Here is a 72,089-nt window from a genome sequence, read left to right on the forward strand (position 1 = left end):
TTCAATCGCAATTATTACAATTTAATTGGTATGCGCCAAATTTACTGTATTTAAAGACTTTATTTTTGTATTTAATATTATTAGTTGTGTAGAATGCAGGTTTAATGTTTGGTGGCAGAGAATAACATAATTGGTTAGAAAAATTGTCATCTCTAAAAAGAATCTGCCTCCATTGTTTGGGTGGGTCAGCTTTATTTATTGTGGGAGAAAAATATAAATATTCATTTATAAGTTTACGTTTTTTTCACTTACTCGTGTCTAGTTTTAAAGATCGTATCTATTTTACTTCATACTTCCCATCTTCGCAAAAACAACATGACAAAAATACTAATCAGATTTATTAGCTTCGTATGTGTTGGTGTAATATTTAATAATCACTGTAAAAATTAATAAGGGTATAATTCAGTTAAGTATACCTTGATAAAGAAACGTGTGTAGCTTTAAAAAGAGTCGGCAGAAAAAAAGGGGTTAAAAACAAAGTTGTTTTACATTACATAATGATACATAGTTAGCAAATCGCGTGCAATATTTTAAACTAGAGTCCGGGCGTCCAAAAACCATAATTACCAGATTAAAAAACCGACAGCTTAAAAGCAATATTTTATCTGTAATTTGGAAACAGAAAAAAATCTCATCGGCAAACATTGACCTACGCCTTGGAAGATTTTTGTTCGCGATCATTTGTCTCCGACAAACAAGAAACTTTTTAAGGATTGTAAATTACTGTGTAATTTTTTAAAGTACGATTATATCTAGGTGAGGAATTGTAGTATTTACGCAGGAAAATTCGACGGTTCACTATGAATCCATTTACGAAACGAATCGGATTTTCTAAAACTCAAATCATCGAAACCAGCCGTATGATGTAATTTTTTTTTATATAACTGTTTAAAATGCTTTCATTTGCACACTTGTTCTACACACATGCACATCCTACAACGCATTTTTATTATGAAAAAAAAAATTTTTTGTCAGAAAAGAGAATCTTCATAACGATGCTCGCAAATTAAGAAGTTTAATAAAATTATTTATGGATTCTTCAGAAGGCATATTATTCTTTGTTAAGTTATATTTAAGGCGATTGATAACGATTTTTTTTATCAATTTATAAAATGAATTCTCTCTTAATTATCCATATTTTATCACAATGCCTTGCGTTACTGTTACGATGTGATTATAATCACGGAGTGTTGGCTACGCCAAGGAATCCTTGAACCCGAAGTTTGCGACAGCATGTACGATACTTTTCGCCTCAATCGTGATTGCGTGGAAAATGGAAAGCTAGAGGGTGGGGGTGTGATGGTACTAGAACATATGAGCTTCGTTGCGCTAGCGCATCCCGAGTGGTCGCGAGCGGGTTCAGAGTGCTGAAGGGTTACTATTCTTTCGGAGTCCTTACGCTCCCGCATTGGTTCCGCTGCGTCTTCTTTTTCTCTTCGCGAATTAGATATTTTCTCTTCGTATGCTCCTCCTGACAGCACCATCAGTGTGAACAAGGGAAAGAACTATGTTTAATAATCGCAACATATATTTGAAAGTGTTTTCGAACTTAGCGATGGCTATTTTTTTATTGCAGGCGATTTTAATCAATACAATAATTAATGGATTTCTTTTGACTCCCCGGTCAGTCGAGTTACTGGAAGCAGCTAGAAACTTGATCGATTTACTCATTGAAAATATTTTTAGTCAGTAAAATTTAACTAATGACTCTAAAAACAATATTCTCCATCTTGTTTTTAGTAATCAGAAGTAAGTCGCTCTAATTCTCCTTTACTAAAGGAAAAAGTTTTCCATCCCTCATTCAAATTTTAGAAAAGAATAAAAAAAAAATTCAAATATAAATTTAGCAGTACAATTTTAATAATAAAATCAAACACTGATTTATGTCTACTTTTTTTAATTTTTTTTTTTTTTTTTTAAATACGAATTAAAAAAAGACAGTTTTTTCGCCTTGTTAGGACATTTTTATATGTGTAGCAATGTAGCGCCCCACGCACCATTAGGCGCGGAAAGAGAACGAAGAAGATTTTTATAAATATAAACGTTAAATAATTTCTAAAGTAAAAAAGAAGTTTTAGAAATATGTCTTAAATAAAATTCTGTTTATGTGTGCCCTATATCAAGATTTTAAATAAAAAAATAAATAAACAAAGATAGGTGCAAAGAATAACGAAATTTTTCAAAACAATTATTTAGTATATACAGCATACCAAGAATTTTTTATATTCACAGAAATAAACTCAGGTTTGAAAAGGTTTAGGTAGTAATGTAATAGTATGATTAATAAAAGAGAACACAATTTTATTACTGAAGGCAAAAAATACCAAGAAGGGTTAGAAGATTAACACGTGGGCAGATAGAGTTCATTAATTATTCTTGAACGTAAAACTCCGCTAGCGTTGAAAGAAAACATGTTTAGTTTTCAGATATTTTACCTTTGGGGCCCCATTATTTAAAAATTAAATTAATTTGTGCCTGGCAAGATAAGTCTCACTAATTTTAGGACAGAGAGAGTGATTATTTATTAAAAATTTTAATGTTATGAAAATATGTATGATGTACCCATATAATAACTTAAATTTTAATTAAAGTTTTATATTAAAAATATTTTGAACAATTCAACTCACTTATTTGACCAATAAGCGTTTTCGTCCTATAACGAGAATCTTCAGACTGATTAATGTTAAACAGTTTCAAAATCATTTATTCAGGACAAAAATCTTACGTTTAAGTATCAGGTACACTTGTTTTTTAAATGTTAAATTATAACGGAGGAAATTATATTGAAGATTAATTTAAAATGTTAACTCTACTAACCACATGAGGTTAGAATATGAATAGTTCATTATAATATAATCCTGAAATTTGCAAATAAATAAAAAAAGATTGACGTATATTTAAAAAATATAACACTTATGAAAATGCTCAATTATAGGTATAAATAAAACATGTAATGCAAAATACATAAATATTATATGTGTATGAAAAAACGTGAAACGCATGTTTTATTATGTTTTAAAAATATATTTTCGGTCTTCTGATTTACCCAAATATTTCATTGTGAGGGCCATTTTCAACGAGTTGTAAATAACTCACTATTTGAAAATGAGATCAAGTTGGGGTAGAGGGGGATCTGAACCACGGACCTTTGAACCGTGAGTCCGAGACACTAGCGACGGGACCACACTCCGATCGTGTTATACATTTATCAAATTTATAAAAAACTTTTTTTTGTCAATCATCATCATCATTCGTTTTCCGCAGCTAATGGTGCATAGGGCACTGCATTGGTGCACAAATCGCAGCGTATTTTGATAACTTTTGTTATATGAAGGTAAGGTAACGATCAGACTTACGCTTCCGGTGCCAGTACAGGGACCATGAAATATTCTAATGTGAAAACACCCTTTTGAATAAATGTTTCATGTCAACCATGTCGGGAGTCGAACTTGAGACCTCTCGCATGGTAAACAAACACACCACGAAGCCGACTAGCTTTGTTTCTATATTTAATTAATGTTCCAAGAAAAAAGATTTACCAATGAATGTTGATAAATCGAAAGTAATGGTTTTTGAAAGGGATGAAAGAATAACTAAATGTGAGATTATTTTTCTTTATTTTTATTTTTTTTTTATTTATAAATCATATAACACAAAGTATTTTACAAGTATAATACGTTGAATTACATTCCCAGGAGTTACAACAACCCATATAGGGACATAAATAATATTAACATGTAGAAAATAATACGTATTGAGAACAACAAAGAAACAAAGCAAGTTTAGCACCATTATAACTAAATATAGCACAACAATATATTCGCCTAAAACCTTTTCTTACACAAGCATAATAGATATATTTAAAAAAACGCTTTTAAAAATAAAAAAAAGTAGTGAATCTACTAAGGGAGATAAGGTCATTAACATCACATGCCATACATATGATGCTGCCATAGTGATGATGAGAACATATCCATCTCAGTTAGTAAACATCTGGATGCCTAAGAAATCTCGTATAGTACAATGAACACATGATTATTGGAAACATAATTCGCATACATAAAACGTGTGTCAGACCAAATCATGGTGTATACAACAGAGGCGAGGATAGATAGAGAGAAAATAAAAAATACGAAAAACCAAATGGAAAAACTAAATAGGAAAACTAAATAGAAAAATCCAATAATTGATAAGTGTGAACGGTGATATACTGAATAATTTGAGTATCTGATGAGTATATTTATTAGAGATGGAAAGACCAAGAAAGATATTGAAAGGAGGTTGAGTGCCAGGAATACCGTGAACGGCGCATTTAAATCTACCTTGGAAAAAAAAGTTTGTTGAAGAAAGCAAAACTGGCAGTTCACAATGGAGTTCAAGCCCCGTCCCTTATGTATGGGTGTGAAATACGAAATTGGAAAAACAATGATGAAAGTAGGGTCAATGTGGTCGAAATTCAATGTTTCTGTCAAATATGTGGTTTAACAATGTGTGATAAATACATAAACATCTAGTATTGTCGACAAAATCAAGAAAGAGGTGCTGCGTTTGCTTGGTCATGTAGAGCGAATGGACTGCGAACGAACGGCTAAAATGATTAACGATTTGAATGCTGATAGATGCGGAAAACGAGGAAGACCGAGGAAGACATTTAACTGATGCTTGAAGATGGACTAGTCAAAAGTCGGAATAATCGGTGTGCGTGCATGAGAAAATGTATGAATATAGATGAATGGAGGTCTGTATGCACAGACATAGTGAAATGGCGTGCAATCCGTACGGGGAAACGGCGTGATGGTTGATTTGTATTTTATAAATATTTTTTATTATATTTACGGCCTACAATTACAACAGTTACATAAAGAAACATAAATACAAGAAACTGAACAAAAAGAACACAAAACTATGTAGCAAATACAAAGAAGGGCAAAACAATAATGGTATACAATAAATTCATAAAAACGAAAGCCTTCTAGCTAAACCATGCCGAGAATTCCAAGTCTTGTGATGAGTCGACTAATCTACACATTCCAGACATTGGGGCATAAAAACAAAAGTTGCTCTTAGAAGATTTAATAAATAGCAGATTTTGACTTCTGATGACATGGTTGGGAACATGAAAAGAAATTGATTGCAACAGAGATGGGACATAATTTATTGTATTTTAATTAAATCAAGAAAAATAAATAAATAATAAATAAACATTTGTTTTTAAAGACTTTTTTACCAATAACAACTTGGATAATATTTATGTAACTGTCATAATGCTTACTTATATGCTTACAGACGTCAATGTAGGTATATTGCGCAGTATAAAATGTCAGAAACATCAACTTTTCGGTCACATCCTGTGTTTTGTGGATTTTACGTAATATTTTAGGCATACTTGAATCTAACCTATTTCATATCTTTGCCAGATAATTTAGTTGCTATGGTAACGAGTTACACAATCACATGGACCGAGTAAACAATCCTTACTTATAAACCTGGGCCGCGATTATAAACGCTACCTTCATTGGTAACCATAGAATAGTAGGTTTACGTTTGGACCCATTGGTTTCTTTGTAGACGTCGCTCAGTACGCAACTCCTGATTTGAATTCAACTTTGCCGTTTTGTGTCCTTTTAAAGTGTAGAAATACTGCTAGGATCTTAAAAGAAACAGGTACAGTCTGTCAATAAAGAGTAGAAAACAAGGGAGGGCGCCACTGTTGTTTAAATGGCAATACTAAAAATAGAACACATGCTAGAAATGTAAAGCTGTGTATCCTACAATTTTGTAAAATATTAATTCCACAAAAATATTTTTTCATTTCAATATAGATATAGTACCCACTGATCTCAAAATTAAATGAATAAATAACTTACAAACATAACTTGATAGTAAAATATTTTTACTATCGAAACATACAGTGCAGATAGAATTGTTAATGTTTTTTAACACAAGTTGGTAGAAAAAAATAATAACATGTAACTTTAAATATAATATAAGGTGGTTTCATGTAGACGGTGACATTCCTCGTGTTTTAAAGATTTGTATAGAATACAAACGGACAGACCGACGGACACTCTTCTTTATAATATATATATAAATAAAAAACATATTTAAATCTCATTGAGAATTAGATTCAGAATCTAAAAACTCAACACCCAAAAATGAATCTTCTTCTATAAAACTGAGTTCAGCTTCATCTTCCGTGTCGCAGGTGTCGCTGTCACCGTTATTTACTTGAATTATCAAGTCATCAATATTTCCATAAAAGGTGTTTCCATCCTCATTTTACTTTTTTTCATTTTTTTCTACATGTTGGTAACAATTTCTCTAGTTTTCGGAGCTTATGTCATGAAATGCATTTTCAGTCAGTTCCTTTATATTGTTTCCATTTCCTGTGTTTCTTTAAGTAACTTTTCGTTTTGCCAAGGCCCATATTAATTCTATGGGATTCAAGTCACAGTGATAAGGTGGAAGCTTTACCACGGTGTGACCATGTTCACCTAGTAATTCATCTATTTCATATATGAGCTCTGGCTTGTGTTGTCTAACCAATATTAACAATGAAGGTTTCCTTAATGATGGATCAAAGGGGATGATATTTTCTAACAGCCAATATTTGATACCATTAATTTTTGTTGCCGATGTTGGTGCTTTGTTAACAATTATGGAATGATAAGGTGCGTTATCCATAACAATAATAGATGGTTCTGATAAATTTGGAATAAGTCTTTCCACCACCCATTTTCTGAAATTATGCCCATTCATTTCAGAGTGATAGTCTTCCTTTGTGTTATTTCCACTGAAAATCAAGAGCGCATTAGGCACGAAACCTTTTTCGCTTCCCGCGTGCACTATAATCCATCTTTTACCTTTTGAAATTTCATTCCGCACTCCACTCACATTCACCGATTGCCAAATTTTTTTCAGTTTATATGAAGAATGTATATAACTTTCATCTAAATAAACAATATCTTTTCTCAGCTCTTCCGGCAACATTCTATTATTCATAATAACTTTTAAATACGCTTCTCTCTTTGCTGCAACATTTTTTTTTCTATAAGAATTTCGCGGTTTGTCTTGCATTTTTTATTTACAAAACCAATCGACATTAAGGTTTTTCTTAAATATTCGTGACTACTATCAAATTCCATGTCTTCTTTTAATACAGCTAACAAACTTCTCAACGTGGGAACTTCCTTTCGAACTCTATAAAAAAAATGTACCTTCTGAGGAATAGCACTGATATCAAAATTATCTAAAGCTTTCGGAGGGCGACCCTTTCTTATTATGCCTGGAGTTTGGAATTTACCCCCATTTGTTTCACTCTCCTTGACAATTCGCCTGATGGTACTTTCTGATTTACCTGCAAAAAGATTTATAAAAAAAATATAGCTATGAGAGCCAACAATATTGTTTATATATGTAAATAAAATAAAATAATAAAAGATGTTTAAAATTTGAAAAAAAAAATGCATTTAAATTGTTATTATTCAAATAAAACTGAAAATATTTTTACTAAAAATATTTGTTTTATATATCGTTTACAGTATTCTGCATTTACAGTGTCATTATGCTTAAAGAGAACTGTCAAAACAGCATGTAAACATAATCTCAAAAAAAGTAATTTTCAAGTGTTTTCAAGCTCAATATATAAACAGTGCTCGATATATCATTTCGAAGTGTTACAGAATTAGAAATAAATAGCAAAAACTTCAATACATACCGGTCATCTTGGAAGTTCGCCTATAAACGTCCGTTATATCCATTGAGATTTTTTCGGCTTTACATTCTTCCAAACAACGTTCAAAAACGTTAAAAATTACCTCCCTAGTGCCACTTTTTATTGTTTTATTGATGTTGATAATAGTTTTTATAATAAGTGAAATTTTTAAAATACATAAAGCCAATTTAAATATCAATATCACATGAAAACTCGTACGCCGACGCTAAACAAAATGTGTTTTATACTTTTGACAATTAAATATTGGTGGTGCCAGTCTACAAAATTAGTAGTTCCACTTTTAACACTTTCAACTCTAAATTGACAAGCTGTAGGTATCACATATCATGTGTAATTAACAAACGAATGTAAGCAAATGCATTACTTAAAAATTGAATTATTTTTCTATCTGTCAGATTGTCGAAGAAACAAAATGGAAATTTCGTTAGTATTGCCAGGGCAGTAATTTTTTTACCCTACTTTGCTCATCTAATAAGAGAAATAATGAAAATTGGACCTCGGATTAAATAACTCTGTGGTGGAAATTTGACCGACATTATCTTCAAAATATCAAATATTATTTAACATGATATAAAAACATCCGACATCACGAACAATCACGAATGCGCGCGGTAAAAGTGGGGCATAGTGGGGGAATTATGGGACACAGTCCGATGTATTCAAATATGATTCTGCGCTCCTTCTGCGCTCCTTCTGGATTATTCTTAATTTTATGTCGGTATCCTATTACTGAACATGCATAAAAATTGTACGTATATTTAATTAAAATTTCAATTTGTTTATTTAATATGTTTATGTACATTACAAAATATATTCAAGGCATACTAAATACGACAAAAAAAATAGCCATGCAATTTAAATGAGATAAAATGGTTAAATAAAAATACCCACTAATTAGAATAAAAGAAAGCTATCCTCTCTAAACATTCTTAAAGTACACAAAACTTAATTTTGCTTTGTAGATAAACTTTGTATTGGAATACAAGCCCTGGTATAAAGTTACGCCTAGGCATATTTGTAGAATAAGGATGAAAATATCTAGTCAAAGATTGAATATTTAAATTAGCTGCAACAGAGAGGGAAAACATTTTTGAGAAGGGAATATGTGAGTCTAGGCATTTACAGGGCTTATGACCTGTCATTGGCTGGTTTAAGTAGCCACTTTACACACTGTGTAACATTCACCTTTATCCCTATGTTGAAAAATATTAGTTTGGACATTGACATTTTTCACGTCTCTGAGGGAGTTTTTCGTTACAAGATTCTCTTACTTTTCAACATAGGTATTATTCTCTGGATATTATGTACACTTATGTGTTATTTTTGTAAATGCTTAATTTTACCTTATTAATGTAATTATTTCTTTATTTATGAATTAAGACATTCCATTTTGTAATGTACATATATATAAATAAATAAAAATTTAAACCATCCTGTCTATGTTTTAACATCCACATTTCCTCAACTCTTCCATCTGTTAACTTTTGTTAAGTAAAAGAGCTAATACTTTTATCACGTGAGTGAGATTCATCCGGCTGAACTAATTCCCCTAATAGGCAAAGCCTGAAAACAATTTTCCAATTTTTTATACTTCTTCTTTTACCAGGTAGTTAATTCAACAATGTTTTGAGTACGTCCAAATGCTCGCAGACTGGCTAGATTTGTGGATGTGGAGTTGTTTCTAATTATATTTTATATTTATAGCATTAATTTGAATATTTAGTATCCTAACACAGTGTTTCTTTAATTTATTGTTATTATTTTAACTATTTTTTTGATATATTTATTTTTATTTTTGATTTTTTTTGAGACATAAAAGTATTTTATTGTATTTAATATACTTATATTTTGTACCTCTTGAAGAAATAATGTAAAAATATTTTTCCTTTTGAAATTTTATCTGCACACATTGTTTAAATATTTTTTTATATCTAAATACGTTATTTTTACGAATCTGCTGTGTTATAGTATTTATGTAAAATAATACTTTTCAATTTGATTTTTATGTTTTTCACATTATATTGAAGTATTTATATTCTTTTAAATACGTACCTATGTAAGGTAAAAGACACTGCGTGCTGTGTTTATTAATAAATAAATAAAAACATAAATTATAAGACTTACATTTGTAAAAACTCAATGGATATGGTCATAAACTGGATACGAAAATCGAAATGTCGTTTCATAAAATTCTGGATTTGCATCCGTCTGCCTCTGAGGTACAAATATGTATAAATATGTAATATTTATAGTAGGTTGTCTTTATTTTAAAAACTGTTTTTTTACAGAATGAAATATACGCCGTTATCTCAGAATTAAACGAAAAACCGAAAAACACCGTTGTATTGCTTAACTGGTTATAGCTTAACACCGTCCACATATTATGTAACCCGCGCGACCTGTTACGTAAACATTTTTTCATGTTTAAAAAAATCTTATTTTTTTATTAAATTTTATATTATCAAAACTCGTGGCTCGACATTATATTATGTTTACATATTATACAATACACATTTCATTATGAATGTACCTACACTTAAATTATTATAAATAATGTTTTATGCTATGCAAAATTATGGATAAAAGACAAGAAGCTCAAATTAAACAATAGTTTTGTTAACCGGAGAGCGAAGAAAATTATTTAGAAACTTTGAGTTCTGAGGATAAGCAAGATCTCCTCGAGGAACAGGATTATCGATCCGAATTGAATTAAGAAGCAGATGATGTTGGTAAGGAACCTCCAGCTAGTCCCGAAATCTCAGAAAGTAAGGTGCCGACAGACGATTTTTATAAGGGCGCTGACAGTACCAATTGGTCAAAAAATGCCCCATCAAATAGCGAATGAAATCACCAGCGTAAGATCGTATTTGTACCACCTAGGTCTCAGGGGTAAGCTTGAGAAAAAAAATTCGAGCAAGACTGTTTATCTCTGTTTTCAGTTGGTTGTGTCCAAAAATGTAGGCAGTATTTGTAAAGATTATGTAAGAAACTTATTAAAACAGAGATAAAGAACGTTCGGAGATGGTAAATAGAAGTCAAGGCATCTACAGGGTTTATGACCTGTCATTGGCTGGTTTATGTGGCCACTTTACACATTGTGTAACATTCACCATTCCGCCCATATTTGAACATCAATATTCCTTCAATGCTTTTATCTGTTAATGTTTGATGGCAGTTCAATGACAGATCATAAGCCCTGTTGATGCCTAGAATTCTATTTACCTTCTCTGAAATGTTCTTCATCTCTGTTTTATTATGTTAATATTAACAGCTCATGTTGAATCCAGTACTTGTCTACAAAAATTTGGACAAACTCAAAATATTCTTGAATATGTAAGAGATAAATATTTTTTGTAATTTAATTTAAGTTGAGAATAAATTTTGTATTTAATTTTAATCAATAAAGTAATTTTGCACAAGCATTTAATTTAAACGCCCCGAAATCAAATTGAGTGACACACCTATGTATCCCCGCGACCACTTGCGTCACGCATTGAGGCAAGACCACTGTAGGGCAGATATAGTAAATGGGTATGAAGTAGAGTATTATGTAAGCAGACTTAAGAGGGCAAACATGGAAAGTGACGATACCTTGTCTTTCTGAGCAAATCCTTTCTTGATCTGGTTTTTCATTCGGATATATTGTAAAGTTTTCGAATAAATAAATCAAAAATACCGTAGAAGTGTAAAAACTTGGAATGTTCGAGCTCGAAACGAAAAGTTCGATCTAGAGCAAAGTTACACTCGGCAAGTTAAAATACTTTCATGATCTTTTTCACGCGGTATCTCAAGTATTCGTTTACTTTCGCTCGAATCTAGTATGTCAAGTTACTGAACTAATACAAAAAAAGTTTAACCAAAAATATTTAAATTAACTTATATATGAATTTGGCGTACTCTTATTTGTTTAGAAAATTGTATACACCACTTGAATTTTTAGTAACATACTCGTATATGTTGACCGGTTTCGAGGTTACTACCGTATAATCAGAACTAAAAATTACTTGCAAAAAAGAAGACAGATATTTTTGAGAAGGGAATATGGAAGTCTACGCATTTACAGGGCTTATTTATAACCTGTCATTGGCTGGTTTAAGTGGCCACTTTACACATCGTTTTACATTCAATGCGATTAAAAATGCACATTTTTTCAAATTTTCTCTCCGCTTTTTGATTTTGCCGATAAAACCTGTCTCGTTTTTCAGCTTTTACCATACCATTTAGTCTATTTTCGTACTTATTTTCTCCAATTCCAGGCTTCGCTTTCATACATAAGGTCGTCAACAGGACTTAATTTTCATCTGCTAATGCCGCTTTCTGCGATAATTTCTTTGCAAAGGTTAATATGTACGGTTAATATGAGAGTGCACGGTTTATCTTTTCATAGCACTTACCCTTCTTTAGGCGAGTAAAAGGATACTAAAAATGTAATAACAATTGCACGAAATTTACGTTTCATTTACTTACACCTAAAAATAACAAAAACACAGCTTTTAAAAATATTTATTATTCAAACTTATAATATAAAACATCAAACATTGATTTGAGTCTACTGAACACTTTTTTTTTACAATTATGTAAAAAAAAAATTCGTGACAATTGTTTCGCCTTGTTAGGGCATTTTCAAACGAATTTAAATATTAAATGGATTAAATGTCCTTAAATAGTATAACTATTCAATACTAATTCAAGGTACTTGAGTAACAAATAAAAATAATCTTATGAACTAAAGCATGTACATTAATCATAATTGCGGGGAGGAAATTTATAAAAACATAAATGTATTTTATACAATATTTACGGCAACTAGCCAAATGTCAAGAAAAGCAGTCGCCATAGTCTTGTAATTTAATTAACACTTTTTTGTTAATACACTTACTTTTTCGCAAATGCAATAAATTGTATTATTTTTTATAGAAAACGCAGATTTTTCGCCAATGGACTGTATTTGTTTACGAGGAAAACAAAAAACAAACCGACACGAGCATTGACTTAGAGATTACACACGCGTTGACTTATGACTGCGATATCTTAAGCATGTTCATTATTGTTCATTGTGATTGCTCAAATGCTGAACATGTTTTTAAGCACGTCGATAGTTATTTGTGATTACGTTACTGGAGAAGAAATTCGAGTCGAGATAAGTCCGCCTCGCAGTGTTGTGTTTGGCGTGTTCGCCTAGCGTGAAATATTGGTTTTAAAGATGTTTCTGCACTGCAGTATTTTATTAATACTGGACTGGCACCAAAAGTGTATGAACACTTAACCTTTCACTTAACAATGCAGTACCCTGTGCACCACTCTGTGTGAATAGGGAAATCATAATAATAACATAAATAATAACATAAATAAATAATAACAGGTAGATTCTATTTATACTGACTTTAGCAAGGCTTTTAACAAGGTGTGTTTAAACATTTTGGTCGCCAAACTATCAAATAAGTGGTCCCATGATTAAATGGTTTCAAAGCTACTTGACTGATAGAATACCATCGGTAAAAATTTGTAACACTTTATCCCAATCTTTCTGTGCTACTAGTGGTGTTCCTCAGGGTTCCCATCTGGGCCCAATACTGTTCATCATCTTTGTTAATGATATAATGGATGTATTTGATGATGTGGAAATATTGCTGTTTGCCGATGACATGAAGATTTTTAAAGTTATTAATTCCGTAAATGATTGTGTGACTCTGCAACGTAATTAAGATAAAATGTTCCAGTGGTGGTCCACCAATAAACTTCAATTAAATATTAAAAAATGCCACAAAATGAGATTTTAAGAATAAAAAACCGAATTTTATTTGATTATTTGATGAGTAAAATGCAATTAGGCTCAACTTCTGAGGTGCGCGACCTGAGTATCGTTTTTGATCAAAAATTATCCTTTTTTAGGCACATAAATAATATTACTAGGAAATCTCTAAAAATGTTAGGCTTCATTTTACGTGTGACTAAGGAATTCAAAAACATAGGCACTTTGAAGTTGATGTATACTTCATTAGTGAGAAGCCAGTTAGAGTATAACTTTCATTCACCAAAATTCTCTTGAAAGAGTCCAAAAAAAATTCTTACGGTTTATAAATTTTAAACTTAGAATCAGTCATGAATTTTTAAATTACGATTTTTTACTAAAAACATTAAATTTGTTAAAACTTAACGATCGAAGAAAAATTATAGACCTTTTAAATTTATTCAAAATTGTAAATTCAATATGGGATTGCCCTGAACTGTTATCTCTCATCAACTTCAGGGTGCTTGGAAGAATGACTAGAAAGGTGCCACCGTTTTGTAGCAACAATTCACGGACAGTGTATACTTGTAATGCAGTATTAAATAGTAACAGTACTTATGATTTTCTTGTTGTTTTACTATAGAATGTTTTATTATTTAAACTTTCTACTGAATATGCTGTATAATTTTAAGGTTATTTTTTTAAATATAAATCTTGTATAATTTTTGGTGTGATTTTTTTATATTTTTTTATAAATCTTGTTTTTAATATTCAAATTTTTGAAAAAAAAAAAATATTAAGCCAAATATGTTAATATTATAAATATTTGTAAAAGGCAGATTTGCCGTTTAGGTTAATAAAATTTAAAAAAAAATAATTAAAAAAAATTTTAAAAAAAATGTTGAAAATTGTGATTTTAGTTCGATAGATCCGAAAAGTTGTGTTTCAAATAAAAAGCTCTGTCAGTTCATAGTGCGACAGTTTTAAAATTGAACTAAACCGGGATCAGAGAATTTCCTTTAAACATAACCCTTGTATTAACATATTACAACAGAGATGAAGAACATTTAAGAGAAGGTAATATAGAAGTCAAGGCATCTACAGGGTTTATGACCTGTCAATGGCTGGTTTAAGTGGCCACTTTACACACTGTGTAACATTTACCATTCTGCCTATATTTGAACATCTATATTCCTTCAATTATTTTATCTGTTGATGTTTGTGAAGTTAAAGAGCTGAAGCCTTTATTTATGCTGGTGAGATTCATTTAATTGAATTATTTCACCTACATACTAGGCAACGCCTAAAAATGTTATTTTTTCAATTTCTTTACTTCTTCATGGACCAGGTGGATTTATTAACAATATTTTGAGTTTGTCCAAATTTTTGTAGACAAGGACTGGATTCAACTCCCTGGGGAGCTGTTTAAATTTAAGATATTACAACAGAGATGAAGAACATTTAAGAGAAGGTAATATAGAAGTCAAGGCATCTACAGGGTTTATGACCTGTCAATGGCTGGTTTAAGTGGCCACTTTACACACTGTGTAACATTTACCATTCTGCCTATATTTGAACATCTATATTCCTTCAATTCTTTCATCTGTTGATGTTTGTGAAGTTAAAGAGCTGAAACCTTTATTTATGCTCGTGAGATTCATCTAATTGAATTATTTCACCTACATACTAGGCAACGCCTGAAAATGTTATTTTTTCAATTTCTTTACTTCTTCATGGACCAGGTGGATTTATTAACAATATTTTGAGTTTGTCCAATTTTTTTTTGAGTGTCTTAAATGTTCTTCATCTCTGTTGTAATATGTTTATATAAACAGCTCCCCAGGGAGTTGAATCCAGTCCTTGTCTACAAAATTTTGGACAAATTCAAAATATTGTTGATAACCCTTGTAATTATATAAAGCACGAAAGCACGAAAGCACGAAAGCACGAAACGAAATTCTGAAAAATGTGAATAAAAAATCCTCCAAGCCCTTAATCCAAAAATTTATTTTATGAATACTTTCTCTTTGTTATGCAAATGTACTCGTATCTTCATATTTATAATAATTCGACCAAAATTTTAAGAAAGCGTTTTGTATAAATTGTCGTGATTAATTTTACATCACTCAAAAAACAACGTAAATTTGAGCTGGAAATGTTTTGAGCATGTCCAAATGTTTGTAGACAGGCTGAATTTTCTCCCTAAGGAGTTATTTAGATCTGCATTTGTTGCAACAGAGAAGGAAAACCATTTTTGAGGAAGGAAATTCCCTGTTAATGCCTAGACTTCCTCCTATTGCCTCCACAAAAATGTTTTTCCTCGCTGTTGCAACAAAATGTCATAAATGATGACGAATTTCAAATTTAAATTTGAGCTATTCTTTTGAGAATTAGTTTGACTTTGAAGATTAAATTTGAGATTTATCGTCCTATTGTATGCTACATAAACATAAACCTACTTTCTATGTCAATTAAAACAATTGTTTACGAGAAAATGTTCAAGAAGGTTATAAAAAATGGATAGTGGAGCTGGGTAGAAGTAAAGTGGATTGTCTCATTTGACCAAACCAATATTAAATCACCTGCTCCACAAACGTATGGTTTTGTTATTTATTGTGCGTTTTATTGTTTATAAAATCAAGGAGTACAGTAATTCAATATCAACATAAATCCGTTCTGTTTAAACTGTCTAAATATATGATAATTTTTTTCTGTATAGTCTTCTTTGTATTGGTATATTCTCACATGTAATAAAATTAAAAAAATGATATTGTAAAGGGTTCTCGGCTCGGGTTAAGTAAGGTTGCATTTTTAAAATTGTTAATTATTGTTTACTATGTGAAGAAAAAACCGAATAAACGACTGAAAAAAAAACGCTTCTCAACACTTTGTTCACCGGCCTAATACACATAGAATTTACCTTGTGCCCGGCCCATTTTTGTAAAATTTCATGTTTTGTGAAGGGTTTCTTTAAAGTGTCATTATTATGAAAATACCTAGTTTAATCAATTGAAACTTCTCATATTTAAAAAAGTGCTTCTCATATTTAATAAGTCATTTTTGTATGATAGTTTAGCCAACATTAGCCTTTATGGAGAGCTAAATTGCAATGTCTGCACATATACAAAGGGTCTCACTCCTTTTTTTGTGCTTTGTATCACCAGCAGCAAAAAAGTACCAATAAAAGTCAGTAGATGTCAATAAAATGCACTTTTTTAGACAGCTGGTAAACCACGTGAAAACACGGGACCGGGACACAACGCGTGGTTATATAATCAAGTGTTAACACGGCTCTGGGATACAAAGTGTAAAAAGTTAACTTATTTGCTACGCACACACATATATATATATTTTTAACACCACTGTAATTATTGAGCCTCCTGGTCCATTGGATCATCAAACAATTACTACAATAAAACAATAAACGTCACTTACTATCGCAGTTTAACAATAAAATACAAAATAGAGACGCTAAAAAGTCATAAACAAGAATTCTGGCGGGGGCTATTGGGTACCCTGCTCATAGACAATAATTTACTGTCGTCACTTCATTCACTGGTACCCACCCTCTTCTCGAAAATGTTATCTTTCTTTGGTGTAATTTCATAGCGTCATAAACTTCCCGGTGGGTAATATTACAGTTCTAACCACTGTGTATTTGAATATTTGTAGCTACTCGGTATATTTCAAAGAAAATAAATCATTTGAAAAATACAAAAAAAATGTTCTAAGTCAAGATTACAGGACCAAAAGCAGTTTTTAAATTCTGTTTTTATGCTCCAATGTTCAAAATGTGTAGATTAGTGAATTCGTCAGACAACTTGGAATTCTTTGAGTTAGATCTTCCGGATGAAGATGGATTGAGATGGGTTGGCTCGAAGTCTTATATGTTGCTACATAGTTTTATGTTCTTTTTGTTCAGTTTCTTGCATACATATTTCTTCATATAACTTTTGTCGTTTACTTGGGCCGTATATACATATCATAGAGTAAATAAAAATCAATTGGCTTCAAAAACTTTTTTTCTCGCTAGATTGCTTCAGTAAAATAGTTTATATTTAACAATTTTCCATAATTTATTTTATTTAAAAAAAAACACATAATTTAAAATAACGACTTTTTTTTGTTTACTATTAAATAAATGATTTTGATTGGGTTTAATGATATTATATGTTATTTATTTTAATATGTGGATTACTTTAAATATATATTTTTTTCAAATAGGTTATAAGAAATTTGATAAATTGTTTAGTTCTAATTCAATTAAATATACTCGTATATGAAACTCTTTATTATTTTTTGCGAATTGAGGGCGCGGCCGTGAAACTATAATAAAAACCATGCCAAATTTGAAATCTTTGACCGTTCTTAAAATATCATATATCCTAACGATTTAATTTCTCTAATAGTAATTTCATTAATATTTATATATATATATATATATATATATGAAGAAAAAAAAACACGTATGAAGGTACATATATATAAATAAATACACTATAAAAATATTAAAATTGCATAACTAAGATAAAAAAAATTATAAAAGCATAATTACAATATACATAAGGTATAAATTACAATTTCTGACCAAAGAAAATACCTAGATAGTTGATTTCAGATACTCTTTGCAAAACATGTTGATTTATAATTTATACTGTACTCAAATATCGAAGGTTGTTTTTTCTTGCCAAAAGTTATGGAGTGACATTTGCTAATATTTAGGTGCAATTCGTTGTTGTTAACATCACCATGTGAAGGATTCATTTAGGTTTGCTTGAAGAACATTTTATATGGTAATGTTGAAATAAAATTAAAATTGTACACACATTGGGAAAGCAGTGAAGCCGCTGGTTTGGTGACAGTTTTTAAAAGTTAAAAAAAAAATTGAATTGATTTCTATATTCACCCCAAAGAATAGAAAATCTAAAGACTTGTTCGACTCGTTATAAATTGAAATACAATTTTCCAATTTTATCAATAATACAATATAAATGATTCTCCACATCCCCGAAGCCGTGCATATACCACAATTTCATAACATCAAAATAAATCACATGATTTTCTTCGATTTATGTCGCTTGTATTTTTAAGGTCCCAAGCGAATTCAACGTCGTGTCTTATTGGTGTTACCCCCTGCGTTGTATTTACTCGATACGAAGCTTTTTCCAACTTGAAAGATTCGATCTTAGAGCTTGAGATATGTACTAATTTTGTGGTCGTACTAAAGTGTACTGTCTTCGAGTTTTGCTTATTTAAAACCGTCATTTATTTTCGAAATTTCCGAATTTAATATTTTAATTTAAACGACCAGATTTGAGTTTTTTTTCTTTAAATCTGGCTTACCTTTTTGCCTCTATTTTGCTCTTTTTTGTTTCTTGATTCTGCATTCAGTGTTAATTTTTTTAGTTAATTAGAATGTAAATTAATGGCTTAATTGCTATTTATATTTGTGGTTAGATGTTAATAAAAGAAGATGAAGCAATAATATTAACAATTACGTTTTCAAATATATTTATTTGGACATAACACAAAATCATGACAATTAAAAATCAAGATTAAGTAAAAACACAATAACTTAAATGTAAACGGTAACTTGAAAATTTTATGAATAATTGTCTAATAATTATATTTTGCGACATACTTCTAGAATACATTATTCATTTTAAAATGTATTTTTGTCACTTTGAATTTATATTTATGTTTACTGGTTAGACTTGATGTTTTGAAAGTAAAGTTATCTGTCGTTTTATTTTTTTTGAATTAAAAAAAAAATTAAAACATATTTGCGTTCTTTTGATTTGCCCAAATATTTCAATTTCGAGGTAAAATCAAGTTGCGGTAAAGTGGGGTTCGAGCCTCGGATCTTTGATTCGTGAGTCCGCGACACTAACCACGGGACCACAACCCAGTTATGTAGAATCCTACAACATAAATATTTTAAAGTATTTTTTTATTAGCCCTTAAAGTGGTTTTCATCGTACTGGCAAAAAATACTCCATTTAAGCCATTGGAAGTTATTAATAATTTGAATAAATTGATAAGGGTTAAAATAAATACTTAAACCAAATTCTTTCAAATACCAAAAAATATTTTTAGGACTGTCATTTTTTTGCTCCATCGTCGATTCTTTCTTCAATTTTACCATTATCTTTTTATTTATAATATTCAATCATTCAATTTGTATCATTGATACAATGATACCATTTGCAGTCATTTCGTTTATTGGACAATCCTCTCGGATTAAAGGGTGTCCTTTTTTAAGTCCACAGTGGCATTGTTTCCCTTTCAAGGACATTCCAAATTCTCGCAAATCTCCATGTGGTTACAACAAAAATGAAAGTATACGTCGTTTTCTGGGTCGATACTTCTGCTGCGTCTGCTCTTCTTTCTTATGACCAGGGTACTATCAACAGGAAGAAGATGGTGAGGGATTTGATGTATGGATTGGTGCGACTGCTGCAAAGGTGGAGGGCCAATTGTTTCAATTTGAGGGGTAAAACCGATTCCATTTCCTGTAACATCAATAAACCTGTTATATACACGTGTTTACATACTTTCTGTTTTGAATGTTGGAATATTCTCAAGTAACGGAAACGTATTATGTTCACAATATTACCATGGTCAAAACAATTAACCGAGATGAGGACCATTTTGGAAAAGAGAATATGGATCGCAGAAGAGTATTTGAATTACAAAAATCAAAAGATGGATGAATTGAAGAAATATCAATCAACTGGATGAAAAAGAAATAGAAATATCGAAAAAAAATTTTAGGCGTTGCCAAGTACATGAAATAATTTGGATGAATCTCTCCTATATCAAAAAATGTTTAAACTCTTTTACTCAATAATTATTATCAACACCGAGGGGATCCAAAAGTTCCCGGGAGAGTTTACTGAGATCTATTAGCTGCGCATAGGGAAAAGTTAACTGAATTATCTCTCAGGAATAAATCTATGCAGATTAATGGAATGGGGAAAATCTTTGGACAGAAGCCAACACGTCATCCCACACCTCGGATTGTCTCAACGTTTTGTTCTATTAAAAAATGACAAAAAACTGAAAACAGTAAAAAAATATGTGTAAAATAAAAATAAATAAAAATATGGTACTATAGACCAGCGGTTCTATTTTTTTTTGGCCATAGAACCCTAACTGACAACCTTTTTTTGGCGGAATCCCTCTCGACAATAAAAAAGTAAATAGACCAAAGTGTTATTTTGAGACTCACAACACTTATTGTTTGCAAGTTGTTCCCCTTGAAAAGAAAGTCTTTATTTTGAATTATAAATCGTAACCGCACGTTTTTAATGTGAAGAATTAAATTTTTTCACAGTTTTACTTATAAAAGTACGAAAAGTAGGTTTAGTGTCCGACAATTGAATACGGAGATCTGGAGCAGCATCAGAACTGATAGTCTTCTCAACGACTGCAGGGTACTATCTTTAAATCCAATCAAAAAGTCATTCAAGTTTCAATAAGTTGATTCGAATTTTCGTTTTAGAGAGGATGAATTTTTAATATCCATCAATGTTCATACACCGACAAAGTTAATATTAATGATTTGGTTTGATTTTTGAATAAATTCTAAACACAGTCGATGTCCTGTAACTCCTCTGGGAAATATTCTTTCAAGGATTTTTTGAGGTTCAATAAATGTTTATTTATAGTTTTCTCTCGCGACTACTGTGATCCTTCCACAGAACCCCGGGTTCCGAGGTACATCTTTTAGGAACCGCTGATATAGACTGTACAATAAAGTATATTTATTGGTAGAAAAAAAACGTGCATATAAAAAACATCAAGAATAAAGAATTTTAAATATAAGTACATTTTTTTATCTGCGTCTATGCAGATAAAAAATACAGTTCAGTGTGTGAAATAAAACCAGATCCCTGAATGAGTGTTTTCCAGATAAAGATCCCGAATAAAGAAATCGAGTGGATATAAGTCATTGTGTTTAGGACGACGCATTCGCCTACCATTCTTGAGGTCCCGGGTGTCATTCCTAGGATAGTGGGCATTAAATATTGATTTTTAATGTAGTTTTATACTGCAATATTTCATTTTCACTAGACAAGCACCTGAAGCGTAAGACTTATTACCGTACCTTCATGTGGCAGATGATCAATACATGCTACATTTGGTGTGACAATGCGGTACCCTATGTACTTCAGAGTGCGGATAGGGAGATGATGTATAATTTGTATATATCAACAAAGAAAAAAGTAAACAACTAAAACTCCTTGACAGAGAGAGAGGATTCGAGGACCTGCACCGAAAGGGGAAGACAAAATAAAGGAAAGTGTGCGTTCCGCTTAAAAGGAAACTTAGACCTAACTGTATCAGCATCCTGCAGGAACAGCTGCCTGTCCCACCGTACATAACCATCTAGGTAGCTGAGCATCCGAAAAGTTCTCAACGCAATACCCAGGTTCGGACAATTGAACAGGGGGAATTGTAAGAAATTTAAGAGGTAAGGATCACGTAAATTGGCCAAAGACAGGTCACTTGCCATGTAAATGATGAGTCTTCTATATTCCCTATTTTTAAATGTTCTTAATTTATTTTTAAATATCAATACATGGACATTTTCTTATTAAGATAAATTTTATAAGGGTTGTTTACAGCTACAACACAACAATAGGTAGTAATATTTAACAATACGAGAGCCAAGTAAAAAAATGCTCCGTAAATTTAATAATACGCAGATAATATACATAGAGATTTTATATAATCGTGTGTGCGCAACGTTTCTGTTCATGTGTGTGTATATGCGTATGTGAATGTGTGGGTGCATATGTGAAAAAAAAAACATTGGGGAGAGAATAAAGGAGAGGGTTTGGTAAAAAGTTTGACTATACAAAAACATGTTCAAACATTCAAAACCTTCCGAAAAATACTTTTTAAATTGCATTTTTAATGAAAACTGTTCGAATTCTTTAAGTAAAACAAATAATTTATATTGTATGTAATAGCTACCGTCAAACACATCAGTTGATTCGTAATGTTTGGCATTCCGTCTGGACCTGATCGGACGTATACAACTTTCCATGACGATCTGCCTTATGTAGTCGAGGGAACATTTCGTATGGTCCACGTCCTGGGCCAGAATACTTGCTGCCATAGCTGAACACATCATCATACTCTACAAAATAATAAAAAAACTTAAATTAGTGAAATAATCTTTAATTTACGGCAAGTCGAGGCGAAGCTACTGCCAAACAATCTTTTAATCTATAATTTACAGATGAGTAACGTAAGGTTTTTTTTAAGTGAAAATTGACTTGTAGTATTACTAGAGCAAATAAAAAACATAAAAAATAATTTGCATTAAAAACAAATGTATCTTCTTCAATATATATAAACTTTTTTGGTTGCATTTTAGATTTAATTAATTTTACGTGAAACGAAACTTTCCCGTCTATTATTACGAATTTATTGTGTTTCAAATCTAATCAAAAACGCTTTCCGGTGCAAAATGGCGGTCATGAAGTTTTCAAAGAAAAAATTGTGACGCAAAGTCATCCCTGGATAGCTCTTGCTCACGTCATCTATCAAAAATATCCCCTGTTATTCCAGTTTTCTATTCAAACATATTAAAAAAAAAAAAAAAAAGTGGAATCTATCGTTTTTAATGACTGTATTCACTTATATAAATGAAACGAAATGAAATATAATGCTCAAATTGGTAAAATAAAACATAGACGGTAGGAAAAACAATATTTTTTTTGAAAATATATTTCACAATGTTTTAATACATAATTATGTAACTTTGCTTGATTTTAAAACGTTATTAACAAATAAAAAAATGATTTAATTCAGTCTTAAAACATACATTTCTATGTTATGATGAACAAGTCTAATAATATCATATTCTCATATAAATATTTCCGCTCAACACAGATTTTAACCTAAAGAGCTGATATCGTTGCCATTAAGGTAAAAATCATTCACCCTAAAAATGACATTTTTGAGTTAAAAATGTTTACCGATAGGGGGGGTAAAGTTATGTTGTTTAAAAGGAAAACGTCATTAATGGGACTTAGTTATAAAAAAGTTGCGTCAATCCGAATTATTTGTTTTAAATATTTAACTTTATATTATAATACTCAAATATATATATATATATATATATATATATATATATATAAATATATATATCTTTAGATAGTAAATAATTTTTGACCGCATCATTATTATATATTTTTCTTATATATACTTCTTTTCACTAACTCTTAAAGCTTGCATTTTAAACAAGCCAAAGTCACTAAAAAAAAATTTTGCCACTTTGTCTCATTAAAAATCGTCCAAATATGTTTTAATGTACTCGTATCAAAAGGAAAAAGTAACCAATGAAATTTATTTATTAATTTATCCACGAATAAATAACGTTTTGTTTATAAAACCTCCAAAACACAAAACTCTAATTTTTCCTTGATCTGCAAACTATCAAATTGTGATTTTTCGAAATTATGTTTTTTGGTTTAGTAACCTTTACCTGATCGGTGACGATATGTACTGAACTTAATTTTGTTTCGTAAAATAAATAAATATGTAACTATTTAAGAAAAAAAAAACGGAATCTCAACTTGCGTCTTCAGTTATATTATACAAAAAAGACAATGTTTATTGACAAAAATAAATTAGAAGAGCTCGCAATACAATCAAAAAACTTTTAACGAACACATCTATACAGTTACACACTCACACATTATCCTAATTTCATGTATGTACAAAAGTAACTAATATTTTGTAAGTTTATGTATTTATTCACGATTTTTCAGGCTATACCGTGAAACTTCAGAGGAATTTTTTTTATGACGTACTTACAAAAAAAATTCTAATGATTTTTCTTTTGGAAAATCACATTTTTAAATTGAAAAAGTATATAATAATATTGATATTTAAAACGTGTTATACCAACAAATCGGACGCAATGGACGCGGACTAGGGATGCGGTTGGGTAAGGGGGGGGGGGTAAGGGCTTAGGGGTTTGTGGAAGGGATGCTTGTCTTAGACCCGAGACAAAGGATTTTCTCTATTTTCGAATTTCGAGTTTTTATTACTAAATGAGTTTAAAAAAATATAATTAGGATTTTTTTCGATATTTACTAAGAGGAATGTTCCTTTAAAGTTTTGCCGTCTGGCCCAGAACTGGTAAAAAACAAAAAAATTGTGAAATATTTTGAGTATGTCCAAATTTTGGTAGACATGGCTAGATTTTACTTCATAGGAAGTAATTTAGACTGAAAAATGATTGCAACAGAGATGGAAAACATTTTCAATAAGAGAAAGACGGAAGTAAGCCCCGGAAAAGCCTAGAGTTCCATATTATGTTCTCTTAATTTTTCTCCATCTCTCTTGCAACATGTTGATGATTATTAAGTTCAGGAAAGTTTGTGCTGTTGTTTTGTGCACTTAATAAAATTGAAAATCGTTATTCAAGTGCTCAAAGCAGTTTCAAGTAGCTCTTTGTTTGCTATAATCAGATGATCCTTTAAGATGAGATCTTTGTACGGTGTCTGCAAAGATTACTTCCTATAGATGTGATCTAGAAATAGGTTAATATTTATTGGTAGGACGTGCGTACGATATATTGCTAGTTATACCCATTGGTGCCGGCTCCCATTATAACGGCTGATACAATGAACTGAAATAAATTTAACTATGTTTATCCTTGATAGTATTATTTGGGATTCAGTTCAGATGAATCAGTTCGGGTGAATCATTGCATTTCATTGCAGACACTCTTCGCGCATAATTCATATCATGTACCACGATGCGTAAGATGTCACATTTTTGAATAAACAAAAACAATGAAACTGAATAATTTAAAACTGCCCGAAATGATTTTCCGTGATAACGACGGATTAAATTATTGCTAGACATGTAAAATATTTAATCATTTCAATCACTTGTATTAGTTTAAATTATGAGGCAATTTTCTTCTACGGTTTATGATTCTAAATTGCAAAGGCAACCAGTTTTTAAAAATGAGTTAATATCATATATTTTCAGATTACTTATGAATTGTAAATGATATACAATGTTGAAATCCTATGAGAAGGATGCTTTTTGAAGATGAAAAGGGTATAAGCGCTAATCGGTCTATCGAAAATGTGAATATGTACCTTTATATTATGTATGTTATTTTAAAATTTACTTCTCGTAAATACGCATTTTTACATTGGCGGGTATAAGCCCGTAATAATACTAAATGACAATTTCTTCCAACAATCTTATATTTAATTTATAGTGTTATTTGTAAAATTTATGTTTTATAATATATGTGAGAAAAAAATATTTGAAAAATCTATAAAAAAAATAAACTACCAATATTTGTTAAAAATTAATCAATATCAATACTGGACTTCATTGGAAAAAGAAAATAAAGAAAGAGGAAAAAATGAGAGATTAAGGAAGGAAAGGAGATGTTGCTTCAGGAGTGTTGATATTGTAGATATGTAGATAACGTGTATATATCTAAAAGGTTCTTTTAAAACAAAAAAGGCATAAATATAACATTAAATAAAAACGAATAAAAAAAAGCATAAAATGTATTTAAATGTTTTTTTTTTAATATGTATTTTTATCCATTTTATTTCCTTGGTTCCTCTTTCTCTCTCCTTCCAAACTCATTATCTGCTTCCACATTTCTCACCCTTTTATATGTAAAACATAACTTGCTTATTTAAAGTTAATATGTTCAAACCCTATCTACCAATTAGAAAACAGCTTTTATTTTTAATTAAATAGTTTTTTCATTTTTTATGTATAGGTACAACTTTTTGAAATATATTTTGGTTTTTTGTGCACATTTTTGACCAATTGTTCTTTTAAATAGTATGTTTTTTTGGTTAACTGGAAGAAATTGCTTTTAGCAATAAGTCCATCGAAGTGCTTATTCTTTGTACTTGATGTTTTAAATAAATAGATAAAAATATAAAGATTTAGATGAAACAGACCGAACAAACATTTGTGTAAAACAAATTGAAAGCAGTGTGTATTTAATATTCAATCTATGGATACGATTCAAAAGCTAGTAAACGTATAGTTAGTTAATAAGAGATAATTAGCAGTTTCACGTGATGAAAATTGGTATGCAAATGGTGATCTCAGTTAATAACAATGAATAGTCTAATAGATTGTTAATTATTTAAAAAAAGTAAAATAATGTCATGTTTGAAACTAAATTACTAATAGTCGTTAATTTTAACTACAGTAAGGGTAAAAAAAAAACGGAGGACATGTATTTATAAAACAAACATAAGCAAAATGAAAAGAATTTGAGTTAGTTAAAAAAAAAAAAAATCAATGAAAAAAGATGCTTTCAATATTCTTGATTATTTTATTTTCTGTAAAAGCCAATTTGGATTGATTTTTATGGCTGACATAAAAATGGTAAAACCCTCAAAGCTTTCAATTTGATTCTAAGATATTAAAACGAATGTAACCTTTTCATCTCATTTTATTAGAAAATCGAGTGTAAGTACATAGAATAGTAACAGAATAAAACGAATTTTTTGGTCAGATGGGACAGTACTTATAAATATGCTTAATCTTGTTAAAAATTTTACTTATTTAGATATTGCAAACAATCACAACAGAAACATTAAGAATATTACTTCAAATATATTTTTTCATCATATTATAGTTTAATCTCTTTAAAACAACATAAACGGTTTAAGGTTAATACAAAATTTAGCTATTGAAATAAAATCATAAGACTTACAAACCAGTTATTTATATTCATATTGTATTGAATAAAATCACTTTTACGAAGGCAAAACCAATAACACAATCGTGTAACAAAAAGTCAAAAAATTATAATTGCCGCGCCGTACACACTAACAACATAAGCACCATGATAATTGCTTTACCTTGCACAAAAGAACAACTCGATATTTAGAATTGATGATCTTCATTTTCCAAATGACAAAATGCAAAACAACACGCGGCGCTTTCTACACATGTACTACTAGGCGAAATTTGAACACAATCGTCACAGCAGTGCCTTGTACTGCAATGGTCACAAATCCGCTGTTCAAAAAGACTTATATGATTTATTTATAATGGGGCCATTTCAATTGAAGCAATAATATATTGACCTACATATTACGAATGCATATGTCCCTATATGGGTTACACAAACATTTTTATGGTGCCTCATTGCTTTCAATGAAAAAAAAATATCGGACTGTCTACCAATGTCACAGTATCGAGTAGCGTGCAATTATTCTCTGGGTTCAATGTCGCTGCTTTGCTATAGACAATTTGTTGATACGCACTCTCGGTCAGGACCTGTCAACTGACAATCTTAATCTACTAATCCTTGCTCGACTGACATTGCATTGAATGGATACGTTGAACTCCTCGTTCCAGGCGCAGCTGGAACTAATATTCCAAACGCTTACAAGGTCCGGCTGAGTCGAGCGAAGGTTGAACTTGAAGGGACGTTCTTGCCAAACAGGATGCTTATAACAGAAAATGAAAGTGATCTTAAATATTTTATTTAAAAAAATACCTTTCGTAATTTATTTACTAATTTATTACACAAAATTCAGTTAGTTAAAAGAAAAATCTAACCAGATTTAATTTCAAAAATTCTTTAGCAAACTAGTTTTATTCACAACTGTTGTATTTCAATAAAACAAGTCCATAATATAGTAATTATGTATAAGTTAAAATATCAAAATTCTCATTTATTTATGCAAGAGTCGCTACCATTTAAGGATTCCTAGTCTGAGTCATAAACTAAATACGAGCGTTGTTATTCCTAATATTTCAAACGATAATATTTAAAATATCTAAAAATTCACAGAGATTTCAAGAGTTAAAAATATGTAAAAATATGTGTCTATTTGTTCAGTTTCGTTATTTTCAGACGAATCCGCCTTACATATTTATTCACGTATTATGTCTTAATATTGATCTTAAAAAGATTTCGAAAGTGATAAACTTTCCATAGTTTACATTGGAAAAATATTTAATTGGGAAAACAGAAAACAAAGTTTCAAGTTAAAAAAAGTCACGTACAAAATATTTTTACTTTTAAGGGAGTAAACGCTCAAGTCATGTTTCCAGTAAGTTCTCCAATTCCTGTTTCCAATTTGTTTTTGTAACAAGGCGGAGAAGAATTACGGAAAACAAATTGTATAAATAATGAGAAATGTTCAATGCCGGGAAGTAATTGAAATCTTCATCAGTCTGAATGGAATGTCTTTCGAAAAAGGATCATCTTCTTATATTGTGCTAATGATGGAATCATAGGCATTGACATGTTTAAATCATAACATATTTTGGATAGCATTAACATTATTGCTAAATTAACTTGTTAAATTTAAAGAAGTGTTAACCAGAAAGAAGTACTTAATTAACACAAGCTGTTATGCGAGGCTGTACTTTTTTTTGTTTTTTTATTTTTTGCATACATTATTACATTTTAATTATTTTTTTTATAACATTTTCAATTGTTTTTTTTTACAGGACTCACCAAGCCAGTTTATTTGGTTTTTCGGTAAAGATCCTTTACATGAAAACATATGCTAACACTACAAAGTTGTATAATAATAGTTATTAAATACAAGGAGCGAAAAAAAATAATAATTTGTGTTTTCAAATAATATTTAGAAAAATGAAAAAAAAATAATTTGATAACGCAATTATAAGATAAAAAATAAATACAAAACCGGAATACGAAAATTTAAAACAGAAGTAGAACTTAGTTAGCAAATAGCATTGAGCTCATGAAAAATGGAAGATGAGCAGAAAGAGTCTGGTTGTTCAATATACATAATACTATAGGGTTTCTGGCACAAGTTGGGAACTGACATTTTACTAATTAAAATAAAACCAAAAGCAGAATATTGTAAAACATTATTTGTTGTATTTATAAAATACAACACATATACACTTTTTAAACTCAGATAACTTGATGCTAGTTTTGAATCAATCTCATTTTTTTGACATTTGTAGTTGCTTACTTGTACCAGAAACCCGACAATATGTAGAAGATATCTAGAAATAACGTTAATTTTTAGGGATTGGTTTTGCAAATTTTATTGATTTTTTTCACTGTTTTAACTATGTACAGAGGTTATCTGTTTCAGGTCCCGAATGGCAAGGAATTTCCTGTGTTTGGGCAAAACCTATTTTCTTACTTATGTTTTTTCATTAAATGATGCCAAAACAAGTTTATTGTAATAAATGTCTTTAATCATCGATCGCCGCACCATTAATATAACATGGTACGATCCTATCCAAAAAAATTGCTGCAGGAAGGAGAAAGAAGCCAGAAACAGGCTGGTGGCTATCTTATCCCAGTCTATCTTCTCTGGGCCGCGATTATGATGTGAAGCTGAAGACGTCATATTTTCACCATGACTGTGTAGTTGAAGATAAATTCTCTCGAGCGATTACGAAGACACACTACCGATCCTCTTCACCTTCAAGCTTTGATGTAAGTACATATATGTTTGTACTAACGGGTCAAGTACTCCTCAATACGCATATTTAAGCATTAAAATTGACAACAATTATATTCCACTAATAAGTCAAGTTTGAAATCGAATTAAATTCAGACATAAATTTTAGTTTTTAAAACAAGGCCAGGATGTACATATAATGCCACTAGATACTGGCCTTGTAGCGTGTAAGAGCATTTAGGCGTAAAAATTAACCGCTCTAAAAAAAAAGATTTAGTTATTATATTGTTTTCATCTGTTTTACTATCTTCTTGAGTGTATTTTTGCAATCGTTTGGTAGATAAATATAGACAATTAATAAGCAAACCATCTTGGTAATTGTCAAAAATCATATAAAAGTTATGTTCAAGCAAGCATTTTTTGCTTGAATTGGGATTTATTGGAGTTAATATTCGCTTAGAAATGAGAACTATTTTAAATTTAAATTTAGTAACGAATGCGGACTTAATTTTCGGGGTCATTCATTGGTTGCATTCAATCAAATGATGTCAAGATGACAAGTCGGTAGAACATACCGAGTGTAGATAGAGATAGTACATAAGTTAAGTGTACCATCTCGGTAAGTACCGATGAAAATAGCCCTTTATAATCGCGGCCCAAGCTAAATTTGCGACCGACGCGTGACGATTAACACCAGCCTGGTCGACCCCACGCTGAGCGGCACCGCTACGCACCGCATTAATCACTGTTTAAAAAATCTTTTCACCTATAAAATACTGTTATGCATCCGAGAAAGATTCTAAAAGAAAATAATGGCTAACTTTTAGAAGAAGGTCACCAACTGCTTTTTTGTTTTACAAATACATACATGTATGAAAAGAAAACATACGAATATTGGGGAAACACAAAAAAATATATATGTTTAAAGATAATATCATCACGAAATTCCCGCGATTATCATTTAGCAATAGCGTTTCGCATATTCTGCTATTTTGATTCGCCTGCTGATGAAGTTAAGGATAAAAAGGAATTATGCTTTCAGACTAATTGAACAAATCCACACGGTGCGGTTAAAAATAAAGGTGGATTATTTATTTTTGTTTTTATTACTTTAAATGTGGTGCACATGGCATTGCATCAGTTAAACAAATGTAGAGTATCTCAATCGTTAGGAACTCGTAATATAGTACACGAACTCACACGCTTCAGTGCCAGTCAAGAGACAACAAAACATTGCACTGTAAACCAACTTTGGAATCAATATTTCCTGCCAAACTTTCCAAGAATCGAAACCAAAACCTCAAGCATGGAAAGTGAACGCGCCAATTAATACACTACGAGGGAGACTTATCTCCAGATTACCTTATTTATGATATTCACCTGAGAGTAGCCAACAAGTCGAAGATATTCGTCTTGGATTCTGGTTCTATTTCACAAACAGAACTGTTTTCGTCATTCGCTTGGACACAAATATTTTAAAAATTTATTTTTATTTATTTAATAACAGGCAAATGCACTTACCAGTACACCATCATGCTGCCTAATCTCAACTCGATTTCCCATTGCGAGATTGTTACCTGGGTCGCGATTACGAACGGCTATCATCATCGCTATATACTGAGACGGTAGAAACTCATATCGATATTTATGTACGAAAATGTGCGTACTTGTTAAAAAATTCTAAATGCCTTCGTTGATAACTGGTAATTGAACTTGTTAAGAAAAAAAAATTCAAACATATTCTATTTTTCATACAGAAAACTTAATTTTACTTTGTAGATAAACTTGAAGATAAATTTTATCTTCCCATCATAATCGAGGCCCTGAGAGTGTTTGTTTATTTATTGATTAAACTTTACGTACATGAATACATTTGTATTTATGTACATAAAGTTGGCGGGTGCCAAACGGTATTTTTTTGCAATCAACAAATAAAAGAAAACGGGTGTCTTTTGAAATTTGAGTTTCAAAACGTATGCGAGAAAAAAAACCACCAATATGTGTAAATAAAATAATGAATATTGATACGTGTACTACCTCTTCACAGGCTGTGCTTAAAAATCCCCCTAAAAATGGTGCTAAAACGTCGTGTTACATTAAACAAAGTATATTTTTAAATACAGACAATTCAAAAAAAAAAAAATCATATGTTTATCCTGTTGAAAAATTTGTTTTCCATAATTTGCAACAATTCGTGCGTGAAAGAATACGATTTTATTATTTATTAAAATACGATACACGTGACAAGTTTTGTATTTCACGTGGGCTTCTCTTGAATGGAAAACGGTAATCAAGAGACAGAAAAAAAAGAGTACCTGTTAAATAAATATAAACAATTAAAAAATAACAGCGTAAATGGGTCGGGCTCAGGCCATAGATTCTCCTACTTTTTTTTTTTTTTTCTCGTGTTTCCTAAAGTTATCACTTTAAAACTCCAGATTTAATTTAAAAATTCGAAATTACATTAAAAATACCAATGACAAATGTTTCTAAATGTGTTCAAAACATAGATTATGGGCAAAAATGCTACGTTTTCTAGCAGCATGAAGGGATGAAATATCACATAACGCTACTATTTTTAGTAATATTTTCTCTGGAGAGTTACAAATATTTACGCTGCTTATTCAATGATTCTTAAATATATAATAAAACATTCCATGATTCTCTGTTTTCGTATACCAAAGATGTGTCTCCAGAATTTCGCATTTATAATATTTATTTACACGTCACCACTTTTGGTCGTATAATTAATTAAGAGAGATTAATGGTGAATTTTATTTTGGATTCTGGCAACACCGGAATCCTCTGTCACTTATTAAAAGAAAAAAGGCGTCATATTTTATTGGCACTGAATGTCAAACGTGTTAGTTCGTGTTTCACCAGTGAAAAATAAAAATGTTATTTATAGTTTTGAAGGTATGTACGTGCATTTATCAATTGATTATATATTTACATAATACTTAAATGTCACATCTATTTAATTTATACTCGTATGTTAAGGTGTTCAATTTATTTTTATTTAGAATTTATAACCTAATGACACCAACAAGCTACAGAAAATGGCTTGGTGGGATTTTAGTTTTAGTAGAAATATAACAAGTGATTTTTTTTTTAAATTGTAAAAATGTTTAAATATACTAATTAAATTAAATAAATAAAAAATGTTGAAAAAGAATAAATAAAAATAAATATTTAATCAAAACATATGAAAGTAAGTCAAGTTTTGTACTATGTTAATGTTTTTGTGAAATTATGGGGTGAGAGATAACGGAGGTTTGAATTAAATAATTTTTATTATAATTCCTCAAATCAGGCAGGAGAGAACTAAAGTAAATTAGTTTTTTTGATTATTTATTTTTTTTTTGTTATTATTTATCGCCTTTTTTACAAAAATAAAATAAAAAAAGCGATAAAAAAATCACCGACATTCGAGACATTTTTGAAAGACGGATTCTTACACAAAATTCACCATTGCCGGTAAGTAGCGTAGAGTTTGACATTTGCAAAAAGAATTCTTTATTTGAAAAATTATTATTTTATGTTTTGGAATCCAACCACAAGTACCAAGGTATCTACCTATGTAACTTAATCCGATATTTGAATATAAAAAATGTTTAGTTTTGGGATTCAATCATAAACAAGTTCTTAGGTACCTACATATGAATGAAAAGTATTTTTCCTTTGACCCGGAAAGTTTTTGCACGTTTCCACGATACGGTCATTTTTCTTTTATTATTATAGATTTATTTATTTATTGACGGACTTATACAGTCCAACAATGATGAACACATTTTCTTATACTAAATACAAGTACAAATGAAATAAAATACAACGAAATAAATTAAAGCTACAACAAAAAAAAAGAATTACAATCTCAAAACAAGATCTGGTCTATTTTAGTTCTTTTTTTCTTTTGCTTTAGAATTAAATGTCAAGGTCACGTTGAAACACGGCTGACGATTTGAGAGTTACAAAATTCGCGTTGGGCATGGGTTGAGTGGCATAATATTAGAGTTCTTAGGTTAATCGCGCTCTAAATTTTCTTAATTAACACATATTTCTGTATTTTTTCCATGTATTATTGGTAATAGAATAGTGATTTTTGCATGATTTTGATTTGAGCGCGACGAGGCCTCTCAGCCAATCGCATGAGGAGATACGAAAAACTAACCCGTATTACGAATTTAGAATATAAGTTTTTTTTCTCTTATCCGAAGAGTTTTTGCACACTTTTACGATACAATCAGGCATTTTTCTTTTAAATTATTTTGGTTTCGAATCAAATGTCAAGGTCTCGTTAAAACCTGGCTGGTGGTTTAAGAATGACGAAATACGCGTCGGTCATGAGTTGAGTGTCATAATTTTAGAACGCTCAGGGAAAAAGTGGTCTGACTTATATTTATCAACACGTATTCCCGTATTTTTTCCATACGTTTTGGCACACGAGTAGTGATTTTCGCACGATTTTAATTTGAGTACGACGAGTCCTCTTAACCAATGAAATAAAATAAAAACGATTGCTAAACCAGCATGCAAGCCAATGTTCGGGAATATTAATATTTTTTTAGTTTTAGAATTCAATCATAAACAAGTATCTAGGTACCTACTTATCAATTAAAAGTCTTTTTTCTTTTATAGGAACAGTTTTTGCACGCTTTCACGACAAAAACAGGCATTTTTTGAATTTATTTACTTTGGTATTCAATTAAATGCCAAGATCACGTCAAAACACGGCTGGCGATTATAATATGACTAAATTTGCTTTTGGCAAGAGTTATAACACCATTCATAGTTAAGTTAATAAAAACGCGGTCTGACTTTTCTTAATTAACACCTAATACATCTTAAAATCTGACTGGCGGTTAAAGAATTAGCGTTGGGCATGAGTTGAGTGTCATAATTTTAGAGACTCAGATATATCATGGTCAAACTGTTTTTCATTAGCACGTATTCCCGTATTTATTGCCTGAATTATGACTGTAGAGCAGTAGTTTTTGCACAATTTCAATTTAAGCACAACGAGGTCTCTTAGCTAATCACATTAGAAGATAAAACCAAAAACTTACCCATATTACGAATTTATAAATAGCTCGAAAAAAAGAATAATGTTTGCTGAAACAGCTTATAGCAAGCAGGCAATAGTTTTTGCACGCCTTAACGACACAATATTAATTTAATTTTAACTGCAATTTACAAACAAGAAATACAAGAGCGTCATATAATTTAACTTGCGAACAACCTAGAACTAACAGAAAAAAAACCAACTTTGCATATACAGCAAAGTTCTATAATTCACTTTCTAATGACCTAAAAAATATACAAAACATATACGTACTTAAAAAACAACCGAACAAAACTGTTTTTACAGCCCGTGTTAGGGATATGTTATGTTAAATTATCGACTTTTTATTAAAACTATTGTACCATGATAAATTAAATACACCCAGACCAGCACTTTTGCTGATTAGGAATATTTTATAAAAAAAAAATATGTAATGTAATGAAATATGTATAGTTAAAACGATGTATTTTGTCATTTTCGTAATTTATTTTGGTGTCAAATTAAATGTCAAGGTCCACATTTAAACATATCTGGCAATCAAAAAATGACTAAATTCGCGTTGGACATGAGTTGAGTGTCATAATTTTAGAAGGCTCAGGGTAAAACGCTGTCTGACTTTTCTTCATCAACACGCATTTACGTATTTTCTCCATAGATTGTGGCACTAGAGTAGTGATTTTTGGACAATTTTGATTTGAGCACGATGAGGCCTCTTAGCCAATCATACGTGGAGATAAAACAAAAAAATAAACCCTTATTACGAATACATAAATAGCTTAAAAAAGTATAAAATAAATAACGTGTGTAATTAATTACGGAAAAAATGTTTGTTTAACCAGCTTATAGCAGGCAAGCTAACGTTCGGGTAGGACAACGTCTGTCGGGTCCGCTTGTTAATATTATAAAGTAATGCCTAATATGAGAAAACCCGCGCTAAGGCAGACTAACACACGACTCGTATACGTTTATAATTATATTTCCATATACTTAGATATAGAAACACACATAAACATGCATATATACATACATACATATATGAATACACGTACATATACACATACCCACAAACACATACGTACATATGAATATACAAACATACACATACACCTACACCTTCTTACATACATATACTTACATATATATACTCGTATATTTAAATTGTATTCTTCTTGTCTTTGTTTTGTATAGTGTTTAAATTGTCGTGGATAAAATTAATATGAATATTAATATTACTTACCTTGCAATTTAGTTTAATAAGCTTTCAGATTTTCTTCTTCCTAATTCAATAAGCCATCAGCTAAGGTTATTTTATTTTTTTGTTCAGTAGTTACATCGGGTTGGGTGAATAAAACATCACCAACAGTTAGAACATTACCAACACACAGTTAGTTGAAGTGAGTTGGAACAGCAAAAATGAGACTAGTGCCATTTGTTCACCGCTTTTCGAAGTTCAGTTACTACACTTTCAATGATTCAGAGTAACATTTCTTAATCTTCTACATATTGATAACGCGAAAACGTTGATTTTATAGTTGTGTCACTCTAGAAATACACGCGCGATGTGTCCATTCAACTTCAGAACTTTTAATGACTTCAGAATGTTACTTTTATGTCACCAGTGGCAAAATTTACGGCTTTACCCAAATATGTCAGTGCTCCCTAATTTCACGGTTTCGCGTGTCGTGTGAATTTGCACGATCCGTGTGAAATGGACCATACCGGTTAGTGTAATGTATTCAGCCCACAGCTAACCCTCGACATAATTATTATGTTTTCCCTGCTTGTATTATTTATAATTCTGCAAATGCTTCCCGCTGTTTGTCATGTTCGTCGTAGGATACATTTATCTCCCGAAAAGTCACAGGAGTAAAGTATACCGTACCGTACTCACGGTTCACAAGTGTATCTGCTAAAGTGGTAGGGGATGCTTGTTCGAATCCCATTGGATTTGCATAACGTATCGTCGACATACACGAGCAAGTGGCTATCTAACAAAACGTAAAATGTTCGATCATCGTTATTTTGAGTACGTCTAAATGTTTAAAGACAAGGCTGGATTCTACCTCCTAGGAGTTATCAAAAATTTAAAAAATTGCGACATAAAAGCGAGAAATGAGGAAATACAAATATTTTAACAAATACAAAATGCTGAATGTTACACATTAAAAGTAATAATATTGATGTTTTTTATTAATATTTCTTGATAAAACTCCATAGTTAATGATTATGATAAAATTATAAATAAACTTATCAATGAAACTTCTTGGTTTAGATTTACTTTTTATAATTTCAGTATTGAAGATGCCTACTTAGGCGAAAGCGCTCGTTGGTCAAAATAATAACAAGTAAAACTAAACCAAGAAATTTCATTGAAAAGTTTATTTATAATTGTATCATTATCATTTAAAAGTAATAATTCAAGCTAGTCAATGACAGGTTATAGGATTTGTAAATGCCTGGACCTATGTAATTTCTTCTCAAAAATTATTTCTTTCTATCTGACAATAAATTTTATCATCATCATCATCCCTCTTTCCACACCAAATAGTGCATAGGGCGCTGTGTTATTAAATAAAATGCAGTTTATCTCGACCATCTGTTACAAGAAGGTAAGGTGATCAGTTTTACGCTTTAAGGGCCAATCCAGGGACCATGGAATATTATACATTATAAAAAAATATTTCATATCAATCTCCCCAGAAATTGATCAAGAATTAATAAATTTAAATCAGTAAAATGCTCAGTCATGCCATTTAACTATTATAAAAGTTTTGTAGGTAATTAAAAAAAATCATGTATCAAAAAAAACTTTTTTTTTAGTGCTGACTTCTAATATCACGGAAAATATGTGTTCTAAGCAGTTCTAAAAACATCAGCTGAATATATAAACTTCATTAAAATGTACATGAAAATAATCTTGTGTTATCTGAAAAATAAACCGATTATAATTACGTATATTTTAAATTTATTATTTATAACGACGAGGTGCCCTACGTAAACTACCCTAACTGCATTGTTGATGATTTAAAAATATTTCGTAATTATATTATTAAATTTATGATCTGTATTTATAAATGTATAAAACAAAAAACATGTACATAAAAACACAATTTTCTACCTCTACATTAAAAAAAAATTATTGGACTTAATATTTTTTTATACAAAAAATAATTTAAAATTCAACAGTCCAATTTTTCTAATTTTAACTAAAAATATATATATATTTGTATGATTTTTTATTTAAGTATTCCTAAAATTAATGAATTAACAGACGTTTTGTAACTTTAAAATTATACCGCCCATGAAGTCACGAGTTCAGTCGGTGAGTTTTCCTGACATTTAAAATTCGAACCCCGTACCCATCTAAGACGCTAAACGTCGATAAACATGACTACCAGCTGGCCTTTTCTGACACAATTTCGTTTCGTAAATTCTTTCGTTCGTCATATATCCATCTCATTTTAACGCAATCAAGACTTTATTTCGCTCTCAATCCCTCTCATACGATACGAACGAATTCACGAAATGAATTAGTTACAGCAAGGCTACTGGAAACCAGAAATCAATCAAAAGGCTGTAATTTATTGGTTATTGTTAACACGTGTTCAAGTGAACCTGCGAGGTTTCAAAGAAGTCCAATTTTTTTATGCGTTTTCGAGAAACTTCGCCGTACAATTGAATGCTTTGATTTTTATCGCGCTGAAGAAAAAAATAAATTTACAATTGATTTATTTATTCGTACATTTTCACGTGTTCATTTTTTGTTGTTTAAAACCTTGCCCAGCCTACAAAGGTACAAATCCCGTATACATTAGAATAATTTACAAGTTAATTTATTTTAAAGAAAGAACAAAACAATAAAATATAAACGTACTAGTATACACATATTCATAAACAAATGAATATATAGGTATATATTCATATACCTATAGACATACACATGCATACATACATACAAACATAAAAACTACTCCACAAAAATTATATAGGAAAAATTCACGATTACTATTGTTTTTTTTTCATATATATTTTTTAAAATTTTCATTATTCAGTTCTATTTTCATATTTGAGCTACATATGTAAACAACATGCTACAGCGGGCATAAAAGGTTTTAAAAAAATACAAGATTATAAGAAAAACATATAAAGTTTTCTATAAACATCTTTTTATTAAAAAATAAAAGTTGCGGAAACAATTGTAATTTAAAATCTTAAAAAATAATACTAATAAATTACCATTTGAACATTCGTTAAATTACGCTTTTAACAAAACACGTGCAACTGACTTTTTCTTTGAATTTTTACCGAACAATTTTACCCTGGTAGCGAGTTTTAAAATAAATTATAAAGGCTAGTACGCATAAAATACAAAAAACAAGTGATAAAATGTTTGAAATCACTTTTATACTACAATTGGTGGTATTTTTAAAAAAATTATTTACAATTTTAAAAAACCCGTTAGGGTTACATTAGAAATTTAATATTGTCAAGTCATTTTATGTCTCGTCTAGTCTAGTTAGTTCAGTCATCATGTTCTTTTTCAGATTGATTTTAAATTTGTCTCCAGTAAAAGTTTTCAAGTAGTAAAGTAGTTTGTTGTAGTGTTTAAGTCCATTATGTAGTATTTTTGACTGTCCCGTGTTTGTCTTTGCTTTTTCAATATGATAGTGTTGTTGTTGTCTGGTGTTATATTTGTGTATGTCAGCATTTTTTACTAATATTATTATTAGCATATTGTCTACATTTGGCAGTGTAGAGTTAAGAGTATTCCTCATAAGAACAACTTGTTCTAAGGAGGACTAAACAGTGTTCAAAAAATATATTTTTCAACATATTTCACATGCCTTTCAAATATTTTTTTATTTCTTCTATCCTAATTTTTATAAGTTTTTTTTTATAAATTTATAAATCATTTAACACAAAGTATTTTACAGGTACAATACATTAAATTACATTCCCAGGAGTTACAACAACTCAATTCGGAACATAAATAATATACACATAAAAAAAATACACACATATTGAGAACAACAAAGAAACAAAGCAAGTTTACCACCTTTATAACTAAATATAGCACAATATTTAAGCCAAAAACCCCTTTTTATACAAACAGAATAGATATGTATAAAAAAACGCTTTTAAAAATGAAGAAAGTGTTGAAACTACTACGGGAAATAAGGTAGTTAACATCACATGCCATGCAGATGATGCAGCCATAGTGATGAGCTTTGTTTCTATATTTAATTAATGTTCCAAGAAAAAAGATTTACAAGTGAATGTTGATAAACTGAAAATAATGGTTTTTGAAAGGGATGAAAGAATTACTAAGTGTGAGATTATTTTTCTTAATTTTCAAAATTTTTATTTCAAATCATAAAGCACAAAGTATAGTACAAGTATAATACGTTGAATTACATTCCTAGAAGTTACAACAATTCATTTCGGGACATAAATAATATTAACATTTAGAAAATAACACATATTGAAAACAACAAAGAAACAAAGCAAGTTTAGCACCTTTATAACTAAATATAGCACAACAATATATACGCCCAAAACCTTTTCTTACACAAACTGAATAGATATATGTAAAAAAACCGCTATTAAGAATAAAAAAAAAAGTTGTGAAAAGTTGTGTCTACTAAGGGAGATAAGGTCATTAACATCATTTGCCATGCAGATGATGCTGCTATAGTGATGATAAGAACATATCCATCTCAGTTAGTAAACATCTGGATGCCTAAGAAATGTCATATGGTACGATAAACACATGATTATTGGAAACATGATTCCGGTTTATTAAACGTGTGTCACACCAATCATGGTGTATACAATAGAGGCGAGGATAGTTAGAAAGAAAAGAAAAATACGAAAAACCAAGCAGAAAAAGTAAATAGAAAAACTAAGCAACGATTTGTGAACTTATCCGCCTTTTTATGATTTGCAAAAAAACGTCATTTTGATTTCTCTCTTAAAATATTGTTTGTTATTAGACAACTTCATAAATATAATGTGGAAGCATATCAAATAATTTGGTAGAAAAATAATTCTTGCACCTTTGTCTAAATGTTGTGTTAAAGGGAGGAATATTGACAATGATATTATTTCTTGCCCTTGTTAAATATTAATGATCCTGAGCAGAGGGATAAATATATTTAGATTGAAAGGTTGATTATTTTTAAAATATATAATTAAAACATCTTATACGCTTTCTCCTGCAAAATATGTAAAAAAAAATCAGATAGAGGACTTAACGTGGGGCACGTCGAATTGATTCAGTAACAGTATAAAAAAAAAATCCACCAACAATTTATGCATAGATACGTCTCATTTCAGAATTCAACACACTATTTCTTATCTTGTTATTAATAATAATAAATTACGACCGTTTTTATAGCCCCATTTTCGCGAGTGATAGCTTCAAGGGCGCTGTATATTGAATATTGGAAAATATTACACGTGTACTTGGTACAAAACGTTCGATAAACAGGACAAGTTGAAACATGTCATGCATTTTTGAATGGTTGGAAGGAAATATAAAATTTGGTTTAAGAACGCCGTCACGATGTGATGAATCACAATTTCGCTGATTAGAGAGATTTTGAAAGTAAACGTGAGTCATGGCTTACTATTTTATGTTTCCACGAGATATGTACTGATGAAACCAGAAAAGAATCAAAGTCATAAGTCTACACTAACTTTTTTAGCCAACAGAAATATATTGTCGTTGCAAGATCTTTAAAATGGAGTTGCAATTGCGTAAGATACAATGGAATTCTATGTCCAGGCGGATAAGTTCAAGGACCATATATCACAATATGCACTCGCCTATCCCTAGGCTCCACAGATATGGTTATCAATTATTTATTAATTAATTAATTTATTTATTCATTTTCAAGAATTTACAATTCTTAAAAAAAAAAAAAGAAATTCTTAAATTTTTATAAAATATATTTACGAGTACATGAAAATAACATTTTTATATGAATAAAGTTATATGTATTTATTTAATATGTAATATATTTTCTTTACTAACTTTGTATACTTTGTGGAAATCTGTTAAATACACCATATCTGTTTGTTTACTATAAATATGTATGCAGAACTGTTGGTTTCCCAAATAAAATAAAAATACGTACATTTCATATTTTACAAAATGGCACAAAAAACACTCTGACAAGTTCTGCTTGTACTGGGAGTAGGCTTAGTATATGAAGGGTCAGCAAGTCAGAAATATTAGTATGCCTAATGTTGCTATCGGTTCATATATGGGCAAATGCCTGTTCTAAAAAACCAATCTGTTGCGGCAAATATAGTTAAAGCCAGAAAGAGAAAAAAAAGTACTGATTACGTCAATATAAAATTAAGTGAGAATAAAGCTGATATATTTGGTTCTGGATTTCATATTTATAAAAAAAGTCTGAATTTTTTTTTCACGCAATACAATTCTTAAACCTTTTTTTTAGTATAAAAATGTTTATGTGCACATTTTGTTAATATTTTTGGTTACTTATGTGTATTTACTTATTACTGATGATACATAGTTATGCAATTTTTATTATTTTTACTATGAATTTATATATGTTTATTTATGTAATTTTTTTCTTCACATTTATGTTAAATACATAAACGAGCGTTTTTGACTCGATGGTTATTATCAGGCAAAAATCCTGAAAAAGAAAATCGGGAGATAAGTCTAGTGTAGTGGTTGTGTAGTGGTAAGTGTGTTCGCCTGGCGTTTTTTAGGTCCTGGGTTTGATTCCTGGCAGGGTGAAAGTGAAATATTGTTTATTAAGGTGGTTGTACACTGCAATATTTTAATGTTTCTAGATTTGCACCTGAATCGTAAAATTAATCATCTTACCTTCCAAGTAATGAAAATTATCTAAATACGCTGCAATTAGATTGCAAACTTATTTTTCTGTGGATTTGTTTCTCTGTGGTGTGTTCTGATTATTTTTCTGTGGATGTGTTTTGGATAGGGAAAAGATGATGATTAAATGGAAACATTTCTTATTTAGGCGCATGCGCACTTTTTGATGTGAAACGTCAAATAATGATCTGATGCATGCGCTATAAAAATCTATATTTTTTAAATCTTAACCACTACATGGTGTCACTGCTGCCTCAACTGTCAAACTTTACTCCACGCTAAATGTCAAGTTACATTTGGCTTATTTCTCTATCGTATTTTAAATAGACTTCTGTGATAAAAAGTTGCTACCTCAAAACGATTAAAACTTTGAATGATTCGCAATTACATATGATTTTTGTCCAATTCCGTGTGCAGATAAGCAAACATTTGGATACGTGCCCTTGATAGCTATCGATGTACTAACCTAAAAACTCGAAGATACAGAGTCGATAGATAATGTTTGTAATAGCTCGGAAGAATTTATATTCAATTATACTGTCAAAGTAAAGATATACCTTCCGTTTCTTCTGATTTTAATCGCCCGAATGGATATGGGATAAAAATAGAAATAGGATAGAAAATTCAACGTCGTGAAAAAACGGATTGAAAAATTGTGAATGCACCCCTAATTTAATATATTTTACCCTAGAGATAGCATTATAACTTTGATAATATGTATAATAAGCCTGCGTATGAAAAGTTTTGATAAATTGATAAGAAATAAAACACACGTTTTCGTATTACTTTTCTAAATTCCGAAGTTATTGCGGAGGTATGTTTGAAAAACGAAGGGGCAAAATATTTTATGATATTACAGAACCTTTTTTCTATTCCCTAATGGACGAAATGGGAACTTACTTCAGATAATATATTAAATTTAAGAGTCGGAAGAAAATTCCGACACAAAATTCGGTTAAAACATTTCCTGAAATTATTTTTATATTTCTTTCAGAGGTGAAAGAAACATGTTAATTTGCTACAAACACAACATAATATTATATAAGCAGCAAATTGAGTGAACGGCTTAAAAAAGCTAACAACGGAAATTCTAGATGTTTTATGACAAGAAAAATTTCAAAGTGGGAAAATACAGTGTTCAAAGATGGTTGTATTCCTGTTTCAAAGTGACTTGTTTATTAAATATGCATCTCCTATTACGTTATTTCCGTCTGATGTTTTATTAACCTTTTGGTTTCTTGTCTTTGAAGAAAAACTAGCGGATTTAATTTTTAAAATGTTGAATCTATAATCATCAAATACAATTGTAAACTCTTAAATAAAAATTGGACGAAAAAAATGTCTAGAAATGCAGAGTACTAGTAAATATAGTGACCGATATTATAATCATTTCCCTTTTCGCATCCAGTGGTGCATAGAACGTAAATTTGATCATATGTTACGTAAAGGTAATTTGGTCAGTCTTATGCTTCAGATACCAGCTTAAGGACAGTGAAATATTGTTATGTAAAACCACTTTGTGAACAAATATTTACTTCACCCTCTCAGGAGCTAAACTCAAGAAGGCGAACGGGCTAACATGTATTTTTTATAGACGAAGTGCATTTTTTTTTCAAAAAATTAATGTATGAGTTTTATAATTATTTCAGGTTCCCCTAATTAAAATTTATATCATTATTGTTTATGTTATTTTAACACTTTTTTATTGTCTCGAAGAATTCAGTTCAAATCGAGAGTTCAAAGCATAAGGAAAAAGTAAAACTTTGGCTATTTATCTTTTACTGCTCTCTATACCTGGTTGCTAGGTAAAGACATGTGAGTTGGCATTATAAATGAACATCATTTCATGTCGGGATCTGAAACTAGTTAATGGGATCTGAGACTAGTTGATTGGATCATTTTTAATTTATTCAAATACGTCATGATTGGTACAAATTTGTGACATAGCCGAGAAGCCACAATAAAAATTATAATGTTTTTGATAGTGACGTGAGCAGATGCTGCCCGTAGGCGATTTTTTAACATCACAATATTTTCTTGTAATTATAACTTTCACGTGCATTATTTTATACCGGTAAAGTTTATTTACACAGCAAACACGTTTTTGACCAATCAATGAAAAAAAAGAATACTTTTCGCAAATTCATTTAGAATTCAATCATTAAAAAAAACACTTTTTTAATGTCACGATTTTCAGGTGTCAAATTTCTTTCAACTTTTTTTAAAATCGATGGCTTAGCGCACATGTTTTAGGTATAAATGGGTTAAGAACATTTTTCTTATCACCCAAGAAAATGCTTTGTGGTCATTGACATTTTAATACATAGACGCACCCCATAGAGTAAAATATTTTATAAAGCAGTGACACGAAAACGTAATCATAGTTACTGAGTTTTTTTATTTAAACCAGGGATTCATTCAACGATTGTGCATATGCTATGAAAAAATTGGAGGATATTAGTTTTTGGTATATGTTTGTATTTTCACGCCAACAATCAGCATTTGCTTTTGGTGGATCCCAATAAAATTCTTGCATTCAATTCCTAAAAATTTAACCCATTTATTTCTTTTCACAGTATTTGGGAAATGCAAAAATAGTATTTATTTATAATAAATTTATAAAGTTTATAATGCTTTAAATACGTATTCTTATCAGTGCATCCCTGTAACTAAAAGAGTTTCACAATTGCGCCTCTAGGCGTATTAGACGTTTACAAAAATATAAATGTATATTTAAATATATATTGTTTAAAGCTTTGTTAATCACTCATTTCACCAATGAAAAGTTACACAATCCGTTTCACAATGTTTGTCCAAAAGGTTTTTTTTAAACGATTTCATGAACTCATGCAGGCATTTTGATTTCGAATCTAAGCGTCACGCCTGGCTGTAAGTCGATGAACGGCTAAATACGCGTTGGGCATGAGTTAAGTGTCATCATTTTTATGGCTCAATGTCTATGCGTATTAATTATTCAGTTAGTATAAGTTGTGACAATAATGATAATTCGTATTTTGGCAACAGCGCAATGTGATGTGCCAATATTACTTTTGCATTTATCTTAAGTATATTTTATCTACTGAATTTTATACTATATTTATGAAATTAAAAATAAAAAACAAAAAAATATTTGGTTAAAATTGTAAACAAAGCATATTATTTACTGAATTTTATGGTATTTTAATTTATCAAATTCAATAAATGTTTTTTGTAAAATAACATGCAAAATGTATGTATACAGTACCTATGTTTATTTGTGGAATTGTACTAAGCATATTTATCAAATTTTATACTCAAAGAAACATGTCAAATGTATAATGTATGTATTTATATTTAATTTACTAAATTTTGAAAAAAAAAAAAAACATGTAAAATCCATGTAATGTATTTTATTTTGTTAAATTTATAGTCAATTTGTCAAATTAAAACATTTAAAATGTATCTTCGTCGTACTTAATGAAATGTTTCGTATATTTATCAAATTTAAAAAAGCTGTTTATTCCCAAAGAACTTGTAAAGCGTATGTAGTTTAAATTAATGGATTTTATAGCATATTTATCAAATTAAGAAATATATATTTAAACTTGTTATAAAAATTTTGAATTAAAAAAATATGTATTTTGTGCTAACCAACCCCAGCTAAGGGAAGGTAACCCCGACAGTAAAATCCACCAGAGAAGGAAACGAGAAACCACTTTGGTCATCTTTTCCCAGGAATCACTACACCGAGTACATCAATAAGCAGTCGTCCTGGCTGCGAAATACTAAAGTAGCGCAGGGCAGATACATATGCTTTTGTTGTAGTGATCGCCAACGTCGCGTCGGGGGGACCCGGCAAGGCATTAGAAGAAGAAGATCATATCTAGTGTAAATTTGTTTAATATTCATTTACTTATATTTCATGGTGTCTTTTTTTCACCCCTTTTTCAGGCTTTAATTTTGACCTCCGAATGCGCATTGCACGATATTACGTATTTTCCTTTGATATGTGTTGCTACAAGAGAAAACTAAAAATCTCCCAGGCGGACGGAGTTTGAAACGATGACATTCTCCGACGGATGAAAAAACATCAAGAGGTACTGTACCATAAAGAAAAGAAAACTTGAGTTTTTTGGGCGTGTGATGAAACGCGGAAAACATTACATTTTACAATTCATTCTACAGTGAAGGGTTGAAAAAAGATGCAGTGCAGGTAGAAGGCGCATCTTTTGGCTGTATAACTGGTTCCACTGCAGCACTCAGTTCTTGGTCAGGGCGGCTGCCAACAAAGTGAGAATCGCTGCGACGATTCCTGATGACGCCTCTATCGGGAAGAGGAGAGATAAGACGATACTTTCAGGTATCCCATCATCACCGAGGCACATATTACATCAATGCTCAGCTCATGATACATTTTCGTTTTTTTATACCGTAAATGAAATAATTTTGACATTGTTCATGAATTTGTTTTTTAATTCATTAATTTTTCGAATATGGAATTCTCATTCTATCCTTATTTTTAGTGATACATTTATATACATTTTAATTAAAAACAATATTGTTTCGAGTATGCTCAAATGTTTCTAGGCAGATTTGATTTATCTACGTATGTCTAAAAATATTTCGACACACTCAAAACATTTTTGATTAAACTAACTGGTATAAAATAAATATAAAAATTGATTTTTTTTTTTCAGGTGTTGCCTAGTATGGTGAATTGGTTCAGTCGGATGAATCTCACCTTCATGATAAAGATTTCAGCTCTTTTACTTCAAAAAAGTCAATAGATGGAAGAGTTGAGGAAATGCGGGTGTTTAAACATAGACAAAATGGTGAATTTTACATAGTGTATAAAGTGGACACTTAAACCAGCTAAAAAAAAGACATAAGCCCTGTAAATGCGTAGACTCCCATATTCGCTTTTCAAAAATATTTTCTTTCTCTGTTGCAACAAATTTAGATAAAAACAACATTATTTGTGGAATATTTAGCCACTTGATTGTTAAAAATCTTTAAAACGAATAATACACGTATTTTTTTTTATGAATACCCAATTTTATAATAAATATGTTTTATTTTTATTTAGTATTTTATTTCATTTAGCAACATTGCTAATCACAATATATTTTTTTTCCAGGAGTGGTATTCTGAATGATTTCGCGGGAGTAGAGATTGGTAATTTATGAATTGCAACTGCACTTTTCATTATATATGGACACACTGATGATTAAGCGTGAAATAAACAGTATAATAATTGAAATTTTATAGTACAAATGAAACTGCTTAAAAAACGGAAAAAAACAAATATTGTTTTACCAATTCAATGTAATTAAGTTAAGTAAATACATTTCTGAATCGAGTAGTGGTCCCGTGGCTAGTGTCTCGGACTCACGGCTCAAAGGTCCGTGGTTCGAATCCCACTCTTTCTCAACATGATTCCCATCTAATAGTAAGTTATTGACAACTCGTTGAAAGTGGAGTTCAAAATTTAAATCATAACAACGCAAATGTTTGTTTTTATATAAAAAATAAAACAAAGTAGTTGCACGCAAAAAATGAAAATACCTAATAGGAATTTCCTCTACTTCTGCAAGAAGATTCAGAAAAGCACCTCGGAGTAGAGAAAATCGCCTGAAAGTCCCGTGATCTCAACTTGCCTCGCTAGAAAAATGTATCCACTAGAAAAGAAAAAATATGAAAGGCTCGAACATGAGAATTTTTCAAAGGAAAAAATATGTGAACTGATGCGAACAGTAAACTTACAGTTCATCATTATTAAACCTGTTATGGATCATTAGAAAAGGTGTCGAAATAATAAAGAAAATACAATAAGGCTTTGTTTGCACCCTGACCCACCCGGAGCTGTAGTCATTAAAGATTATAGTCAACCTGTTAGAAAGAGGGCAGTGAAGAGGCATAAAAAGGAACTTAATGTCCTGTAATTTGCTCAGCCATAGTGTAACGTTTTAAGTGACTCGACTGTATCGTGTTTCAAGAACGAAGTTTCTGTAAGAATTAGTGGTGTACGTATAATCATTATTTCACTATTCGCTCTTAGTATTGGATAAGGCACTACATATGCACTACAAATGCAGTGTGTCTGGATCGTTTCTTAAATTTAAAGATGAGGTAATCAGTCCCACACTTCAGGCGCCAGTTTAGAAACAATGAAATAGTGCAGTGTAGAATCATTCTATAACCAATTACACGCCAACTCTTCCGGAATCGAACCCAGGAACTTTGGAATTTTAAGGCGTAGTAGGCAAATGCGCCAACGGAATATAACGATGTAATTTGTCAAACAGCTTTTGTAATATAATACCGATGGTGAAATGCAGGTTTATATTGATCTCGTATGTTGTGGAGCGGTGGATTTGGGAGCCACCCGGCGCGTATCGTTTGTATGAATATTGTTTGGGTAGAATTGCATTGCTCTCGTGTTGCGTCGAGGCGCCTCAAACACGGTAATACTATATTTACAACCAAAATATCTTAACCAGCATTATCTGCCACACACATTTTTAAAAGCTTGAACGGTTTTAAAAAGGGTATAAAGTCATCAAATTGACACCATTATAACCCTGTAAATATTATTTTTATGAAAATATATATTAAATTAACAGAGACGGAAAACATTTTTAAGGAGAGAATATAAAACTCAAGAGATATGACATGTAATTCACTGATTTAAGTGGTCTCTTTCAACGCTGTGTAAAATTTACCATTTTGCCTACGTTTATTTTATTTCAATGTTCAGTGGTTCTTTGTTTCAGGTCTCGACTAGCTGGGAATTTCTTGCGTTTAGGCAGGACTTTTTTCGTTACATGCGTTTTTTCTGATGCTAATGATGAATGATACTAAAACAATAATAATCAAAACCAACAATATTGAAAATACACACGTAAATATAAATTTAAAAATAAACCAACGAAAATGAAAATTAAAACACAAATTCAAATTCTAGTAACAACAAAAATGGAAAAATAAGTAAACATGACATTATATATATTTTTTTTTAAATAAACGAGATGTAATTAAAATTAAAACACACACAATATTATATCAAATAACAAATTAACGGGGTACTAAAAGGTCCAGGTAAAGGGTTAAACATCCATTTTTCCTCAACTCTTCAATCTGTTACCATTTATGAAGCAAAAGAAATGGAAACTTTACTGATGGGGTATGCAGTATATTAAAATCTTTAATAAACTTTGCTTGTGTGTGCGTAAAAACGTGTGGATGAAATCCATCTGTATGAATTATTTAACTACTAGGCAACGCCTAAAAATATTTATTTTTAAATACATGTTATACTAGTAATTAATAATATTTATAGTATATCTAAATGTTTGTAGTCAAGATACATATAAAAAATAGATAAATCGTGATAGTTAAATAAAAATAACCCTAAGGCCCAGTTTCGCTACAACCTATTTAAAACATCGATTAAAAATAATAGAAACGCTGAATATTGCACGTTAACTAACCAATAAATTCATCTCGCAGATTCGCATTCTGAAAGAAATTTCCGTCTTTGTTGAAATCAGTATTATTTTAATTTATGATTTTTACAAAAAAAGCCTAACGTTGCCACACGTCGTTAGCGATATTGTTCACAAAAAATATCAAAGAAATTGATAAAATATTGACAAGAAAAAATTACATAAAAACACAGATTTAACTAAAGTAACAGAAATCTAAAAAAACAAATATAGCCTACGAAAATAACACGCATGAAAAGAGTAATTACGTATATGTATGTATACGAAAACATCAAAGTAGCAAATTAGCAAGTTATAGAAGTCAAAGACACAAAGGAATAGAACCGACAGAAATATCGAAATATTAGTGTGTATTTGTATATTTGTACACACTAACAGCAAGAAGACTTTTTTTATACCCTAAAATCAAAAGTACGAGTGTAAGGTTATTTTCGCTTCACAAAAAGTATTTATCATCATCATCATTCCCCTTTCCGCACCCACTTGTGAATAGGACATTGCGTGACAGTAATATATTTATGACCACTTTGTTTTTAACGACTTTTTATTTTTCTACCTACATATATAATAGGGAAATATCAGTTTTTTTTTTTTACAATTATGACTTAATCTTTTGTGTTCTAGTAGTTCTACAGTGGGACCACCGATGAAAAATTAAGGGTAAATAAAATGCTTGAAAGTCAAAAAAAAAATTTTTGCACTTATTAGTAGCATAAAAAATATTTTTAAATTTATCATTTTGAATTCCCGCGAAAACACTTTATTTCATAGGCCACGCCCGTCATACCACAAGCCGCATTTAAGTTTGACGTTCTGTCATTTTTGTATGCAGAAACTGTTGTGTATTATTTCATCTGAGTTTATTAACGTATATTATTGATTTTACAACTATTTTTTGTGCATTATATCTAGAATAAAGGGCTTTTAATACTGTATAGTACCCAAATGCAGGATTACTTTGAAGACAACGCCAGAAAAAATATTTTTAAATGTGCCCAAAGATGCATCAATACGAAGAAAATAGTGCTTCGCTATGAAGAGAGATATAAAGAAAAATAGGATGTTTACTTCCAAATCCGTTGTCTATTGTTGTAAAGATCACTTTAATGTAAGTATTATTTAAAGTATTCGTTTGTTTTTATACGTATTTAGTTTGTCAATGATCACGGAAATTCTGACATTTCGTATAACCTAAAATTTATTTTGTCGCTATGCTATCGATATATTATCCTTTTCCACGTTCATAGCGAGTATTTTTATTTATCCAATGAGTCTCGGATCATATCGGTATTGTAATGATATTTATTCAAGTGCATAAATAATATATTGCTATTCATTTAAGGATTTATATTTATTACAGTTGGAAAAGTATTTGGAGAATAACATGAGTGTGCCAAAAGTCCTAGATGATGAAGAAAAAGTGAATCGTGTGCAAATTTCCCAGGAAATTCGAAACTGTGTCCAAGAAAACCCAAATTTCCTTGACAATGTGATAACCAGTGACGACCATAACTACCCGGAGACCAAACACCAGAGCACCGAGTGACACACCAACAACTCTTGTCGATAATGCCTACCACAGCATTACATAATGTACGGATATCGACATTCGTGCATCTATCGTACATAGTTTCAGTACACATTCGCCTGAGAGATCGCATTTCAGCCTACTCTACGCTCCCATATATCAGAGTCGAGACCAGGACTCCATTGTGAACTGATAATTTTGCCTCTTGTGGCAAACATTTATTTGCCGAGGTTTATTTAAGTTCACAGTTCACTCTATTCCCGGCCCTCACCCTCCTGTTCCTGGTTCCTTACTTCGACGATGAAGCCATGACAAAAAAACAACTGCGTGCTTGCAACCTCCTGAAAATGAATTAGTATTTTTACTGACATTTATCTGGTCATACAGTCTTAATATGATGTTGGAATTCAATTCTATGGATTTTTTCATATGGAAGTTGCATTATTTTTTACTTTGCTTATAATATACAAGGTTTATATTTCAAAAAGAGGATATTTCTGATATTATATAACTTTATTTTGGCTAAACTGTTGAAATTCTATGGTTTAAAAATCTTTTAACTCCTTTTTAAAAGCTCGTATGCAATTTAAAAACTGTAAAAAGCGTTAAATATTGTTGTTTTCAATATAGAACTATTTGCGCCCATTTTACACCTTTCTTTTCTTCATATTATAAAATATTAATCTGAAATATTAGATTAAATAAGTTAATATGATGGACAAAATACTTGTTTATACCGAAAAGTTTTAGTTGCCCATTAAAAATATATTAGATATTTCTGAATACTTATTATGACAGGTCAAAAATACGGTTTTATTCTTGCTTTCTCAAAACAAAGTACAAGTCAGATGATGAACATTTTGTTATATTGCTACTAACCTTGAGCCGCTGGACAGTTTTCACATACACAAGATTCCACTATTTTCTCCCTTCCATTTCATATCAAAGTAACAGAATATTCTTTTTAGCGTACTTGTGCTCTCGTGTGACACGTGCTTTTACTTAACACAATGCTCCAATTCGTTGAACGTGCACGTATCCAATTGCATTATTGCCATAATTTTCCCTGGACGACCTGAGTAAAAAAATATATAATCGTCAATATCTATCAATCTAGTGATTAAAATAAAATATTATAAACATTCATGTCTTCAATATAACATTTACCTGATGCCAAGTACATTATTGATAATAATAAGTATAGATTTAAAAAGCAAATCATACATTTTAGAAAGAACACGGAATTATAAATGTATACATACAATAGCATTAACTTCGTTCTTATTATATCGGGAACGGGAACAAAAAAATAGGTTATGACTTGTCAAGTAATATTTTAATCAATATTTTACATAATAATTGATACACATCGATATTATTTCAACATCATTGTTAAATATTTTCATGTCTTCGTTTTCTTAAGTTTAGGATGTTTAATATATCAACAATTTATAATGCCAACTGGTTTTCTAACACAAAACGAAGTTAGAATGACACTTGTATTCGGGGAATGTTTAAGATACTATTTAAATAATTCATGTCAAACATCAACACATATATTTGATAAATACGTTAAATCTATAAATATTAATAATAATTACTTACCTTGCAGCCTTGATTCCTTGAATTTTTGCACTATTATACTGCATATTTGTAGCAAAAAAGACGCTAAAATAATCGCATCATCTTTCGGCAAATTATCCAATTGGGCTTTTGAAATTCCGATGTCCATTATTTTTAATGATTTCTTTATGACTGTAGAGTAATTATAATTTACAGTTATAACATAATAGATAATTCACAACGTCAAAATCCTTAAAGATCCTTGTAAAGGCGTTTTTTTCAACATTTTTATTTTAAAAATTAAGAATGAATACATATTTCTACAATATCCATATTGATTATAAAAATATAATTATTTTTTCTAAATCCATTTCACATATTTTTATTGGTTTTCGTAGTATGTGATATTTCCCTATTATTACTAACTAATGAATCTTATCCTATTTTATTTAACGGTGATGACTAAATATTACATCGTATGGAGTTAATAAGTCAATCATTTTCGTCATGTTGTTCTTGTAAAGATGGGGTGTGTGAAGAGAGATGGATACGATCTTTGAAACTAGATAGCAGTAGACGGAAATATTGTTATTTGGTTATTTATTATTTTTTTCTTATTATAAATCGCTTCTTTGATTTCGAGTATTTCTAAGTTGTCTTATTTTAATTTTGAACATTAATAACTTTTAATCCAATGTTTTTATTTAAATTATAATTATTTTCTATCAGATGGTTTGCGAATTCAGGAAAAATATTATAATTTAATATAGGCACCTCGAGTGTTTTTTTACTCCAATATTTTTTTTTTTTTAGTTTTTCCAATGAAGATCATGTTCATTTCACTTTACACACCCTATCTTTATAAGGACAACATGACAAAAAGGCTTAACATATTAGCTCCATATGTTTTGATGAAATATTTAGTAAACACAGTTGAAATAAAATAGGGCAAGATTCTTAACAGATAAAAAAGCTTGTGTAGGTTTGGAACTAGTCTGTAGAATAAATAAAAAAAGTGGTTAAAAACAAAGTTGTTTCATATTTATTTTATTATAATTAATAACCATTAAGTAAGTCCTATAAACATTTTTTTTTATCAAATACAGTTAATTTCAATCATCTGTTACATAAAGGTAAGATGATCAGTCTAACGTTTCAGATGCCAATCCAGGAAAAATGAAACGTTACAGTTTAAACAACCCTTTAAACCAGTATTTTACCCTCACCCTGCCAGCGTACTTCCTGCCACAAACATTTCTCCAATCGTTCGTAAATCAAATTGCATCAACCGTTGATCGTGACTTTGCGAAACCAAATTGTCTCTTGCAAGGAGACGACAGGCAATAATCTAACATAATTTAAATATTATTTCTTTATTTATTTATTTAACACTTCATTAACATATCCAATATATATTCATACAGCGGCGGGCATATTGCCTTCAGGCAACTTCTTCCTACCCACCGAGAAAATCACAAATACATGGACATACTCTAAGGAATTATACTGAATCTTAAAATTTTATACAAAACTAGCGGACCTGTCAAACGTTGTCCTCCCCGAACGTTGGCTTGCCTGCTATTAGCTTCGAAAAAGGCTTTTCATATATAAGCAGGTACCTAGGTACTTGCTTGTGATTAAATTCCAAAACTAAAAATTTATAATATTCAAAAATTTAATTTAAGAAGGTACCTAGGTACTTGTTTATGGTTGAATTTCAAAACATAAAATAAATATTTTTTTAAATATGGCATTCGTTTTGCAAACGTCAAACTCCGGTCTTCTCACCAACAGATGGGCGTACATACGTATAAATACGATTTTTAAAAATGAATTAATTAAATATTATTTTAGTATTACCAATAATCTAGTAAAAAGAAATAAATAAGTAGAAATTATAAGAGATTTAAGGAAAGAATCTGATTGAGATCCACAAAAAACAAATGCTGTTTGTAAGCATTAAAAAACAAACTTTTTTTAAACACAAAAAAAACAACATCTTCCCAATTTTTTTGTAAATGCATTCTTCTCGAATACAACATTGGTAGATCAATAAATACAACATTTATGCTTCTCACTTCTTTTTTACATATTATATCGAAGATTTTAATACGAACACGCACAGCGCAAAGATCTATATTTTTCTTAAAACCACACGTGAATCGGTTAAGCCGTTTAGAAGAAGTTCAGTGACATCACACGGACAGAAGAACTAAATATATAAAGATGAAAAACACAAATTGACTAAAAAAAAAAACACCATACTATGAAGGAGGAGAGGAGATAGACGGGAAAGAAGAAAGAGAAACGAACAGCTCAAATATTTAAATAGTGACATTTCAATTTTGATTTAAATGTTAATAAAGAAGGGGGCGTCTTTAACACTAGTGAGTAGATTATTCTACAATCAAGCTGCTACAAATGTGAAAGAGGAGGCAAGAAAATTAGAGCGGTGAAAGAGGATTTAAAGGGTTCTCTCGTTACTAGAATGAAGAGATATTTAATTGATAAGAAATTCTGCAATCTTCTAAGTGAGTGCAAACTTCTATAATTAATTGCCCGATGAGCTTTTGGGTGAGAGGTCTTTTTATAATTTCCTTTAAATATAATCCTAAGAAGGCTCTCTTTTCACGCACGTGGAAAATACCCACGAGACATGCAGGCATCGAATAAGCAAGCATTTTGCTCTTAGCAAACTTCTAGACATTCTTATTAGATAAGGTCCTTTTGCCTTTTTTGTACCAAGAGAGTGGCATTCACATCGGTTATGGCCTAAGTGTCATAAAATTTATATTCTCTTTTTGAAAGCGTACGAAAATTATGAATATAATTTGTTTGAACAACGTAAAACAAATTTTATGAAGCCGTTTCGCGTAAAATAATTAAGCCATAAATCTTTTCATAGTTCTTGTGATTCTATAAGTAAAATAAGCTTTTGTAACTGTAGTACCTATTATGACAAAATGTCGTACAAAGACGCTCTTTGTAATGTTAAACTAACTTTTAATCTGTGTCAGCGGATACAGGACTTAGATTTTTAATGAATTAAAATTAATGCTCTTATAAATAGAAATCTGATTCAGATACGAATTAATTATTTTCTGAGTATGTACAAATGTTTGTAGACATAAGTTTACGATCTGCCATTGACTGTAAAGTTCACAATTTTGCCTAAACTTTGACATCCATATGTCTTAAATTCTTTTATCTGTTGATTTTTGTGAAGTTAAAGAGCTGAAACCTTTATTGATGCGGGTGAGATTCATCTGATTAAATTATTTAACTTATATGCAGATTAAAAGAAAACATAAATATATTTTTTCCTGGATCGGTTGTTTTAATCAATAATATTTTAAATATATCCGAAATGTTGGATTTTTGAAAATCATTGAGAAGGGAATATGGAAGTCTATACATTTAAAGAGCTTACGATGTGCCATAAGCTAGTTTAAGTTGGCACTTCACACATTCATCATTCTGTCTATGATTACATCTAAATTTACTCAACTCTTTCATCTGTTGACTATAGTGAAGTTTAAAATAATATACAAATTTAGATTTTTTCTTACTAAAAACAAATTTATATATTTGTATGAATAAATGAATAAAGTTAATAAAATACGTAAATATTTTTTTTTTGTTTTACAAATATTGAATTGAATTTTTATTTAAAAAAACAAATCTCATTAGCTCACTGAAACCAGCTAATGACAGGTTGTTACCTGTAGCCCGTAGGCTCTATATATGTCACGACTTCAATATTCCCTTTTGAAATTTTAAATCTGATGTATTAACGGAAACAAAACATGAAAGGGGAAAATAAATATTGTAATTCCTATGGTTTATCCAAATATGTATTTCATTTTTGAGGGTCATTCGACGAGTTGTAAATAATATGCTATTAAAAAATAGTAATTGAGTTGTTGCAATGATATATTTACTTATATTTTAATTATTTATTTTATTTATATGTTCAAATATGACCATGAATTATTAAAAAAAAACAACTTTAGCTCAATTACGCATCTATATTTTTTTTATTCCCTTAAAAGTAATTACCATTAAAAGCAATACACATATGTCAGCATTTTTTCAATTTTCATAGCACTTCTTGTAGGCCGATTTCGGAATGGCTTTCAGATCCCTGTGCTAATTTTCGTTTATCACCTCAATCAAACCAAAATACTTTCTACAAAGTGATTATTTGAATTAATGTTAGTAAATATTAGTATTTAACCACTTACCGAATTTTTATGCCTACCGGTTTCGAGACGTAACCGTCTCATCGTCAGGATAGTCATTACTCCAACGTGCAAATACTAAAATACAATGAAGAGGGGATTTAACATTACATATACTATCTATGGAAAATTTCACATAGACCCAATTTTTCATATTTTATACGATTTCCATAATATCTCAAAAGTGCAAAAAAGTAGCGGTGTGCGAAAAAATAGGCATATAATTCTTTATTTATTTATTTTATTTTATTTGGGAAATCAACAGTTCTACATACATATTTATAGTAAACAAACAAATATAGTGTATAAACTCAGAACTAATAACAGATTTCCACAAAGTATACAAAATTAGTAAAGAAAATATATTGCATATTAAATAAATACAAATAAATTTATCCATATAAAAATGTTATTTTCATGTACTCGTAAATATTTTTCAATTATCAAAGAATTTTTTATATTTTTTTAAAGAACAGTAAGTTATTGTAAATTGAGTGGGATTCGGACAAGTATGCTTGAAGAGAGGATAAGGAGGGGAAGGGAGATGTACATATTTATTATTATAATGTTTACTAAGTTACATAATGCATTTTTAGTGTAAATTTTAAATCTGACAGTGATGTTTGTGTAATCTATATCTTTAAATTTTCTATTGTACACTGAAAAAGTCCTACGAAAAAGTATTTTTAACATACGATGTTTTGCTTATTGGTACATGAAACAGGTGGTACTGTCTAAAAATCCTGGCTGGCACATGTATTGTTATTTAACTAAGTAGTTCTGTACAGTCAACTACTCCTGTCATAATTTTGTAAAGCAGTAGTTGGTCCGCACACACTCTGCGGTATTGTAGAGAAGTGATTCCATGGTAGGTGGAGGCAGTGAGTGTAGATACATAAGAATTACCGGTTTTGTATTATAATAATAAGATACTGGCATAAAAATTCCAGAAAAAAATCGAGTTATTCATATTTAAAGGTTGCTTTCCAAATATGAAAAACAGCTTTTTTCTATTTGCTCCTAAATTATAAGTCCAGTCTCAAAACGTGCTCAAGTCATATTAATTTGTTACTTTTTAAAATACCTACATGGAAATTGAATGGCGTATTTTGTTTTGCGAAATCGCGACTTTGAATTTTTCAGGGACAAACCGTTGCGCGTCGGACTGACTATGCCTAATTAAAATCAAAGTCACATATTCCCATTTTCCACACCCCAAAACATTAAAAAAATCGTTATCATTTTTGTATACCTTACTTCAGAAAACGGCGGTAAAATCTGAACAAACTATAGGGCACGGCAATGGTGGATATCTTTAGAAAATAAAAACAGTAGAGCTTAGTGCCATAATCCAGGGAGAAAATACGGTAATATGTTTGTGCGAAGAAAAGTCCTCTTGAACTGCAACTGAAGCGAACGAATGATCATCTTGTCATCATGTAACAAATAATGGTCAAGATGCCCAGCTATTTATGCATCAACAACCATATGCACCATTAGCTGCCGTTTTGCACATTCTTGTATGAGGGCATCAATAATAGATTTATTATGTTTATTCAGTTGCATTAAACATTTAATCGTACATAATACACAGTTGGTGGTTTTTTTTTTGTACATTGAAGAAGTATTATGTTCCCTAGGACCACACTATCGAGTCGATTTGTGGTCTTGCGGTAGAGTCGTAGACTCCGGATTTGGAGTCTTAAGTTCGATTCTACACTCTGGCACAACTTGATTCCTATTTCCTAGCCAAAGAATTTACGCTAGCGAAAATTGAATAAAAATTGAAATATTTGGAGAGTATAAAACAACCAAGTGTTTCCCTTTTTTGCCTAATAACAGTAGTGAATTACAGCACAGAACACCCAGGTTTGAGAAATACCACATTTATATTTTTTCTGATCTCATCGGGATTTGAATCCGGAACCCTTCATGCGTGAATCAAGCGTTTTAGCTATTACACCACGAGAGTCACCACCCATAGAAATAAAAAAAAGTGAAATCAATTAAGAAATAACTAAAAAATATTTTTTAATATTTTTTCTTCATCTTCTTACAAGTTTTTAAAATGGATAATCAAGTTTCCTTTTTTTAAAAATAATGATTTTAGATGATTTTAATAGCATCATTTTGGTGCAATTCACCTTGAGAGTGCTATACATTAAATATTCCTACACACCATGCAGCTACAGAGCGCATGGTGTGTGTGTATCACGATCCATAATCAAAATGACAATATTAATCATTCTTGCCCCCAATTATGCTCGACAATTAAAAAAGCGGATAATATTAAGTACCTAAGCATTATAATTTATAGTAATTTGAAGTGGAAAGTACAAATAGCCACTATGGTCAAAAGAATTAGGAAACTTATTTATGTATTCATTGGACTAAGAAATATTTTATCTCTAAAACTTATAAAAACAGTATATTATGCTTTAATACAATCAATTCTGCAGTATGGAATTATAGGCTGGGGAGGAGCTTATAGGACAAACTTAAAATCACTCTCTATTATTCAAAAAAGATTGCAAAAATAATTCTTAAAAAGCCCAGAACTTACCCATCAAAACTAGTATTCGAAGAACTTAATATACCAACAATTGAAGAAATTTTTAATAAAGCCTCTATCTTACAAACTTTTAAAGAAAAAACAATTGAATTGCAAAATTCAAGGAACTCTAGATTTTCTAATAATTTAATTTTGCACAGATGTAAAACAACAGCAGCGTTAAACCATTATACGTACATAGGTAAAAAAAAACTTTAATAAACTTCCGGAAAACTTAAAATCTATAAAAAAATTTCAAACTTTTAAAACTTAAATTAAAAAACATTTAAGACTCACCCCTTCCTAGATGCCATACCAAAGAATGTTTATTTTTAATTTACCTTGTTTATTTTTAATTTTAATTTTAATTTACTTTGTTTTAATTTACTTTGTTTATAAAAAAAAAAAAGTGAAACGAACTCCCTCTCTAAACACAAGTACCTACTTAATTAGAGAGGTGGAAACGTTATATATAAGATGTTCTGTATATTTACCTATTTTGTATTTCAAAAATGTATTTTGTAAAAAAATTATTCAATAAAAAAAAAAATGGGCAGTTGGGATTTTAACTCTCTGTTTATTTATTTTTTATTGGAAAGTTAACAGGCAATTATTTTATCCATAGATAAACATATTATGAACAATTCAGTCAAGTTTGAAACATTCTCGAAATTATTTAATTTGCCAAGACATGTGTATGGAGCATTTTGGTATAATGTTGTGAGACATGGATATACCGAAAGAGATTAAAAAGACTAAGGGCATTTGATTTGTGGTGCTACAGAAAAATATTAGGAATTCCCTGAAGAGACCACATCACTAATGACGAGGTTTACTGTAGAATCGAAGAAAGGAGGCACCTAATCAAAATCATCTCAGAGAGGCGAGCCTACTGGATCGGTCACATTATCCTAGTCCTGCATGACATAATAGAAGGAATGATCGAGGGGACAAATCACAGAGAACGCCATCGACGCGAAGGGAGTATTTGGGGCAAGTGTTCGAGGATTTAAACTGCAACTTATATATTGCACTGAAGAAGAATGCAGATAATAGAGAGTGGAGGACAAGATTCAGGACTTTGCTGCAAACCAATCCCCAGGATTGAGACTGCGAAGAATAAAACTTTGCGTGCAGAATTTGCGCATTGAAATAAATATTTCGATAAAAAATGTCAATAGATGTGAGCAAGACCTAGAAATAGATACAGAACCCTCCACGAGTGTTTTTTTTTCAACTTGACGGCTACTTTCAGGTTTAAAATCGAGTGAAGATTGGTCAGCAATATCCAAAGGGTATTCCGTGGAACCCTGGAATTCCAAGAGTTAGGGCGTAATGCGCTAGAAAACATTACATTATTAACATACAGAATTCATTCGCAAATTAGACCAAACTATCAATATTAATAATGTCAGAGTATGAGAATTTGATTGATGTTAAGAATTCATCCTCTCGAAAACAAAAATTTAAATCAGATTCAAACAACAATGACTTTTGGATTGGACTTAAAGTTTAAAAAATGGGAACCGCTGGGTTAGAGCATTTGCCTACCATGCGTAAGGTGTCGAGTTTGATTTCAGGCAGGGTCAAAATGAAACCTGTGTTTAAAATGCGATATTCAGTCCTTGGACTGAATCTGAAGTTTAGGACTGATTTAAGGAATTTTGAAATAAGATATCGGGTGCAGCGCAGCTACTTTTGGTGTCAACTTTTATCAAGCGCGGAGGATTCTGCTGGCTAGGCCATAAACAATCAGTCCACAGCTTGTGTTGCTTGTCTGAGAGGACACAGAGGAGTTGGCCGCTGTGAGAGGTTTTGTGGATACCATATGCTCCACCTGAATGAAGTCAGCAAATAATCATTCTATCTAATTAAGTGTTATATTTTTAACTGTAGGTATTTGATTGTATTTTGGCCCATTTCGGAAAATCGATAAAATTCACACGGCACTATAAAATTGCATAAGGTGGATTGGTTTTTATTGAATTTTTATTTATTTATTTAATGGTAAGGAAATTTCCTTTCGCAGGCCAAAATATCAAAAATCAATCCACTTTAATTTTATCACTTAGTATAACTGGTGTAAAATGAACCATTAAGTCCAACTTTTATTCATTATTATTAGAAAATGATTATTTGGTGTGTTGAACTAATTTGGAAAAAATAAAAGAAAAAGATATTCAAATATTAACCTATAATACATAATGTATGACGTTAGTGAAAAATCACTATCTAGTTTAATTATATGTACGTATCTGAAAAATTATATTATATATTATATTTACATATTTAAAAAAATGTTTCCGCCCGGGCTCGAACCGGGGACCTTCCGCGTGTTAGGCGGATGTGATAACCGCTACACCACGGAAACATGTTGTACTGCCTCAAAAATTATGAGTATGTATGTTTCCTTCAATTCGATGTTTTTGCTGACTAAACGAACGAAAACTTATGTGCTCATTTTTATAATACCTTGCAAGGTTGAAACCTCAAAACATCTGTCCTAATAAGAATCGATAAATCTAAAACGGTATTTTCTCTTCAGGCAGAACCTCTTATTCATAATAAAATTTTCGTTGTTGTCGATTTCACTGTCTCATTATTTATAAATTTTTATTATTTTATTATTTATAAATTATTTATAAATTTTATTTATATATAATGAGATAGTGAAATTGACAACAGCGATAATTTTATTATGAATAAGAGGTTCTGCCTGAAGAGAAAATACCGTTTTAGATTCATCGATTCTTATTAGGACAGATGTTTTGACGTTTCAACCTTGCAAGGTATTATAAAAATGAGCACATAAGTTTTCGTTCGTTTAGTCAGCAAAAACATCGAATTGAAGGAAACATACATACTTATAATTTTTCACCTGTACAACATGTTTCCGTGGTGTAGCGGTTATCACATCCGCCTAACACGCGGAAGGTCCCCGGTTCGAGCCCGGGCGGAAACATTTTTATAAATTAACTCGCAATTACATGTATTAGTCGTATTTTCCATGAATTCATTGTTATGGATTGTGCTCCGTAGTAGTGGGTAGTGTCGCGGACTCCCGATCAGAAGGTCTGAGGTTCGAACCCCCACATGTTACTTAATTTATAACATGGTTATTTACAACTAACATAAATTGGTAACAAAATTGTATTATTATAAGAATGCAATTATTTATTTAAAAAAAAAATATAGTAATGTGGTGCTTCTACTGTTTAGTATTTTGGACGAGGTTCATTACTTCGTACATTTTCTAAAATAATATTTTTATATAATTGTTAAGGATATCTTTTTTTAATATTTTAATTTCCAATAATTATATCGGTTCTCATATTTTTTATGTGTTCAACGTTATTTGTTTTGGATTTTTATTGTTAATATTGTAATTCTGTATGTTTATTGTATAATATGTAGTTATTTCTTTCAATTTACAAAATTTTCTCCCTATGTTAATTTTTTACTCACCACGGACACAGCCTAAAAAGCCGTATTAATTTTATGAATATCTGAAGTTTCAATTAATTCAAAATAAACACGGTATATTTTACCCTTTTCTCTCATTTATTCGCGAAACAATGCTAAAGGTTGGTTTACCAAAAGGGCCTATCAAGTCAATGGGTTTATTTATTTATTTACGTAAATGTATTTTTGCACCTCAACAGACCATGGGGGGCAAATAAAGTGGTGAATTACAACACAGAACACGTAGGTTCGTAAAAAACATTTTTTCTGTCTTTTCACCTGGAATCGGACCCGGAACCTAACGTGTAAGAGTGAAGTGTCTTAACCACTACACCTACTAAAAAAAGGCAAAAATCGCATTACTTTTATTCTTTATTTCAATTTCAATAACCACAATATAAAAAGATGGGTGTTTGGAAAAGAGAATAAATTTTTCTTCAGACTTGATTTAAGTTATGTTTTTCAGACAAATCTTTGATGGTGAGTGGGAGATGATCCACAGTCGAGCCGCAGGGACACTTGGACAGTATACGAGTTTGTAAAGAAAGAAAAAAATACAAAAAATTAAGATGACATATAGGTATGTGTATTTAAAATTAAGTTAATTTTTAAATCATTTTCAGTATTTTTCTAGTACATTGAAGAAGTTTTTGCGTACCATTTAATTTAAGTTCAATTGCAAGATGTGTTTTAAAACTGCAAAGTTTAAAAATAAACATGAATACGTATATAAATCAATAAAATATGTTGACGTATAATATATGTGTATTTGCTTATTTGTCTTTGTTTATTACTGTTTTTACGGACTATGAATTGGACTTCAATGATCAATTACGCTTTTAGTTCACATGTTATTGTAATTATCGAATAATTTGTGTTTATTGTAATTATCAGTTGTGCTTTATTGTAAATATCTTTGTGTGTATAATTTTTCTGTACGTGTGATGTCACTGAACTCCTCCTAAACGGCCAACCCAATTTACGTGCAGTTTTCAGCGAAATGTAGATCTTTGCGGTACGCGTGTTCGTAGATATTATTTTTTTTGATAGAATCTGTAAAAAAAAGTTAGAAGCATAAATATTTTTTTCATCTATCTACCAGGGTTACATTTGACAAAAATGTATATACAAAAGAAATGGAAGGATGTTGTTTTTTTTGTTTAAAAAAAGTTTATTTTTCGAATGTTTACAAATAACATTAGCTTTTTATTGAATCCAATTAGATTCTTTCCATACATTCTTTATAATTTCTTCCTATTTATTTATTTTGACTGAATCTTTAGTAATACTAAAATAACATTCAATACATTTTTGATAATCGCATTCATGAATAAAGTGCACCCTTGTTGGGGAGGAGAGTCGAGTTTGACATTTTCAAGAAGAATTCTGTATTTGAAAGAATTATTTTATGTTTTTGAATTCAATCATAAACAAGTACCTAGGTACCTACTTAAATTTAATATTTGAATATTAATAATTTTAAGTTTTGGAATTCAATTATAAACCGGTACCTAGGTACCTAATTATCGATGAAAAGTCTTTTTCCAAGGTAGCAGGCAACCCAACATTCAGGCACAACAACGTTTATCGGGTACGCTAGTATTTAAATAAAATAAAAAATGAAATAAAAATAAACGAATCCAAAATTTAAAAGTTCACGCATTTTCCTGACATTTAAAAAAAATAAGTAAAGACAAAAAAATAAATGTTTCCGCCCGGGCTCGAACCGGGGACCTTCCGCGTGTTAAGCGGATGTGATAACCGCTACACCACGGAAACACATGTGAACTAGTGATTTATTTAGGCATGTAAGAAAAATACGTTATTTTTTCTAACAACTGTCGTTACGCGAAGGCATGGTTGCTTAGGCCATTACGAATGCGTCGCTTGCCTATTTTATCAGGTTCTTGACAATCCAGACAGATTACCCGTTCGTCAATCATCAGCAGTTATGTCCAAACTACGGGACTTGGAGACAGAGGCCTGAATGTCATCATTTGTGGCTCACAATTGGCCAACAGATAAACCAAAGCAACGACGCGACGCGAAGTTCAAACATGCATTACCAGTTGGAATACAATAACATGGAATTCGATTAATGGAATTATTGACGTAATCTCTCCATAATCTATTTACTTTGCAATGGGTATCGCAAATCCGTCTAACTTCTTGACTCTAGATTCTGCCTCTTTTGGATTTCCCTGCGTTTGCCTTTAGTACTTTCATCTCTGACGTTCTGAGCAGTTATTTGGTTTTTCTATTTAGTTTTTCTATTAAGTGTTTCTACTTAGTTTTTCGTATTTTTTATTTTCGCTCTATCTATCCTCGCCTCTGTTGTACACACCATGATTTGGTCTGACACACGTTTTGTATATCCGAATTGTGTTTCCAATAATCATGTGTTCATTGTAATATACGACATTTCTTAGGCATCCAGATGTTTACTAACTAAGATGGATATGTTCTCATCATCACTATGGCAGCATCATCAATGACCTTATCTCCCTAAGTAAATTCACTACTTTTTTATTCTTAAAAGCGTTTTTTTAGATATATTTATTCTGCTTGTGTAAGGAAAGGTTTTAGGCGTATATATTGTTGTGCTGTATTTAGTTATAAAGTTGCTAAACTTGCTTTGTTTCTTTGTTGTTCTCAATATGTGTTATTATCTAAATGTTAATGTTATTTATGTCCCAAATTGAGTTGTTGTAACTTTTTGAAATGTAATTCAATGTATTACACTTGTGAAATACTTTGTGTTATATGATTTATAAATAAATAAAAATATAATAAAAAAGCGCCAACCCCCCTTTCCTGAAATTATTAATATAGACTAATGTCATTCTTCAGTATCGCATAAATTCACGATCAATGTTTCAAAACTAATTTGGAGAAAATTTAATAATTCTTTAGAATCGAACCGCGAAAAGAACAAAATACAGAAACGTTAAAATCTATCAGTGTACCCCTTACTGTAGTATTACGAATTTGTTATCAATCAAATACACATGGCCAGTACATTCAGCTTATTCTAGTTTCTCCGTATGACCGTAAGGGAATACACGTTCGAATAGTTCTGTGTTTGAATTGTGACAGGCGCCGTGGCGCAGTTGCTTAAACTATGACACTGGTGTAGCGGGTTCGATTCCTTCCAGTGTCAAAAAAAACAATGCTAGATTTTTTTTCCCATTAGTCTAAGTGTTTTGGTATTATAAAAATAAATGTTCGTATTGTTATTAATATTTAAATCATTAACTTTGCCATCAAACATTTGATTAAATTTTATTAAATATTTGAATTTTACCACTTATCGACTTTTTTATGTCTACCGGCTTCGAGGCGTACCCGTCTTTTCTCCAAGACATCAATTAAACTAAACTTAATTATAACAAAATTATATCAAACCTGCCTTTTATGCAAATAAATATATTGGTAAATTATTTTTAAAAATTAAAGATAAAAAAAGTTTGCATAATAATTCAAGTGTTTACCATTTAAGTGCCATTCTTGTCTTTTATTTTATATTGGAAGAAAATCAAGAAATTTTTATAATTGTGCTAAAGAACATAATATGAGGTATCTTAACAAACACGATTTCTTCGAATTCGCAAATCACCTTAATCATGATATTAATAAAGTTACAAATACTGAATTTTTGCATACAAACAATAAGTTATTAAAAGTAAATAATTTGGAAATATTTCTCATCACACAGGAAGGTTTTCAAAAATAATGATCCTTTGGTCAATAATCAAGCAACCTTTCAATATGGCAAATTATACGATGCTCCATGGTTATGTTTACCCTTTACCTATTAAATTCGTGCCCCTCCTTTCACCCCCTACCTTTTTTTTCATTTATTTCTCCCACAACATCAAACATTTTCATTCGTGCATGTAAGGGTTGTCTACTAAAAGAATATGGTTTGAAATCGGGATGTTGGTTTTATATTGTGGAACAACTAAAGTGAAGGTGTGGAGTGAGTTTCGCATGTTAGTTCAATTGGTGTCCTGACGAAGAAACGAGTACGTCTCGAAATCGATAGACAGAAAATTCGGTGAGTGGTTATGTACAAATAGTTTATAACATTTAGTAATTCGTATTGTTACTTGTTATCATGTCCGATAAAATATGTTGTATTTAAAATTTTTTGTAGCACTAGACTTTCTATTTCACAGTAAACTTAAGAAGATACTTTTGACGTTTGCACGCTCATGAATTTCTGTAAATATTGACAGTTAAGTGTAGGAAACAAATGCCGTACTTTATTGTTGATTCTCCGCAATAGTGACGTACCATCAGAAAACTTCACCATCGATCGACAATATCGACTTGATATTGAATATTGAATTATATTGTGCGTGTTCATTTTAAGGAGTTCATAATACGATTAATTAAAATAACCCGACTATAATTTTGACTTTGAACTATTACGCATAAAGCTATTTATTCATGAAAACCCGTTTCTATTTACCCTACTTGACGGAAAATTATTCAAAATCGATATCGAAAATCGAAATAAAAAAGACTGCCACAATACTATTGTAATCTGTCAAAAGTACCTTCTTATATTGTCTGAACTGTGGTTAATAAATAAAATTTTGCGCTGTATTTATTAACCCAACAAATTTTGACAAAATTTACTTTAATTAAGTAACGATAGCATTTCTGAGAATTATAATAATTTCACTAGAGGGACCTACTTTAGCTTACGGTAGCATTATTAATCACCAGGGAAAAATAATACGCACATAGGCAAAGGCTTAAATTTATACCCTTTACTCGTTAGGCCGGCACCTTACTTTGACAAATATGAAATTCCTTTGATATCATGCTAGTTTAATAATAAAGGTCATATTTATCTTTAGGATTGTTAATATTAATGTGAATTGTTTTGTCCGCCTGGTGGTGTGGTGGAAATTGCAGTTGCCTTCCATGCATTAGGTCCCGGGTTCAGTTACTGGCAAATGTAGGATAAATATTGATTTTTAGTTACAGTGCTGCAAAATCAGCAAATATTTAATTATATTACAAATGTGCAAAAACGAAAGTATACTTTACTATCAATAAAACGTTTTATATGAAAAAAACTTTTCCAGCTTTTTCGGCGGAACATGAGTTTTATAACAGGTTTTTATTCACTCATATGTATAAGTTCCTAATAAAAGATATTAAACAAAATATTTACACTATAACCAAGACTAAACAAAAAAATTCAGGGTATGTTTTTAGATTTAGTTTATATCATTTTTTAATCTTCCATGTGATTAAAGATCTTGGGGAGAATATTGAATATTTTTGTTGTGAAGTCATTACATGTTTAATTTATGAAATAAGTTGTAATTTGTGGAACGACCAGATAAGCCTCAGTTTTGAAAAAATATGTTTTTACTAAAAACATATGTGTTTTTAACAGTAATATTTTTTCATGGTTTCTGCATACGTCAGAAGCGACTTGCGAATAGTTTTAAATTCCAAGTTTATATTCGATATTCATATTAATAAAATTATTAATAAGGCGTATAAACTGCTTGGTTTTTTAATGCGAATGTTTAACGACTTCAAAAATATTAAGAAAATAACACATATGTGAAAAGTCAGTTGGAGTTTGCTTCTATTATACGGAATTCTAATATAATCTAGAAAGGACACAGAAAAAAATTAAAACATTAATAAAGTACAAATTTGATTGTTCTTCAAATGTATGCATGCAAGATGCTAAGATTACCAGATTACAGAGAGCTTCTTTGGGTAGTTTTTCTCGTTTGGCAACAAGCAAATTTTCCGTGTATGTGGGCACCGCTGAGGAAACTAAAGCTAGGGTTTCCTAGGACAGCGGTGCCCGTATTTTAACATACGGGCACAATAACATAATATAATATTTAAGATACGGGCACCGCTGTCCTAGGAAACCCTAGCTTTATGTCCGCAGATGCGGTGTGCGGTATGTGGTGGGCAAGCTGTACTCCAAATGCAATTCAAATTCTGAAGTAGAGAAGAGTGATTGCAGATCTATTATTCCTATTTAAACTTGTGAACAGTGTCATAGATTGCCCCATATTTACTTGTTCTTTAGAATATCTTGTGCGCAACAGGAACGACTCCAAACTACATTAAATTTTCAGATACCCAGAACAAATTCAATAAATAATGATTTTTTTTATAGGCATGTCATTATTACAATACAGTTCTTTCCGGTTACGCAGACATTTTTCATCTGTTCTATCCTCAGTATGAAATATTACTCATAAGCGTTGACAATACGTCTATATATTAATGATTATTGACTGTTTTTATAATTTCAGTTCCAATGTACCCTTATCTTCTAGGTATACGAATTATATGTTAAAAGTATTGTTTTTTCCCAAACAAATAAATAAGATGATCTGATCATCTTAAATTAATGTACAATAAAACATTATCAATTTTTGCTGGCATTCGTGGTAGTTACCGAAGTTTCAATTTGAGTTTCGATTTCGGTCAGTTTCAGCCAAAAATTACCAGAAACTTCGACTCAGCCGAAACCTGCGGTCGGGGTTAGTCGGATTATGTTCGGCCGTACTCGGGTGCATCTTAAGACGAGCATCGAATGACTGTTAGTTCTTTTGAGTTTAAAGATCTTTTATATTCATATATTTTTAATGCTTTTATAATTAATAAGTTAAAGTTCATACAGCGTGCACTGACGAACTCTTACATATAAGTTATATGAAGAACATATCACAGAACCATTAAATTTATGCAAATTATTTAATTGTGAGTTTTATTTAACACTTTTTTTAATAAACTCGTACGGTTTAACAATAAAAACGCCTGATTATGGATGTTTTAAAGTGATTTTTAATTTACTTAAATACATTTCAAATTCGTGGTGCCCATATGGAGCTTGCTGCATTACTTGTGTATTGGTAAAAAAGAAATACGGGATGAAGATTTTTGTGACATAGATATTACATACATGTTATGATTAATAATACTCGTATATTAACAACTCACCTTATTACCTGTGTAGACCACTAGCAATTTATTTTCAGACCAACATAATATTATGTCGGTGAAATTAATAGTAAGAGTACTTTAATAGGGAAACAGGAATTACTTCGCAAAAGGATGAGAAAATTACGGGAATTAGAATAATTTAGTTTTGTGAAGGTCGAAAAGCCAATTAAGGCGCCTTGATTATTATTTAAAATAGTATTTTTAATTGCTACGAAAGTTTCCACATGGAAAAAATAATATTTTTCATGTTCAGATAATATTTTCGTTTAATTTTTACATAATAAAAGTTCTTAATGCACTAATCAAATGAATTGCACTAATTAGTACACAGGGAAAAAAAATATATTTGTGTGTGAACGGAAATGTTTTAACTGTAAAGTTGTTTCATGGAAAAAATATTTTTTCTAGCTCATGTTAAGCTTTTCGTATAAAAAAATAATTAGAACACAATTATCTAACGAGCTTTTCACCACCTGGTGGTGGATTTTTTATAACTTTCTTCCATATTTTATATTTCACATCTGCTGACAGGCCTTTAAAATTCCGAGTTCCTACGGTTGTTAGGGGCTTGGTGGCAGAAAAGTTAAATATCACATATTACGAATACCGATAAAAATATATGAAATGGATTTATAAAAATTTATTGTGTTTTCAAAATAAATATGCATATTGCTGGCTGATGTTTTCATACATAACTTTAAAAATAAACCATTGAAAAATATGTCCTTACTAAAAAACGACATGTTTGGCCTTGATAATTGTGACGTCAAGATTCGTGACGATGTTCTATTTAAATTTAAACGATCACAAACAAAGTTCAAAATTTACTAGAATCGTGACGTATTAAGGGCGTGGTCAATACAATCCACCGTTTTTACGGGAATTCAAAATTATAAATTAAAATATATATTTCATGCTACTGATAAGTAAAAAAAAAAAATTAACTCCACAGTATTTCGTGGATCCTAATTAATTTAAAATTGTAAAAAAACGTGATATTTCCCAATTAACTTTATTCGATGGATAATGTTAGTTTTGACACCAACGTCTATCTTGTATAGCGCCTTTCAATGGTGAAAATATACATTTTGACCACAAAGTAAAGTTAAATAAATAGCCGTAATATTTTTTTTCAATTTATGTATATTAACAGAATTTGTATTTTGATTTTACACTTCTCAATGGATGATATTTAAATCAATGAAGATTGTATTTAATCAGTTATATTAGTACTGCCAAAAATAAATTACTATTAGTGTAAATAATATTTCCTCTCCGTTACTTATGCTGAAAACCAAATGAGTATAAATTTCAATTTCAATTCTTAAAGATTGGTTGGTCAATTCATAGGAGGTAGGCCAAATTTATGAATTTATTTGACAATAATAATAATAATCGTAATAATAAAAAAGTCATTATTTACCATTATATCC

At 30.5% G+C, this 72,089-nt stretch overlaps 1 protein-coding gene, 2 long non-coding RNA genes and 3 other non-coding genes across 6 annotated transcripts; 3 read left to right on the top strand and 3 right to left on the bottom strand.

Annotated features, from left to right (window-relative positions):
- Positions 1 to 18,960: 18,960 nt before the first annotated feature.
- Positions 18,961 to 27,485, bottom strand: LOC148273273 (uncharacterized). The gene is made up of 3 exons (XM_088238935.1): positions 27,350 to 27,485; positions 22,449 to 22,614; positions 18,961 to 19,978 (listed from the first exon to the last, which is right to left on the bottom strand). The coding sequence occupies exons 1-3, from the start codon at positions 27,392 to 27,394 to the stop codon at positions 19,752 to 19,754; spliced, it is 438 nt and encodes a 145-aa protein (XP_088095061.1). The 5' UTR covers positions 27,395 to 27,485; the 3' UTR covers positions 18,961 to 19,751.
- A 5,264-nt stretch (positions 27,486 to 32,749) lies between these two features.
- Positions 32,750 to 47,853, top strand: LOC148273274 (uncharacterized). The gene is made up of 3 exons (XR_015824623.1): positions 32,750 to 32,809; positions 46,759 to 46,904; positions 47,505 to 47,853. It is a non-coding gene; the product is annotated as an uncharacterized LOC148273274 (long non-coding RNA).
- Positions 47,854 to 51,150: 3,297 nt separating this feature from the next.
- LOC148273275 (uncharacterized) lies at positions 51,151 to 52,412 on the top strand. The gene is made up of 2 exons (XR_015824624.1): positions 51,151 to 51,420; positions 51,673 to 52,412. It is a non-coding gene; the product is annotated as an uncharacterized LOC148273275 (long non-coding RNA).
- Positions 52,413 to 62,493: 10,081 nt separating this feature from the next.
- Positions 62,494 to 62,566, bottom strand: TRNAV-AAC (transfer RNA valine (anticodon AAC)). Its single transcript has one exon. It is a non-coding gene; the product is annotated as a tRNA-Val (tRNA).
- Positions 62,567 to 63,084: 518 nt separating this feature from the next.
- TRNAV-AAC (transfer RNA valine (anticodon AAC)) lies at positions 63,085 to 63,157 on the top strand. The gene has a single exon. It is a non-coding gene; the product is annotated as a tRNA-Val (tRNA).
- Positions 63,158 to 65,363: 2,206 nt separating this feature from the next.
- On the bottom strand, positions 65,364 to 65,436 carry TRNAV-AAC (transfer RNA valine (anticodon AAC)). Its single transcript has one exon. It is a non-coding gene; the product is annotated as a tRNA-Val (tRNA).
- Positions 65,437 to 72,089: the final 6,653 nt, after the last annotated feature.

The sequence above is a fragment of the Micrasema longulum genome, unplaced genomic scaffold (assembly GCF_059751315.1).
Source record: "Micrasema longulum isolate JH-2025_06_02 unplaced genomic scaffold, ASM5975131v1 h1tg002011l, whole genome shotgun sequence".
Taxonomy (NCBI): Eukaryota; Metazoa; Arthropoda; class Insecta; order Trichoptera; family Brachycentridae; genus Micrasema; species Micrasema longulum.

Excerpts from the sequence above, each read along its gene's own strand:
- LOC148273273 (XM_088238935.1), bottom strand. The coding sequence starts at position 27,394 with ATGAAGATCATCAATTCTAAATATCGAGTTGTTCTTTTGTGCAAG. Across the intron at positions 22,615-27,349 it reads GAGTTGTTCTTTTGTGCAAG|AGTATGATGATGTGTTCAGC; the intron begins GTAAAGCAATTA and ends ATTATTTTGTAG. Across the intron at positions 19,979-22,448 it reads ATCAACTGATGTGTTTGACG|GAAATGGAATCGGTTTTACC; the intron begins GTAGCTATTACA and ends TTGATGTTACAG.